Genomic DNA, 52008 nt, shown 5'->3' with positions numbered 1-52008 from the left:
ACCAATAAACACTAAATGAAGTTGTCCAATAGATATATAACCTGTACCTCAAGAACTGAGACAGACAATGTGGGACTTCCTAACACACAGATTCTAATGAGCTCATAGTGACCCTTTCTGCTTCTTTTAAGATGTTGAGCATGGAAAAAGTCTCCTTGTCTTTGTTTGAGGAAGAAACTTTGAACTCATTTTGTATTTCTTTCAAGTCTCTCAAGGCCTTCGCAATTGCCCTTTTCATCTTCTTCCTGCATGTCAGGTATTTTCCACCCTCAATTGTGAATCCAGTTTCAGCATCTCTCCTCCTGCGAATATCTGACACGAGTTTACGCATGCTTTCCTTTGATTGCAGCAGACAATCTTTAACTGTACTAGAAATATCCAAGAGCCTCAGAGACCCATCTAATAGTTCATCAATCTGTTTGCTGCTGCATTCTTGCGCCAATGCTTGTTGGGAGATTGTCAATTGGAGCAACTTATCAGCACTTTCTTGCAAATCCTTCAAGTCATTGAGTCTGTGACTTATTGAAGATGATGATGCTGATGACAATGAAGTGGTGGCTTCAGAATCCTTTAATCTGTGCAAATGCTCCCAACTTGTGATAAAATGGGGTGTGGTGCACTGTGCAAGCTGTTACTGCGACTGTGCCGAGAGCTTTTTATGTTTCTTTCTACTGGTGCCATTTTCTCTTCACAGAAAATGAAGGTGGCTAGAAATGAAAAAAGAATTTGTTCTGAACTCCGGGACTTTGTAATTGATATCTGTTCATTGGTCGATATATATAGCAAATGAATATTTTTGTTTAAAACTGTCACAGCATTGTTTGCTCAACTCAATTTTCAATTTTAAGTTGGGAATCACATGAATATGATATCTTGCATAGATGAGTTATGTCTCCTCCATCATTTCAGGTCCAAGATATAAAAACTCAAATTGTGAACTCCAAGAGGGCAAGGTGATTGGATTGAACGTTGGAAGTGCATCTTGTGTCTGCAGGAGGAAAAACAGCTCTATTTATAAATAGCATTAAACAGAACATGTTTAATTGTATATGGCTTGAGAATGGGGGTGGGGGTATCTATGCATCTTCAGACATCAAAGATTGTTCATATCTGGATGGGGATGTGTATGCTGTGTGTAGTGTTCCCTGATCATATCACGTAAATTGTTGAAATGCATGTGTTATACTTTGTACCATTAGAGAGAAATAAGTATTCGTCTTTTATATGTTGCATAATTTTTTATCCCGTTTTATGAATCATATGCACGTGAAACCAATTTCCTTTTTTTTATAATTAATGTAAGAAAAAATAATTAAAATGCTTACAAGTTAGTTTTCAACCCTACAGGGTTGATAGATATGAGCCAACACAGCAGAAGAAGAGGACACTTGAAATACAGTGAGGGGAAATTCTTAAGGAAGGTATATATGCAGTACCACGTGGAGAGGTCAGTAGTCAAATTCATCCCGCCAAAAAATAAACAAGCTACACAAATATACCCGTTAAAGATTAATGACAAAACGAAAAAATTTGAAAATTTGAAAATGTGACTCAAATTAAGTTTGAACTATGATCATAGAAAACACAGCAATTTAGTTTGAGTTGGTTCGAAAATAATTTGAAACAAACTAATTTGATTTTTTATGATTTGAATTGGATTGTTATTTAGATTTTTGTCTTTTTTAAGTCGCAAAACATTATTTGTTTGGCCAATAAACAAATAAAATTTCACTGACTAAAATAAGAGTGGAGTTACAAACCAATACATAAAGTCTTTTAAAGGCTATTTAAGGGACAACAATTAATAAATATATAGAAAGTCAAATGCATAAATGTATAAAAAAAAGGTGTTTAAACTTTAAATCTCATCATGCATAAATGTATAAAAAAAAAAGGTGTTTAAACTTTAAAACTAATCATGCATATGACTTGATCTAAATTACAAATCACAAATAAAAAGTAATCTCAATCTTAAAAAAATGCAAATTAATGTTCATAATAAAGTTAGGGATTTATTTGATGATAAAATAGAAAATTAATATGTTTGTGATTTGATTTGGTTCTACTTCTCAGTTATGGACATGGGAGCCAAAACAAAAACTTAACAGAAAGTGGATCAGTTTTTGAAAACTTATTCCATGCAAATAAGTCATGAACTCTGGAAGAAATCAAGCAGATGTGTAATATATATGAACAATATATTGAGTGATATATTTATCAAATCATGAACATAACAAGTACGTTAATATCTACAATTGTACCCAAGACAATAATATCTATGCCATTACAAAAATTTGACCCCTCCAGTTTAGATTCTTCAGCTAGTGATTAAGGATGTTGAGAAGTGCAACTCTGATTTTAATCAAACGCCTAAACAGTGACTCAAGTCCTTCTTCAAGATCTTGTATGCAAGTCCCCAAGTTCTCTAGCTTCTTTTGCAAATCACTGATATCATCATTTGACTTGGTTGACATGTTAAAGGCAAATAACTGCAATGCAGCATCCACTTTTGCAAACTCATTCTCATCTGCTCCTTGTGCGTAGCCTGTAGCTACCCTTTTGTTGTGCATCAGCTTTGAAACCAAAGCCCAGCTGCTAATTCGTTTTGCTTGTGTGGACCCAGAAAAGAAATTCAGCAATGACTCAAATATGGAAAAAGTGACCACTTCAGCTTCTTTTAACAAGTTTACCAATGCCATGGTTTGGTAGTCTTTGTAATTAGTGATGGCAAGGTTTCCCTTATTTGCATTATTATTAACCTTCAGATTCTCCAAGGCTTTGAATATGGCCTTTCGCACCACCTTCCTTGAGGTCAAGAATTTCTTAACCTCTACCGCGAGTTCCACTTCACCACCTCTTCTTCTTCTAATAGTTGATTGAAGCTCACGAGTGCACTCCTTGGTGTGAAGTAAGGCATCTTTGGTTGCGGTACAAGCATCAAGGAGCCTTAGAGATCCATCCAAGAGATCATCCACCCATTTCTCTTGGCGTTCTTGAAGAAGTGCTTCTTGAGTTAAGGGTAGTTGAACCAACTTTTCAATGCACTCTTGCAAATCAAGAAGGCTACTTAGATTTTGCCTTAACAATGAAGAAGAGATGGTATCGTTGGCCCCTAATCTAGCTAAGTGTTCATTGCATTGTAGGATGAGAGGGTGTGGCTTAGAGGGCAAACTATTAGAACGAGCATGGTTGTGGAATTTGTTGTTCCATGAAGAGGCTGACATTTTAATTTCCTCAATTAGACAAGAGGAGGAAGTTGTTGAATATATTTGCAATTGAATTGAATGGGCAACTTTGCTATCCTTCCTTGGCTATTGATCAATATATATATATATATAATGGAGACACGAGGATTCTCATCTTAAACTAATACAAATAATTGCTAAACCAATCTAGATTCATCTAAATATTATCAGAGATATGTTAATGTTAATGCAATGTCCCCCCAGCCTAATCTTTACAACTCATACCCCCTTTGTTTTATTAGTTTCTCCCACACCATTATAATCCCACTTGGATTTTGATCCATATATTTCTTTTTGGTACACTGTTTCTTTATCATAAGTTGCACGAGGAACATTGACGTTATTTTGGCCGTTGCTACAGAGATACAATTATATTTTTGTCTTTTGTGAAGAATTATTTTATCGATGTAAACATATACACGTGTTGACTAGTTCAATTCGTAAAACGAAAGCTCCATACCTCTTGGTTATCAGCTTGAATTGGTACTAATAAATATACAATCATTTATAATTCTATCATTTCAATTCTATCACTTTCTCTACTAACACTTTCGGATGTGCCGGTGATTGACTTGAAAGTTTCATTGCTTTTTAGCTGTATTATTGTGCATTTCATGTAAAATATGCTATGCAAGAAATGCAAGTTGCTTGATTTGTTTTCTGTGACGAGTATGACAATTGACCCCCCCCCCCCCCCCCCCTCTTCCTCTTTTTTTAGCAGCATTGTCAGTTTAAATGTTTAATTCAAAATAAAAAAAATTCAAAAAAAAAAAAACTCTCCTCTTGAAACAAAAAATAAAAAATTGTCTACATAAATTAGGGGTTGTGAAAAATGAAAGTGATTGATTTTATGAACAAGATATAGGCCCATATCCTGATTTAGATAAAGTGTTAGTACTGAAATGTATTTTTAGTGGTGACGGTGTGTATTATAGACCTTGCTTTGCTGTCCGTATAATATAGAAAGATATCATAAGGAAATTGCAAATTGATTTGCTTTGTCCTCATAATAATAGGAAGACAGCCATCACATCGTTCATTGAATTGAACTTGTAATATTTGAGCCTACGAATGATAATTGAGGGCAGTTGATCAACCACCTAGCCACCAACCAAAGGGGGCAAAGGCAACGTGAGATCAGCATGATGTTGTTCCAAAACTTGAGTGATTGATCCATATAGCATGATACACAACGTACATGCTTAGAAACACCAAGATTTGAATTAGATCATAAACACTTATTCAGATAAGAACATATAACTATTACCAAATTGAACCTTCGAGAAAATAGTTAATGCGTTAAGACTCGTCCAATAATGTATAATAAGTTTACTGAACTTTACAGAAACTACTTTAAACCTTTATTTTTAGAGTAGACATTAAAGCATCAAACATTCAAACTTCTTCCCTCATTTCTGTTATTCTTTTACTTATTTTGCAGCTGAACTTGAAATAAGACCAAAGAGAGAAGTGATGTGGTAGATATACATTACATCTGGTGGGAAAATGAAGGATGAAAATAAGAACCTGAATTTGAATCTCTGTAATATATAATCAGTGCCAAACAAATATTTAGTTACAGTTATAATAAGTGAATTTAATAGTTCCAGATATTGAGAAGGGAAACTTTGGTTCTAATGATTTTTATTTCTGAAGATGGTCAATTCCTGCCTCTAAAACCTGAATGCAAAACTCCAATTTTTCAAACGCTTTTTGAATTGCCTTCTTCACATTCTTCCTTGATTGTAGCAGGACATGTTTGGCAGCACTACAGATATCCAGGAGCCTCAGCTCAGAGATCCTTGTAGTAATTCGTCAACCCATGTTCTCATGCCAAGGTTTTGCTATTTGGCTGGCAATGATTGGTTTTCTCAAAATCATTGAGTCTTTGGTTTATTGATCAATGATGATCGAAGGGAGGCTTCAAAAGCCTTCAATATGTGAAAATACTCCACATATTTTTGACATGAAAGGGTGAGGTATTGGAGCGATTGTGCAGAGAGGCTTCATGTTTATAGTCACAAAGTTAGCGTAGAATATCAGGCTTCCCAGCTCAATGCCAATTTTCAACTAAGAAACTCGCCATGCATGGCCCTATCTCTCTGTGTGTACTCCCCAACTGAAAACAGGTTTCTTATGGTCCAAGAGATTCAGCCGAAGAGAGAAGTGGGAAAACAAAAATCATCTTGCACCCCTTTAATTGGCACATGCTATACGAAAAATCTCTCGTTATCATGCTGAAACTTGAAGCTTGTCCACAAACCCCCTGACCAATGACAAATTACTTTATGAGAAGATTATAGTGGGAGCTGAACCAATAGAATTTTTTTTATATTTTTGGCTTAGGTTACCTTAAGTATAAACTCTGCAACTGCATGTTCTCTTCTACTGCATTTTTACTTGTGCGCTTTCAGTAATTTTTCAGCAACTTCTATGGTCCAATGAATATTCTGACTCTAAACCTGAATTTACCCATTATGATTTAGGATAAATTTTTGTTAAGCTGCCAATGGATGAAGTAACAGCAGTTTTTTTTTTTTTATCTGTAAGAATCAAATACAGTACCAAAGAATTTATAACACTCATACATAATGCTCAACCAAGTAAATCCCTTTGGTGAAGTAACTGCAGTTTTGAAGAAACAACAGATGATCCTAGAAGCACTTGAAGGTAATTTCTTTTATGACGAGTAACCCATAGCCCTCAAAGATACCAGCCTTTAGTAATTGAATCAATAGTCTAGACTATTCTGTACCACATGCAGTTCTAAATAACTTCAACGATCCGGTTCAATTGTCAATTGACACCATTTGGTCTTAAGTTAAGGAAGTTCGTTAAAGTTGGGGATTAAATAGTTTGTAAGAACCAACTAAACATACAGCAAAAGAAGTTCGCTTCAGCCACTAAAACTAAAATTAAATCACCAGCAAACACAAAAATCACATTGACAACTTAATAGTTTTTCGTGTTGATTGACAAACAAAAAAATCGCCAGCAATTGTATTATGAAATAGTTATTTGATATATCCATAGCCATTATAAAAAAATATATATATATATTGCCGTGATCTCTCTTCTCATTAGTGTTTGGAGTTGTGCTTGCAACTCCCGTATACACACATTTTCACGTCAAGCTATACTGAGCATCTTCAGTGTTGTAGCGGAACATCACGTTTCAAACGGATTATAGGTTACCAGACATGCAGTTAAAATATCCAAATCTATCTGTGAAGGCTAGCTTCACCTAACGGAATAACATGCTTGCATAACGCCAAAAACAACAAATATGAAAGCCTTGTGTCAAATATATTACCAAGGATGCAAAAGGAAATAACCCATGAATTTAGCAACCGTCAAACTGATGCAATCTAGCATGAGGTATGTCTCAAACAGAAAAAACAAAATTTCACTTCAGCGGTGCATCAATACTACATAAATTATAACCAGTACATCTAGGTGTTTGTCGCTCTAGTGTAAATCTGCTGACTAGCATGGGCAGACACCATCCTTATTGAACCTCTGGCCATCAATTCCCTAATAGCCTTCCTTGCAAGTGATCCATTAATCTGTAAAGTGCATGAAAAATTATGAGAATCTTAATATAATCCATAAAAACTAATTGAAAAGATAACAGTCATGCAGAACAATTGTGTTTTGAGTGTAGAACAATGTCATGGTGCTGAAAATGGCCAAAAGAGAATTAATTTTCAACCACTTCCCCATTTATACATTGCAAATTTCAAATGAGTTAACACAGTACACAAGGCTTGTGTCCATCCTAACTAAATAATGTGGTAATAGATTACACAAGTATTACCTATGAAAAGGTACCGTCATATTTCACTACTTACTACTGGGCAATTACTATAGCAGGGAAAAACAATAGTTAGTAAATCTAGACTCTAGAATGATATCAAAGAAACCATTACAAAAAAATGTGAGCATAGCCATGTGCCAAGAAGACTGTCATATGGTTAGAACATAAAACAATTTTCCAGAATTATTTCCCAAAAGGCAGCAAAAGGACAAAGCATAGACACATAAATAAGTGCAACTAACAATAAATCCTAGGTTTATGGCTTGTAATACAATTCGGAATCTCAAATGACACAGAATATACAAAGTTTCAAATATGCAACAATTGAAGTTGGAACCCAACCAATCAGTCTAGATAATCCCAATTAAGAACATAACAATACCAAACATATGCTCCATACAATCAATATCAGTCTAGGAATGCAGATCTCATAGACGACTACCAATTAAGGAATAGCTATAACTGAGACCTCACCCACATTAAAGCTCTTATAATTCACAATTTAATTTTAAGAACAACAAAATAAATGAAATGAATCAAAACATCACCAACACAAACGCTCCCATCAATAAGAATAATCCTTTAACATAAGAATAATAATAAAAAAAAGTGATGATAGAAGATACCCTCAAACGGTCAGAGAGAATGGAAGGAGTAATGAGTTTGTATTTGGGTGCCTCGGAGAGGAGCTTGTCATAGGTAGCCTGATCGAACAGCACCTGGTTATTCACCTTCTCCTTTTGCTTTCCCTTGCTCCACTTCTGTTACCACACAAATCCAATCTTTAACATCAGATACTTATCCATCACACATATCTAGCATTACCCACGTGGCAAAACGATAATAAAATGGTACAAAAATTAGAACTAGAACAAGAACCAAGAACCTTCTTCTTCTGCTTCCCACCACCAGACTTGGCGGGCTTGGATGAAGGTGGGGGAGCCTTGTCTTTCTTAGGAGCCTGCAAGTACCACCAAATCAGAAACGCGGAAATTAGAACATATTAACGGAAACAGAATTGATGAAATTTGCAGAGAAACTTACCATGAAATCCGATCGCAGTCAGCGGGAGCTCTCCGATTAGGTACGGCAGCAAAGTGAGGCAAAGACAATCACAAACCTAATTAGGGTATTTGAGAGTAGGAGGAATAAAAAGGCCAAACGATTCGCTTAAAACTACGTCGTTTAACATATCTATAGTCTGGATCTCATTTTAGTAGAAAGGGCTTTATTGCCCAATGGGCTTTATTGCCCAATGGGCTTTTTTGTTAGATAAAGGCCCAGTTTAGGTTTCACATAGCTGTGCAAATAATATGTTTTTTTGGCCTAATCTATCAATTATTTCAAATAATACATCAATTATTGATGTGAAGGATTTCATGACAAAAATAGAAAAATTAAATCTGTCATGGCATTATCCCCTAAAAAATTTAAGGGACAAGTTTGATTCTTTGTTGGCTACTCATATTTCTTTTTTCCATTCCCCTCCTTCTCAGAAAAAGAAAAGAAATCAGTTTCAATGGATTAAAATTTCTGATCGTGCCCCCACAAATGTTATTTGGCACTCCGCTCATTTCCGTTTACAGTCCTCCACTCGTTTTTTCTTTTGTTTTCTTTTTTCCTTATCTCCTTTCTTTTTGTACATACCAAAAGATTCTCATTCTTTAGTTATATATCATTTCAATATTTACATGCTTCACACCAATATTGATGAATATATTTTTTTAATCCAATTCATCTCGTTATTACTATAAGCAAACGCCCTTCCATTTTGGATTGGTTTTAAGTTTTCTGAAACGATTCTACTGCATGTAAAAGCTTTGTACTTTGTAGCATCAGTCAATCCCATCTAATTTCTAAATCTAAAGGTACGTAGAGGACAAGCCACTGCTTCCCTAATTTGTTTAATATTGTTGTTACTTTAATATGAAAGGTTGTACTCTATGCCTGATCAAAATTATATATACTTTTTAATAAGGACCAACATATGAAACTGGCCATTAGCCAATTAACATTGCAGAGGAAAGAGGCCTAGAAATAGCTAACTTTAGCAATTTGCTAAAATGTTTAGTGTTTTGTTGTGCAATAACACGTGGCATGAGAGATTCTTATCCTCATATAGTAGTATTTATAGTTGCACTTAGAAAAGCACAGTTCAAGAGAATGAAGTTGATGGATATCTTGATTTTAAACGGTCAAAATGCTACAGCTACTTTATTATATGCACGTTATGGCAGTGCATGATTAACCACAGCATTAATCAAATCCGATTGCTACATTACAAAATATTTAAGTCTATAGTCTTTAAATTTGCAGTGTTGTATCAGAGGTCAGATTATTAGTGCCAATATTAGTGGATTAAAATTCATAGTATATAGCTTATTTCATGGTTCAAAAATGATCGTAAACCTACGATTTCTGGTTTCATTGTGGGACATCAGTTCGATGGCTACTAAAACAGAAGAAGTTACATAGAGATCTTTAGTGGACCCTTTAATCCAAATACGACTTCTAGTGCTCCTTGTCGTTTAAGTAATTAACTCTGTGAAGGACATGATGTTCAATGGTATCGAATCTGGATTATTCTGGAACCATTTTCATGAGAAAACTCAAAAAAAAAAAATGAATCATTAACGTGACGGTGGTTTTCTATTAGGTCGAAATTAGCTAGTACAAGTTTTCCGAAAGGTTTGTTTTTTTTTTTTCTTAAAAATGAAAAATTATACTATTTGGTAAGATTATTTTTTTTATAAAAAAAAAGTTGTTTTCAAAAGTAATATATTTTTTAGTTTTTAAAATTAAAACATCTCTAAATTATTTTAATTTTTTACTTAGTTTTTATTTATTCATGTTCTTTAAACTCTCGCATCTTATTCGTCAATTCTTATTCTCTAAAATCTAATTTTTAAAAATATTTTATAAAAACAACTTTTTTTGACAGAATTACAAAATAAATTTGAAAAACTAAAAAACAAAAATGACATCAAAACACCCTTATTTATTTGCTGAAGACTTACCCTGCTTTATGACTAATCAAGTTTAGATTGGGGGGACTAAAGTTAGAATTAACGCAATGAAATGAAAATGTGAGTGAAATCTTTATGTGATCAATTAATGTTGATCTAATACGCCAACTAGCCAGGTCCCATCTGAAGCCAAAAGTTGCATCTCCCTCTATTATGGGCGGGTAAATTGGAGAACAAATGGGGACCCTGAGAAAGTGGAAGTGAAGGCTTTTGAGTTTGGAGTGTTGAGGGAAATAAATAAGAAATTAAGAAAGACAAAGCAAAAGTGCATGGCTTTTTCTTAACGACTAAGAAATGGGTCACAAATCTCTCAGACCAGTATTCATTAGTGTTTGTTAACCAACTCTCATTCTCTCCAATAAACTACTGCCAACCAGCTTAATCAGAATTGTTATATGTTACAAGATTATTTTTTTTACCTAACTACGAAGTTGCATTCGTAAATATATTTTGGTCAAAAAATAAATGGAAATAACTAAGATTTTGATGGAAATCAAAGACGATGATAAAACTGTTTTTCTCGTCCTACGCGAATTTGTATCATTTTAACAATTGTGTTTCATAATTATTTTTTTTAGTGTAAAATACCTTATCTATATATTTAAAGCTCAGTTGTATGCTAATTAAGTAGTATACGGTTATATATTTGTTTTTAGGTTATTGATTTATAGTAAGTAGATGTCTTCAAATATAATCATACACATGATTTTTTATTTTATGTTCAATCTTTCTTTCGATAATATTCTATCTTATCCACTGTCCAATTCTTGTTTAACGGATTTGTTATAAAGTTAATTAAGCAGTTAATTTCGATCAATTATTGTACCGTGAATATGATTATTTCATTGTATTTTTTCCAAAAAATGATAATAATAATTTGACAAGTTATGTCATGTCATTCTTCAATAAATCCATTATAATTTATTTTATTTTATTTTCAAAAGTGAAAATTTCCCTTTACTTCTAAGTTCTAAAGCCAAAACCATTGTGACACCTTATTTTTTGAATTTTTCACCCAGTAATAAAAAAATTATCCAGATAATATGATCCAATTTTTTTTTACACAAATGATACAAATCACTATTTAAGATAAGAATTTAATTAATGTGTTGTTTTTTAATGATTAGATTAACAAACACATTTTTATTCAATTTAATGTCAGTTGACTCAAAATAAAAGAAAATTATAAATATCATTGTTTATTTCAATTATTGTTTAACCTTTTATTATATAATTAAATTTGATTGTAAGCTTCATAATTATAATATACTTTTTCTTTTTTTACTTATATTTTATAATCTTAACAAAAATTGAAATAAAGATTAACAAACTTATGTTTTTTAATAAAATAAGTAGTTTTTTATTTTTCTTTTATAATCTAATATATGTATTTTGCAAGCCGACGCTAAATTCTATGATCAAAAAAAATAACATGTTGTGAAATCAATTCTTACACAACATAAAAATGAAAAAATAATAAACAAAAGTGAGAAATTGATTGTCACCTTAAATAGTGATTTGTATCATTTGTGTAAATAAATTAAATTGTCTAATATTTCACCAATTAAAAAATCAAGATTCAAGACTTTTCTTAGATGTAAAAAAGATGCAAAAAATTATTGATGTAAGATATAGAAGGGGAATAAATGCTTTCTTTATTTGTTATTTTTCATTTTTGAATTGTATTATTTAAGTGATTTTTAAATTTTTTTGTATTATTGGGATGAAAAAATCCTTATTTTCTCTTAAAACTTTCTTAAGACACTTTTTCAGAACTTATTTTTGACTGCATTAAGTCATTAACCACAATTCAAAGGAGGAAACTACACTGCCATAGAAAGGATCAAAGTCTTCCGTTTTGGACTAAATCCCGAATCATCTTGGCTTTATCAATACCACTTGGTATTATATGCCACTAATCTAGTTTAATGCACAGAGGAAAAAGTAGAAAAAAGAAAGCAGAAAATGGAATACCGAGAAAGAAAAAAAAAAGTAAAAGGAACAGATTCGGATGCATTTTCTTTTATTTTATTGAACATCTTTTTTTTCTTTCCTTTTTTTAATTTTGATTTTTGTAGGCACTTAAAATTGGATTGGTGGATTCTATAAATTAGAGGAAGAACAGCCAATCTTGAAAAAGAAACAAAGAGAACCCAAAACAAACAGAGCCACTCCATAGATTCCCAAAGCAAATGCATCATACTATAATTAATACTACAACATTCACTTCCTTCACTCTGTTTCCATGCTTCCAATCCTAGAAACCGCTACTTTCTCTATTATTATCATCAAGTGTGAGATGCATGCTCCTGACAAATTCCCAGCCCCTTTTGTGCGAGTGAGACCCATCTAATCAAATTAATTAACTCCTAAACCCGTTTCATTAACCAAAATGGAGTACTCGACCAACTTCCACAAGCTCCAAACAAAGAAACCCACAAAACCTAGGAAACATCATCGTCAGCTCCGAAAGATCGCAAGCTTGTTGCGGTACGCAGAGGTGTGCGTCGTTCTGGTCTTGGTCTCGAGGCTCTCCATCAACCTACCCTCCACTCTCAAAAACACAACCGAGTGTTTCCGCAACTTCATGGGTAGCCCTCGCTTTGTTTTTCTCCTCGGAAACGTCATAATCATAACGTTGTTCGCACAATCGGGACAATTTTCATCTAATCACTCATCTTCAGCCAAACATGCCCCACCGGAACCTGCAGATCTCTATCTCGAGTTCCTCCAAAACACCACCATCCATCAGAAACTTCAACTCCATCTCAGCAACAATAATCGCAAACCAAAGCCAAGTGTGAGACTAGTGGCCGAGACTGTTATAATAAAGGGTCAAGAAATTGATGCCACCAAAACTGCAGAGACTAGTTTGGAGATGAACAAGAAGGATTATAGAAGGTGTCAATCGGATATTATTGTAAAGCGCGTGGAGACTGAGAAGCTTCCTCCGCGCGTGTTGCAGAGGTGTGAGACTCAGAAAGTGCAGGTTAACAATAATAATTCGTACCCTGAAGATGGCATGAGCAACGATGACTTTCGTCGCAAGGTTGAGGCTTTCATTGCTCGCCAACAGAGGCTACGAACTACTCAACTCTCTAATTAATTAATTGCTAGAACTATGAGTATTGGTCAAAAACTCATATGTCTCTATATTATTGCTTCTACTATTGGGGTCAAACTGGAAAAAACTATATATACATGCAATGTTATTGCTTCGGTTTAATTAATAAACAAACAAAATACTATGTGATGTATAGATATTATATGCAAGTAGAGCTTAAATGAAAGTTAAAGAGTTTAATAGATTGATCAAAGTTTTATAGACTTAATATAAATAACAAAATAAATAATAACAAAATATCTATAAATAATATAATAATTAAACATTTCAATAATATAATAAAAAAAATAGTAAATAATAAATTTTACAATATTTAAATAACCAAGTCTAGTAATGCATTATTACTAGATAATAATTTATAAATACAGATTATTTTCATAATATTATTAGAGAATAAGAGTTTGATGTTATTAAATATGAGAACTTTTGTATTTGAGACACACTAAATGTTGAATATTAAATAGATAAAAAAATAATCCAAAATGACTTACATTTTGGTTTAATTTTTTTAATTTGTTGACTCGATCATAAACTCGAGAGTCTACCGAATTTATAAAATTTAGCAAGAATTTATAAAAAAAGAGTTTACTTAAAAATCAACTTACATATATTAAATAGACTTATAAATTTGTAAAAGATTAATTCGAGAGTTCGATAAATATCCTAAAATTTACTTAAGAGTTTATAAACTAATGTTTTGATTGATCCTAAAATATGTTGCGTTTATTTAACGTGTTTTTTCTTTCTAATTTTATTAATATTTTGTGTTTGTCAATTCAGTTGACATGTTAGTCTTGGTAATTTGATTCTCGCACTTGCGCATGCAAAGGGTATGTTATACCGTGCACCCGCTATGATAACTGATCGGATCATTTACCGAGTCGAAACACTTGGATTAATATTAGAAGTTCGATAAATTATTAATTCGGTTGACTCAATATATTTTAAAAAAATTAAAAAATAAATATAAAATATCTAACAAATGATTAATTCATATTTTTATATTTTAAATTTTAAATTTATTATTATAATTAAATTATAAATATTATATAATCATTTATTATTATAAATTATTTTTAAAGTATTATCATTAAATAATTAAAAAACTATTATTTTTTAAGACTAAATAAAAAATCATCAAATGATCATAGATAAAAATATCTAAAACATATAAATATTAAATCATATCATACCATAATTAATATGAAAATAATTAATTAATTGTTATATATTTATTTTATCAAAGTAAAAAATAATATTATAGAAACATATTATATATTATTCAATAATTAATTATTAATAATTTAACATATCACGAGAACAGTAGAAAAAAATTTAACCAGATCAAATCAGACCAATCTAATTCAGGTGAGGTTTTATTAAATCTAATCAGTACTGGATCAAACCAAATGGATTATATTTCTTGTCTTATACCTTAACCAAACCACTTAGAAAATTGAGTCTGCAGCTAAGGAAATTCTCTATTTCGCAGAAGATGCCGTTTTCTTGCTGTGGACAGAGGGAGACAAACTGTATGCATTTTAATGTTTGAGAAAAGACGATTTGTTGGCTAAAATTCGTATCTTATGCCACTGAACTTTTTTTTTTTACTAACAAGATTAAGTTAAGTTTCTTGTTGTCAATGTTTAATTTTGATTATATAAGTAAAGATTTTTTTGAGAGAGATGAATTTATTTTATTAGTCTTTATATCTAAAAAAAATTACTATTGATTAGGATGTTCTTGGTAAAAGAAAGTGTTTAAGAAATGCTGATTTCAGTGGGGAAATAGCTATTATGTTCCATACACAAAGGGGGAAAAGAATAATATACTTAAATACTTTTATTTTAAACATTTGATCATTTTAAACACTTAATCAACATTTTTAATTTTTTTCTATTACATTATAAATTAAAATGTTTATATTTTCCCCCTCTTTTACTAAGTATCAAATAATATTGTGGATGCCCATTTATTTTATTTTATTTTCAGGGAAAATGAGCTACTTAACGAGAAAGTATTCCTGTTACCAACCACGGTACTATTGCCGTCCCATTTGGAAAACTTAAAAAGCATATTCATCATTGCCACAGTGCAAAAGCTATACTAGGGTAGGAAAGATCTTTTATAACTGGCACAAACTCAACATGCCACCATATATTGTCTGCCACTGGCTATAGATTTTCATTTTTTCATTTTTTTTTATTTTTGCCTTTGTCTAGTGCTTTTGCTTTTAACTATTCAAATAACAAGTGTGGCAAGTAGGAGCCACGCCATTTATGCTTTATTTTCATCCTCCGTGGGTAAAATATCACTTCTCGATTCATCATGTATGTTTTTGTTTGGTTAAAAAGAATCAGAAAAAAGGGTGGGAGATGAAAATAATACTACTATAATTGTTTAATAGATTTTTTGGGAATGGATGTAATTTTAAAATTTGTGAGACTCACTGTATTCTTTTTATTTACTTTTATATATCTCTTCTCATCTTTTTTTTATTTACGGTTGTTATGAAATTGGATAAAAAAATGATATTAGTACAACAATTCATATATTAATTTGTATAATAAAAACATTTTAATGTCAATACCTACTTATTTTTTTATAATCATTAACAATTTTGATATATATAAATTCACTCACTTTAAAAAATTATTCTTCTTCCTCATCCTCATCATTCTTTACAGTAGGTAGACCCCTAAACACATATATATATATATATATATATATATATATATATATATATATATATATATATATATATGTTAGGTTGATATATGGACCTTGGGGTGGGTTAGAACTTTTTTGGCACAGACATTGATATTGACACCCTCTAATTTATTATTTAAACACCAACACCACTGAAATGACAAAAGCACCCTTTTGATGTTTAGTTAAAAATACTCCCGAAAGAAATATATTTCTGTTGATTACATATGTATGCACTCCCAGCAACGTAAACAATACAGCTGAGCAAAAACAATGCTTGAAAGACTATGATATATGTATGTTGAGCGTAAAAATGTGGGCTGAATCTTACTAAGCTTAAATTTCATTCCCTGAGTAACAAAGCAAGAAAAACTTGATATGAGCACTTGGTGCTTCATTCACACTCATTAAAAACTCTTTCCAATGCATCGGTCTCATTAGGCATCAGATCTTTATGCACAAACAAGTTAAGCACCTCCATTAGAGATCTTTAACCCAGATTAACATATTTAGAAGAAAAAATACAAACAATTCTTTAACTTGAGTGATTTGTATCATTTTTTTGTCATAAACATGACCAGGTAAGCATGCTCTAATATCACTTCTTCCAACAGTTCAGCAACCTTGTTTCTGTATTTAGGAAATAATTCATCAATTATTCCTTCTCCAAACCGTGCCGTCATAAAAGGTTCAGTAGTAGCTCTCACATATTTGGCGATGAATTTGGCTCTGACATTAGTATCTAATACGAAATCACCATTACCATTCTCCTTCAAACCGTCATCCCAACGCGACTTGAATGTCTCCAACTTCTCAAGAGTGAAAGACCCTTCTGCACCAATCAATTGCTTAACTTTCTTAGCAGTAAGACCATATCTTGGCATATTAACACACTCCAACTTAGCTTGACTCGTGTACCTCTGAAACCATGTCAATGAGAACCAAACCAATTAACCCCCAAGGAGTTATTATGTCAAAAGTTTCATCTCTACCAACAAATCTTAGAACCATGCCACCACCACGCAATAATTCCTCCGCGCGTGATTTTAGAAACAGATTGAAATATGGACTAAACTGGTCAAGGTATGCTTGGTACACTTCGGATGGGCTCGTGTTTGTGAAGTAAATGTTTCCTATGTTAACTAATCATGTTCCCTTAGCCAACCCCTTTGGAGCCTGTTGCAAAATTAAACATGGAAAAATAAATATTGAAATGCTGCTGTATGTGCATTATTTTGTCACATTGTATCAGTATTATAAATTGAAGTTAACCTGAGAGAGCCAATGAAGACTGGTGGAATTGCTAGGGAAGAGTCTCCCATAAAAGCTTCCGGGCGTTGCGTTGATGAAACATGGACTAAACTTCTCTCCCTCCTCTAGTTGTTGAAATCGTTTTGAAATTGATCGTTGAGGTAAATTTGGGATGTGGGTGGCTCGTGGTTAAAGCAGCGACTTTTGTCATCAATAATATCGTACGCCACCTGAAGTGAATTTGGTCCTGAAGAGTAACCTAAAACGGCCACTTTGAAACAGCTTGGGTCAGAGTTGCAATACGGGGTCATCATACTTTCTTCCAGCATGGGTTTCCCTTTTGATATCATCTTACTCTGCATGAAATTAAAAACAAATATACTTACGCACACGGAGCAACCATGAAGCATAATAGAAGATGAATTAAATTGGTCAGAGGAAATGAAACAAGAAAAAAGTCACAAATTTGATTCTCTTGACTAATAAAAATTAAGAATTAATATTGCAATAAAATTATCACGGGCACACAAGATATCATATGAAGATATTGTTCAAAATAATTATATATAATATGACAAGAGAGAAAGAGAAAATAGCACTTGAAAGGAAGAATTGTTTGCGTAGCTAGCTTCTCACGAACCACTATTAGCGAAAATGAATTGCACTGTTGCCATTAATTAGTCACAACACTAAGACTGATGAATATCAAACAAAGCCTATGACTATGTTATGTTATGGGTCACTATTGCTAATTTGGTGTCAGAGTCATGAACGTCCCTCGCCTTTTAAAGAAGCGGAGACCAACAAAATTCAATTTAAGTTGGCTGTCAACTCTAGAGTTCAAATATCCTTACGTCAGTTCATACGCAAGAAAAAATGTCTACATTGCATAGAGGGAGTTTGCTACGTTGCTTGTCTGAAATATCATAAAAATCGTAATCATTTCTTGGAATGGTTAAATTATTAATTATGTGTTTGGTTAACTGTTGAATGGACATTTACACAATCTAATGCAGGAAACGGAGAGGTATGTTTGGTATGTTAGCCTATGAAGGCATGTTTTATATTAAGAAGTATAAAAAATAATTTTTTTTCTTTATCAAGCCAAAGATTTTATTCATTAAAAATAACAAGGAAATTTTAAACCGTGGCAAAAACTTACAAGTGATACACTATCAGATTTTTAAGTCCCACCAAAATTCATCTATATTTATAGTAGAAATTAACTTATTTCAAATATTAAAATAATTTAAATCGTTAAACCACTAAAAAGAATTTTGTAATTTCATTATAACAATTATAATATTATGTATCATATTAATAGTAATATTTTTATTAAAAAATATTGTTATTAAATAAATCAATATCTCAAGCTTATTTGACTTTTTTAAGGTATGTGGCTTGACATATATAATTAAAAAAAAATTAAAAAAGTTTAAGTCTGACCTTATTATTAAATGAGTCGAACCTTAAACGGTTTAGATCATATGCTCCCAACAAGCAGCCTAATCTACTTCCACCTCTAAGTAGAAGGTTAGGTAGGAAACATAATCGTTTAAGAGATAATTTATGAATTGGCCTATATGAGATTAAAGGACATTGTTATGTTAAGGTGAGGCTTGAGAAGGCGAGGGACCTCTTGTTCATCAATTTGATGCAAATGTTAGGTTGAGTATGAACCAACAAGCTAATATTCACTTGGCATCTCTAGGTTTTTATATTCCCTTGTCTTGCCTCTCAAATAAATAAATAGTTCTATCTAAGGGTGAAAGTAAGTCGAATCATCCGTCGCGGACCTATGACTTGGGTCATTTAAGGTTTGGTTTGGCCTGACTTAACTTATTTAGCAAAAAATTAAGCTCAATTTTTTTAAAAAATTTATTTAATTAAATAAGTCAAGTCACGAGTCTAAAGAAAAACCTATTAAGTCTGACGAGTCGGCCTGTTTAGTAATAATATTTTTATAATAAAATTATTATTATTAATATATTTAATATTATAATTGTTTTATTTAAATTACAAAATTATTTTAATAATTTAATGATTTGAATCATTTTAATTAATATTTAAAATAAATTAATTCATATAAGCATAGATGGGTAACAAGGATATGGACTCTTTACTTTTGGTGAAACTCAAAAGACTTTAGTAACATATTACACGCAAATTTTACTCATATTTTGTGATTTAAAATTATCCTATTATTTTTAATAAAATATTTCTTTTGTTTAATAAAAATATTTTTTACACTTACTATAAAACTCACTTTTAAATAGACTAATGGGTATATCAGGCTTATACAAAAAGCCAAGTCCAGGCCTAAAAACAGGTTCGTATCAGATAACACGTTTAGACATGAAATATAAAAATATAAAACAGGTTAAACTAGACTTAGGCGAAGCCCAATCCAGCCCCATCCATTTTTACCCCTGGACTCCTACCTCAAAACAAAAATATTCATTGGCTGTCTCGTACCACTCCATGAGCTTTTTTTATTTCACTACTCACGAATGTTCTATTCTGTTTCTTACTAAACTTGATTTTTCTCTGATTGCCATGTTGAGCTTTTTTCAACAAAAATGACTTCTGCCAGGTCACTGCTATAAGCAGACGAGATGGGAGTAGACTTTCCTAGAGACTAGTTTGTACTTTGTAGTTCTTTTGCAGTTTTGCTGTCATGAGTTAACTGAATCGGTCAAGTTACAAGACAAATTATATTTCAGCAAAATGCAGTTTACTCTCTTTTCATTTCCTTGTCTATTGAAACTTTGTAAAACCTAGTATGTAGCTCCTCTTAAAAAAAGAAAAAAACAAGTAAAACTAAACAATTTTTTTTTTAAACAGCCTTATCCCAAAAATGTAATTAGTAACTATTCTAGTTGTCCTCTATTATTGGTGATTTGCTGAATAATTAAAAAATATGATGCAACAGCATGATTTCGTTGTTTGTGGTTTGTCTGGACGCATTGATACAAATATTATGTGTCCCTTAGATAATAATAATAATGATAATAATAATAATAATAATAATAATAAAAACCAACAAAATCCCTTTTTTTTGTGGCGAATCTATCAAAAAAGGTACTTTTATATCTATTTAAACCAAGGGCATTGCACTCAATTATGTTAAGTATCAATCAGCAATACCCCAAATCTGAACTATTATTGACAAGCAAATTCAAGTATGTACAAACGCCCCCAAAAATAACGTGATTGAAAAAACTCATACTAAGCATAAATACCGATTTTTTGGACCAGCTAAGAAACTAATCATCTATCCAGAACTTAGTCATACTATGCTTGTTTAAACTTATGAATATAAATATAATTTATAACTCTTGTAAATTCTTTTTAATATGTTTTTATAATACCAGTTTTATTTCACCTTACCAAAATATGTTACTTTTAAAATATTTCAACAATTTATGACATAAACTAGTATTATAAAAACTTATTAATAGGAACTTAAGCTGCATGTCCAAAATATCAAAAATAAAAAATAGAAATGGCTCACATAAAAACACCGGCTTTATCTTAAACATCGAGTTTCAGATCCCTCAAAAGTACAATAGAGCGTGTACCTTGGAAAGGAAGGAAATTAAGTTAATCTAAATCACCTTAGAGGCATAACAGGTGGAGCCAGAGAATTCCCACTTAAGTAACAGTATTTATGCGATGAAGTATGTGCTACGATATGTTCTTTAATTGTACACAGATTTAACATAATCTTCCTAAGGTTGTGCCTGAAACAAAGGAGAACAGAAGGCTTCAACATAGAAGACCAGCAAATAAAACACCAGACAAGAAAATGCGAAAATCAAGTGACTAGGTATCCATTAAAGAAATGCAGTGCATATATATCTCTAAGCATTGTCATGAAATTCTCTGAAAAGCAGAAACATTTATAATTTATTTTGTCTATAAAACTCAGAACTAAATATCTGTACGTTGAAATTAATCCTTTTATGTTTGGTAGCTATTCAAATTATGAATCAGTTTTAAGTTAAAACTTGTTCAAAAAAATCCAAAACAAAAATTTGAAACTACTACGTAATTATTTAAATCTAAAGTTTCCATTTTCTTTTCCTACTTCCTTTCAATTAGAGACTCTGATAGTACTGGACTAATGGCATTGGACTCTGATATAGATAATGGAAGGGAATTACTTTTTGTAATATCCTTTAAGTTAGTCGCATCACTTCTAGAAATTCCAGAAGATAAAATAGAAAAAATTATGATTTTAAATCAATTCAAATTCATATAGATTTATGAAACTAGTTATAAAACCTAAACAGTTCTGAACCAGTCATTTAGCTTGCCATACAGCCCCTAAGGTGTTTTTAATAAATTATGAGCTATCTTGCACAACACATCAGCATCCATGCTCACCATGGTTCTACTGCTCATAGACCATAAGAAAGCACCAAACCACATTCTATGAATCTCCTTTTATATAAATAATAATGGTTACAACAGTATCAAGCAGAGTTCTATATATATAAAAAAATAAAGTACATTCTTGCCTCATTTCAAAAAGCAGAAACAACCTGAAGGAGTGAGAATCCCCAGATTTTAGACAGACAGCTTCATATCAATCTTCTGGTGAGGATCATAGCCTATGAGCTTGAAATCAGCAGCCACAAAAGAATCTATATCTTTCTTCTTTGGATTTATCTTCAAAGTCTGCAATGAAGTACATTAGGGGGTAAACAAGTAAAAGAGTCAAAAGATAAACTTAAAGAAGTGCTAAACATTACACATACTGGAAAAGGCTTTGGCTGGTTATGGAGCTGCTCCTGCAAAGGCCTCACGTGATTGCGGTAAATATGAGCATCCCCAATAACATGAATAAAATCACCAGGAATGAGATCTGACAAGAAAGAGACATAGTATAAAGATTGATGATTATTTTACGTTTAAATTACTCCTAATGCTGTATTTTCTCTAGTGATATTATCAAAACCAATAAGCTTGTGAACCCTGAATCTACTTAGACCCAAACTTCAATTAAAAACTTATTGATAAACTTCTGAAAAAACCTCTACCAAAAAATCTATAAAACAATTGAAAAGTGCAGATAGAATACTACCAAGAAAAACAAGAGCTTAGGCCTCTAGTATGCAAAACTTTCTCAGTTACTAAAAAAGGGAATATATATAGAACTGAATCGACCTCCACACATAACTAAAGTCCAAAAATATAATAAATAAAAGACTTAATGAGCATACCACAAACATGAGCAATCATGCATGTCAAAAGGGCATAAGATGCAATATTAAATGGAATGCCCAGGCCCATATCAGCAGATCGCTGATACATTTGACATGATAACTCCCCGTGTGCTACATAAAACTGCAAAAGTTAAAAATTAAAAATATCAATAGGTGGAATATGTGGAAGGGGCAATTTTTCAAAGAAAAACCTGAATTAAGCTGCAGACCTGTGCAAACATGTGGCAGGGTGGAAGTGCCATTAATTTAAGATCCACTGGATTCCATGCAGAGAGAATGATTCGCCGATCATCAGGATTACACTTTATCTTGTTAATAACATCTAAAAGTTGATCAAACCCTTGGCCGGAGTAGTCATGATGCATGTCAGTATATCTATAGAATGTAAGGCAGCGAATAAAGAGGTGAGCAATTCCTCACAAAACAATCTATTGTAATACCAGCAGAAAAAAAAGGTATAGTTCCCCTACCTGGCACCAAAGTGCCTCCATTGAAACCCATAAACAGGTCCCAAGTCACCCTCCTCCCGCTCTGTCAAACCAACACTGCAATAAAAAATGTAAAGCCAATTACAAACTGCAATATAAAGAAAAATGTACAAATTGTACTTAAAAAGTTGAAATATATAGTCATGCTTGCCCATCAAGGTATTCTCTGGATGCATTGCCATCCCAAATATGAATGCCTTTTTCCTGTAGCACCTGAATATACCTTGTTTTCAGAATGAAGTTCATATGATAAAATCTATCATACCAGTAAAAGATTCCTTGATAGCTGAAAAATAAAACACCTCATGCAAGTGAAATACTGCAATTGAAAGTTTAGTTCATACCCTTTATTTCTAAGACACCAATAAGAATCAGAAGATAAGCAAGTGAAAACTGTGAAACCATCTTATATTCGAAATCCACAGAATCTTGGATACATACATTATTTTTTTCACTATACAATATAAACTATAAAGTCAACTCCATGAATGTCCTTAGTAACCATTAGGATTGCAACCCAACTTATGTAGATAGGCAGAGAGCAAGCCTAGAAATTCTTCAAAACAGTGACAGGTTCGAGCCGGCAGAAAATGAGTTCTCCTTGAGCATGGAAAACATTTACTACTTTTTTTATATATCTTGACATTTTGAACTATGAAGGTACTGCTGATAAAAGATACTTAAAAAGAATGCAATTATATTGTATAAAGTTCAATAAATTATAAAACAAGCAATGCTATGAATATAAGTTAGTTTGGAAGCAACTGAGCTTTCTACATGTTTACATCTATTCAAATCCAAGCTCAAACAATATATAAAACACACCAAACTCATGTTCCCAAATATTTGGCTCATGTCAGCTTGTTTGTGGCCAAACTAAGAATAGGTGAGGATTCGTGCATGAAAAAGATTGGTAGAAGATATCATTACCTTGGCATTTGTTGAGCCACTGATAAACCAAAGAAGCTCTTCAACAACCCCTCGCCAAAATACTTTCTACAATCAATCGAAGAAATCAAGTCAAATTCTCTATCAAAATTTACAAATAGATATTCCCCTTCCATAGCAAACATCCAAAGTAGTAAACACAATAATTATCAAAACCAAAGGAAAAAGAAAAGAATTCACACAAAAGACAAGTTATTTTACACAGCAGATCAAACACATCTTAAACCATAATCTCTAATACATGCCTTAGTTGTTAGAAGAGGAAAGTTTCCACGCAGATTGAACCTCATCTGTGCAAATATAGAGACAAAGTCAGCATATAAACTACAGCAACCCTTAATATCCCAATTGAAAGTTGAAATGTTACCTGGCAACCAAATTTTGACAAGGTACCAGTCCCTGTCCTATCACCCTTAGTTGTACCTTCAGCAATGATGTCCTGAACCAGCTTAAGATACAGATACTCCTCATGTCTCTCAGAAATCATTTTAGGAAGAAAAGAAAAATCCTTGACCTCAAATTTCATGGACTCAGAATTATTATCAAGAAGTGGATCAATGTTCTGACCCGCGGACTCTGCAGCAGAACTCCGTACACGCACATAAGTGGTGAAAGAATAGCGGATGTTGTTTTCCACTTTAGGAAAGGATGAGTACCATGGCCGAAATATAGTGAAATCAACTGGAGGCATAAAAGTGTCACACTCAATGCTTGACTGAATTTCCGTTAAGTGGATAGCTTCACATCCAGGCACATTGAGAGCCTCTCTGTACGTGAAAATTATCAGCTATAACAAAGAAAGAGCTTAACATGAAAAGGAAGGAGCATATGAGAAAATATTTTAAAGAATGATGTACCTAAATATCTGACCACCCCCTATAACAAAAACTTTCTCAATTGACAGAGAGTAAGGAGAAGCAGCTAACAGTTCCAATGCAGAAGACATGCTTCCACATATAACAACATTCTCTGCTGTTGCAATATCAAAACTTCCTGAGCGAGTAAGAACAACATTAAGGCGACCAGAAAGAGGCCTGTACTCAAGAGGGATGCTCTCCCATGTTTTCCTTCCCATTACAATGGCATTCTTCTTCCCAGGATCAGATGTTTTCATAGTGATCTCCTTAAAAAACTTGAGATCAGTAGGCAATCTCCAGGGTAATTTCCCATCCTTACCGATGCCCCAATCTTGAGTGGCAGCCACTACCACTTGGTAAGTCCTTTGCAGGTTAGGTAGTGGATTGACACTGCCATTGCTGTGTCCATTGGAGATTACAGAAGAATCACTGGGCATTATAGAACTCAAACGTCGACAGTAACTTAAAGACGGTGTCTGAAAACAAGGACTGCACAACCAATTCTTTGGGAAGTGCAGAGAAATCTGAAACCGAAAAGGGTAATAATTAAAATTAAAAGAGGTAACTATAAATGACACCAGTCATGCACAAAAAAACACTTCAAAATGAAGGGAATGCAACATACTGTTAGAAAAGAACAGAAACTGAACAAAAACGCTATGCAACTAAGCTAAGACCTAAGTTGCTTCAAAGCTGATTACTAGAGAGGAGAGGGGATCATAACCCCGTATTTCAGCAAGAACTGGTGCAGCTAATGCGTGTCACAGAATGGGACAAAACAGTGACCCTAAGACCTTATGTTTTGGCTTCACAACAAAATGAGAATATTCTCAAAGACTCGGCAGTAAAATTTGGAACCACCAAACCAGTAATAAAAAAATTCCCAAATTGAACACACACATGTTACAATATAACTGCACAAGAGGCACATAAGTAGTTGAACCATTTTCTACACTATCAAAACCACTGAGGAAAATAGAGAGATTACAAAACAAAGTAACCATCTATCTAACATACATAAAGTCCGCAAATAACACATGCAACATAATACTGACACAAAAGAAAGCAAAAAATAGAAAATGTGAAGAAGAAAGGAACTGACCGATGTCAAGCCGAAGCACGGAATTTTGAAAGGATTATGACCTAAAAAGGTGCAAAATTCCACGAACTTGTTCAACTCAGGAACAATATCAAAAGAATGTTTATATTTATATTATATATAAAGAAGAAGAAGAAGAGGTCATGAGAAAATGAAAGAAAAAGTGACGAATAGAAGTAGCAGCCGAGAGTGGAAAGCAGAGAAACGGGAAGCAAACGGGTCGGGTGGGTCTGTTATACGAGGCCCGGTCCGATCGGGGTTATATTGGACCGGGTCATGAATCAATAAGGAAGTAGAGATAACAAATTAGGGGCATTCAGAATCAAACCGACAGTAACACTGAAAATCAAGAACACTTATCCTCGGTCTTAAAGTCTTAACTCTAAATTTAAGACTAAAATATTTAACAATTACATTAAATTAAATGTATAAATTTTTTTAAGTTTTTATGATTAAAAGTAAATATTATAAATATTAGTTTATTATATTTTTTAGAGTAACTTACACTCGTATTTCATGTATTTTTCTTAAATTGGACTTGATATCCTTCTCTTGTTTACATTACTTTTTTAATACCCTTTTTTTAATGTCGTTAACTAACATCAATTGAAATATATGAGTAGACGAAATTATCCTAATATCTTTGTTACACTTGCAACTCCTATTTTTCTCAAATTGCACTCGATACCCCTCCTTTTTTTTACATTAATTTTACCCTCATTTTGTTAACGTTGTTAGCTTACATCAATTGAAATATGTGAGTAGACAAGATTGTTCTAACATCTTTGTTAAATACTCAATAACAAATTAACAATTGACCTTGTGAATGGACATTTCTTAAGGCAGTAATAATTTTTCCTTTAATACTTGACTCTTACTTCATTGTTACTAACACTTGAAGAAGATGTAGCTCTTGATTGAGACATTATATCAAACACATCAAAAATAAGTATTTAAAAGAAAAGAGTTAAAAACACAAATACATGAACAAAACACTAAAATTTGAAACAAATGACCATATTCAATCAATATGCATTGTTGAGAATACGTCCAATAAAAATGCAGCAACCAAACGATCCAACACATGCCAAAAAAATTGAACTAAAAAAAAGAAGAAAGAAGGATGTTAACACATACGTACCAATAAGGTGGATTTACATCCAATAAAAAGTTGAATTCACGTCCAATTAGAGAAAAAAGAAAAAAAATGAATAGTGTTAAAATATTTTTAGGTTGAAAATGATGTCATATCTTTTATAGAGTTAAGAGGAAGAAGATGAGGGTATTTTAGACATAAATTTTCATTAAAAGTCATGTGACCAACATGTGTCTACTTTCTGTTAAATTATTAAACGGTGCTTAGGAGAGAAAGGGTCTAGGTGTAATGTGAGCTAAACAATTAAGTAATTTTTTATAGGATGAAAAAAAAGAGAAATATTGGATACAATTTGAAAAAAACACAAAGGATATGAGTGTAATTTTCTCTTGTTTTAAGTTTAGTTGTTGCAGCTCGAAAGCAACGATACCTGTGTTTCAAGCCTAAAATCAAAGCTTAGTGTTATCACCAAGGGCATTTCGTTTCATTAGGGAGCACCAAAGAGAAACTTATCCATTTGTAGACCATAATCCAGATTTGATATACAAACCCACACGAGAAGAGAATATGATTTGTTGTTTCTGCTTCGAGTGAACAGACTGGGCATCCATTACCACCCGAGCCACAAGATATATTCCTTCTCGCTAGGTTGCACTATCACACTCCCCTCCTAATGACCCATTCATTTATGTTTTATATTTTCTCTCATTTTCAAAATTTTCGTTCATGTCCTAATTTTTATTTATTATCAATTTTATGAATTTTACCCACAATAATTTTTCGTTTTCCTCCAATTCTCCTCTTTTAATAGATAAATTTGTCTCTCTCTCAATTGTTCCTTGCAGGTCTGATGTGATGTGAATATATATATATATATGGTCATATGCTAACAAATAATAAAAAAATTGTGAGAGAAATTTTGTTACAAGAACGTGAAATATATAGTATTTTGAATATAGTTTGTTTGAAATATATGGGTTTGAAAGGAACATGAAAAACTTTTATTTGGAGGGTTGTTTGTAGCATTGAGATTCAAAGGAGATATTATTTTAACCGTTACTTCTAATAGAATAATTGTCTTGCTCATTCTTGAAGATAATGGATTTAAGTTTTCATTTTAGTTTCAAGCAATTAATATTTCATTTATTTTTTCATCATTGCAACCACATGTTACTAATGTTACTATTGAGTAAATTGTATTTCATTTCTTTAAAGTTTAGTTCTTAACATATTTAGATATATTTTTTCTTATAATAAACACAATTTTTATATTTTATTATCATTTTATTTCATATCTATCAATTTAAATTTATTTATTCTTACTATATAATTTTGTTAAACTCTAATAAGCAAATAATCTCGTGCTTCGTACAGGTCATCCAACTAATTTTACATAAAAGGAAGAGAATAAACTAGAAAATAAAACAAGTAATCCCAATATAAAGCATTTTTTAGTCAATTTTTTTTAAAGGCGTTTTTTAGTCCTAATATAAAGTTAGACATGAAATTGAGAGTTAAAATTATAAAATTTTATTTATGATATTTACAAGTCCTTTTAGAATCTACATCTATAATAATAATAAAGAAAATATTCATCTTTAGTTTACACATTTTTTATATTATTTTATCATTAGCCTTCAATGACAACAGTTATTATCTTCTCAATCATGAGAACTATGTATACCCTTCAGCCATTTATTATTTATTAAAAATAAAATACTAAAAAATAGTCATACAGTGCCTATTCCCCTGCAGGGAGAAAGAAAAAGGCTTGTGTAAGTAAGTAATAGACATAAGGGCAGCTCCTGAAATGTCCAAAGGGAATGGAGATGATGGCATAATGTAATAGACACATATATACCAAGGAAGCAAGACGTTCTGAGCTGCGTGGGGGATGACGTACGATTTCATTTTATTTTTAGTGAGTGGTATAGGACTTAGGAGTAGGAGGCATGACATACATGAATATGCTAGTCTATATTTGGACTAATGTCTAATAGTGGAGCTCCATAACAGTATATGTCTACCACTTCCAGCCAGCTCAAATCTGAATAATTTAACTCTCTCCCTCCTGAATCAACCAAAATCATATATATCAATGCTGTCCTTCAACAATATTAGCGGCTAATAATGCTCTCATTGTTATTCTAATTTATAGAGAGGAAATTTCTCCACTTCAAGCCTAACCAACATAACCACTTTTACATTTTTAGAAAACTAATTTAGTTACCAAATTTATTGAAGGAGTAGTGTTACTGTTAGCTAGATCACCAAATTAAGGACTTTAATTTCTCTTTTTATTATTATTGTTTGGATGTAAGGTTGGTCTAGTAGTAAAAGAGAGAGAGGTTATATGTTTGAATCTCCCACTAAATGATATTAATAACTAATATTTGTTGATAAAAAAATAAAAATTATTATGAGGATGTCAACTTGGAAAAAAAGGAGACTAGAGTGCAATTGAAGTGTCTTTTACAGAGAAAAATAATGCAAACGTAAGAATGGATGAACTGGCATATAAGTTTGCGTGGAAAAGAATATGTCATATGCGATTGTGAAGCAACAGAGTGGCTTGCATTTCGGCAAATCCAACTCTCATAGCATCTGAATCTGACAAAGAATCACCTAATCAAAGACCTCTTCAACGGAAAATGACAATAAATAAACATAAAAAAAATAGCAAACTCTAAAATTGTCTACTACTTCTACCAACCTGGCTTACCCTTTTTTAGCCTTTGTATATCCCATCACGCGCCCCCACTTTAAACGATTTATTTGGATCATATATTTGCAATTTTCTCTTGGTTTTTGCAACCCCTACATTCTTGTGTACGTCAAGGTATCATCTAAGATTCTTTCATCTTCTCCTCCTTCATTAACTATGAATATATGATGATGCTCATTGATGCATAAACTTAACCATCTTAATCATAGTGTGTTTGTTTTAGCCCGTTCTCACTTTTATTCACGTTGAATGTGACCAAATGTGTTTCAAACACACCCTTAATTAGCATTTCTAGTTGCATGCAGGAGCAGCATTTGATCATTGAGATTTAAGATTTCTTTGTTTTTCTAGGTTTTCTTTTTGGCCATGCATGCTAAATAAAATTAAAGATGGTTGATTATTTTATGGTATAAGCATTATTGATTTTTTGGAGCTTCTTGACACATTTTTCAGGGCTAAGGTGCAGGTGTACGTGAAGGCTCCATTCGTGGGCAATTGATGTATTCTAGTACTTGATTTTCGTCTGCCTTAGGGCTGCTTTTCCTCGTTTAAGTAAGTTTATTAATCATGACTGACATCATGTCCGCACCTGTTGACCCACCCATGAAACTTGGTAAGTCTAATTCCTTCAATTTCATAGTACTTCACAACATCCTCTGCAGTTTCACTGATATTTTATGCATGCACTATGCACAATGAAATCTTTATCTATTTTACACTAGTTAGAATGTGGAATATATGGTTCACCATAACAATTTTGCAGGCGATCATAGTTCATAGACAAACAATTTATATTTAGATGTGGCGTTTACAGAAATGGGGGTCAGTGGTACAGATTTTCATGACTGACTTCTTCTATGGTTTGGTTTCCATTGCAACATCTTTAATGTAGAGTTCCAAACAAAGACAACGGATTAATGTTACTGGTTTACATAATTAATGTACCTATAAAATTTTAAGGATATAAACTTCGCAACTAATAATGCATTCAATACTATGCTGCTATTCATTAATTGTCGGTTAGATAATAAACGTGACGCCTTTATAAATCCAGATGTTATAATACTGGAAAAGCATGTTATTTATTTTTGCGTAGGTTGTCAATGGAAACAGGTACAACAACAGCAGTGGATGAAGATGTTTAGCGTCTGATTTTCTTTCTATCAATTATTTTTTTCAAACTTCTGTGGGTAAATTTTACTTTCTTCCATGCACAGGTCATGAAATTGAATATTCCGAGGATGAAAGGAAGAAAAAGCTTGGATCGTTCAAGAAGGTGGCAATCAGCGCCTCATCTAAGTTCAAGCATTCCTTTGCTAAGAGGGGGAGGAAGCACAGCAGGGTTATGTCTCTTTCTATCGAGGATGATCTTGATGCAGAAGAGTTGCAAGCAGTTGATGCTTTTCGCCAAGCACTCATCTTGGAAGAGCTATTGCCCTCAAAACATGATGATCATCATATGATGCTAAGGTAGCCTTGTGACATAGTTTCTTCTTCAGTGATTTATTTATTTACTAGCTGTAGTATGATTAACTTAACTTTGTTTAATGCCTTAGTTTCACAGTTCTGATACTTTCCCTATAATTTAATTGTATGATGATCCAGATTCTTGAGAGCAAGGAAGTTTGACATTGAGAAAACAAAACAAATGTGGACAGATATGCTCAAGTGGAGGCAGGAATTTGGTGCTGACACTATCATGGAGGTATTTCCGTGCAAAAATAGGAAAATCACTCTTCATGGTGTGATCTTTTTTGTGTATAACTTTTTTATCTATATATCTAACTATAAATTTTTTATCCTCAAGGATTTTGAATTCAATGAACTAGAGGAAGTTCTAAAATACTACCCACAAGGGCATCATGGGATTGACAAGGATGGCCGACCTGTTTACATTGAAAAGTTGGGCCAGGTTGACTCTACCAAGCTGATGCAAGTAACAACAATGGAACGCTATCTCAAGTACCATGTAAAAGAGTTTGAAAGGACCTTCGCTGTTAAGTTGCCTGCATGTTCCATCGCGGCAAAGAAGCACATTGACCAAAGCACAACTATTTTGGATGTTCAAGGAGTGGTATGTACAAAATTCTACAGCTACATTTCAGTTCTCCAATCCCTCTGCCAAAGAAAAACCAATTGTTGAAATATTTTAAAAGTAATCTCCAATCCCTCTACAGCTACATTACTGTTACATCTTAAATGATAGGTCATCATAGACATAAATTTAACAAAGCAATCTCCATCTCCAATTGTTTGTGGTGGATATCGAATTAATTGCTATTATGTATTTCACACAATTGCTGACTAGCAATGCTTCCTCAGGGTCTTAAAAGTTTGAACAAAGCTGCAAGGGATCTCCTCCAGAGGCTTCAGAAAATTGACGGTGACAACTACCCTGAGGTACTGCCTTATTTTATCTACTAGGCATGGAAACACTTTGAATGGCCTCCTAAATTTACCCTAATTGAACTTTTCTTTCTACACAGTCACTGAACCGTATGTTCATCATCAATGCTGGTTCTGGATTTAGGCTCTTGTGGAACACCATTAAGTCATTCCTAGATCCCAAGACCACCTCAAAAATCCATGTAAACATTTTTAGTCTGCTGATCAATTTGAACCAATGTTGATTTTCATTTAAGCAGGGACACTGAACATGTTAATGATTTATTGACCAGGTCCTAGGTAACAAATACCAGAGCAAGTTGCTTGAAATCATTGATGCCAGGTTAAATTTATCTCCTTTCTCATTGAAGTGTTTTTTTCATACTCATCATTGAGATTTGGGCTATCCAAGGTCACGCTGTGACAAAAATTGGAATTGAATAGTGTTTAACTATTCATGACAATATATATTCATTGATTTATAAACAAATAATTAACTATGTTTCTTAAGACCATAAGTAACACCTCAGTTTCTATCGTATTTACCAGTGAACTTCCAGAGTTCTTGGGTGGTACTTGTACTTGTGCAGATAAAGGTGGTTGTATGCTTTCTGACAAGGGTCCATGGAATGACCCAGATATCTTGAAGGTAGTTAGTTAGTTTACTGCAGAAAGATAAATTTCTCTAGTTATATAAAATAGCAAAGAAAAACAATGAAGAATTTCTTCTGAATGAATTAGATGGTTCACAATGGCGAGGGCAAATGCAAGAGAAAAACCTTATCTGGGATTGAGGAGAAAAGAATCATAGAAGATGGTACTGCAAATCAAAATCTAGTAAGTTTCCTAACTTAACATTTTGGCAATTTTAGAGTGCAAAGCTCGGTCCTGAAACTTCTTTGCCAGAATATTTAATAACTTTTTTTTTGCCTATAATATTAAGGGAAACAAAGAATCATTTCCAGAGAGATACGATGTTGATGTACAATGTTTATCTCCAAAAAAGCAATGTACTGTGTATAAATATGACGCATTTGTCCCTGTGCTTGGCAAGCCAGTCGATTCATCTTGGAATACATTAACACAGAAAGATAAAGATGCTCTTTCTAAAGGTATTATTATTACATAGTGGTATATAACATGAATTTTCCCTTGCATTTTTAATATAAATTTTTTTTTGCAAAAGGTGCAGATTGTTTTCCTAGCAAGACTTGTGATGGGTATAGCAATCACTTTGTTGGAGGAATCATGGCCATTGTTATGGGAATTGTAACAATGATCCGCATGACAAGGAACATGCCAAGGAAAATCACAGAAGCAGCACTGTATGGCAGCTCAGGGTATTATGATGGCACTATGATGAAAGCAGCCACCTTTTCATGCAATGATTACATGGCCATGATGAAGCGCATGGCTGAACTAGAAGAGAAAGTCACTATCCTTAGCATGAAACCTGTCATTCCACCCGAAAAGGAGGAAGTGCTGAATAATGCTCTAGGCAGAGTCACCACTATCGAACAAGACTTGGTTGCAACAAAAAAGGTTTACCACTTTTTCCTTCATATTTCAATGCCATGACATAATAGACCATCTTCCGTTTTGTATTTTATTTTGTTTTATTTCGGCTTTAGGCACTTGATGATGCCCTTGCTCGACAAGTAGAACTCCAAGCTCAAATTGACAAGAAGAAGAAAAAGAAGAACAAGTTGGTATGTCATACTAGCCATATACATTTCTAAAAATTTCTTCTGTATCGACTACTATTCACACCCTTTTTTGGTTTGTGATTACAGTTCCGCTTCCGCTGTTTTGCTGCGTGATCTCAAATGCATCAGGAAGAGTTGTAAAATTGGAGGCTTTCTATTTCGACTGCCTGTTTGATTAAAAACCTCTGTCCAATATAAAGTTTGACATTCCTTGACAATATTGTGCATATGTTGGATAAAATTAAGGCATGGTTTTGTTTTAAAATAATCAGATTATCTTGCTTTGAGAATTACTGGTTTTTGAAGATGTTTTGTTTAAAAGATGCGCATTCTAATCATGAAAATATATTTTCCCCTTTCACTTTAATTGGTATTCCTAGTAACCGCCCCAACTAAAATCTTGTTTTCTTCCCTAAATTCATTGGATAAAAAAGTATAATATTAATGTTACCAATTATCGTCGAACGTAATACCTCTTAATGTATTGACAACATCGATAAAGGAAGACTTCATTTGGCCAACTACCTACCTATCAATATTTTACCAACTGAAAGTGCTTTGATATATCTATTCTATGATTGAAATCATTTTGGAAACATTAACGCAAGTTTGTGTGCCACAGTTTTACTATAGCTTACCAATAAATGATCAGCCTCAACTCAAAAACACCATCGTAAGATATTTCTTCTGTCCCACCCGCAAATAGATTCTATTAGGACATCGCCTTTAGAGAGTAACTGCTACCAACTAGGAAGCTATCACACTAGGAAAAATAAAAGATAGAGCAACATCTACTTTTTGAAGAAAGCAGATATAGAGGACAAGCTTAGTAGGCAAATCCTAATCGGGCACATGAATTGGTTTGGCATCAATCAAGTTCAGCACTACTGAGAAAATACTCAGCACAAGTAAACGAGAGATGGAGGGGGGAAAAAACGCTTTTCGGCTAACAAAGGCATACAAATCGAAACAGGATAAATGAAGGTAACCATAACAAAAAAAGGCTCGTGTTTTACAAGCCAGCAACGATAGCATTCTGAATATACACACGTTGAAACAATTCTCCATTATGTTTTTACTCGTATACTTCAATCAGTGGTCAGAGTTACATCATGTGCAAGGTTAACATTCATTAAGAACAACTGCACTTTGAGACATCCTCTGCACAATCTCTTTCCCAGTAATGAATCTCACCAGCAAAACTTCTTTTTCTGATTAAAACACAGGAAACAGAAATATAAAAAATTTGATACATTGAGTCAAGGTTTTAACTTTATTCAAAAGATAGACTTGCCAACTTACCCGCAACTTGGCTTCTTCTTGTCTGTCAATGTAAGCAAGCAGCTCTTCTTGCCTCATCAATGCGTCATACAGAGCCTATGCAGAATTCATCAAATCCAAATGTTAGGGTTAGGGGCTCAGGTAAGCAATCAATGAGACACTGTATTCTTCATATCTCCATTCTATACTATGCCATTTTGGAATGCACAAACAAACCTCGATTCCATGCAGATGTTAATTTTTTTTCTAGCTGTAACGTAAGTCAGATTCATGAAGCAATGGTGTGTTTAGTTTTAAACTTAATAATAATAATAAAAAGAGGAAAAAGAATAAATGGATATATCTCAATGCTTTACACATGTACCCCATAAATATATAGAGAATTGGCATGACAGCATAATTAATATAACATAAGCATCCTACCTTTTTAGTAGCAATTAACTCAGCTTCCAAAGCATCCACCCGGCATACAGCAGCATTCAACAATTCCTCTTTCTCATAAGGCATCTCAGATGGCTTAGATTGGAGTGTGTCAACCTTCTCTTCAAGCTCACCTAACCTTTTCAGCATGGAGGGAAGGAGATTTTCCTCTGTAGGAGTTGATGAAGGAGGAAGAACATCCATGTTTGCTGTATCAGGAAGTGGTTTTGAAGTACTCTTATCATCATTAGAAGATAATGCAGGAAATTTCTTGGTCACAGGGTATGCAACTTGACGTAAAAGAGTTAATACGGTCAAGAAGAAGACAGACAGTGCTACCCACATCCGAGCTTGAAGCCCATCAGGAGTTTTCTGAGTGTCAAGAGGAGGAGGTGCTCCTGTATTGAAATTCAATTTAATTATTCTGGAGAAAATTGCATTAAACAATTCAAATCAAGAAATCAAGTTGCACTGTCAAGCAACAAAGCTCAACTCTTAGATACAGGTCCTAGGAATTGTTTAAATCTTTCTATGACTCTCACAGCCCATCACAAGACTTTTGACTTTTCAGTTTAGACAAAGTCTGGATAACTATGTCAAGGATCCATAGTTGTCAATCCCGGGGCAGAGAACACAAAATACTCTAGCATGGGCACATATAGCAAAGTGACTGTTATACTGAAGATTAAGCATACAACATAAATAATTTATACTACACAGATGTAAATACTAAAAAATAAACCAAAAAATCCCAAATTTAAAGACATGTTCTTCAACAATTGACAGTTATAATGACATAGTGTATAGACACACATTCACCAAAAATCTAAGGCATAATTAATAGGTCAATGACAACCAAAGTCAAGGAGCATAAAACCTATCTAGATATTTAGAAGCATTTGTACAACTGGATTAATTTTCAGTGAATAAGAAAATAATGAGAGGATTAATAAGAAGAGTACACCAATAAATACTAGGCCATAAGTCACTAACCTTTAGAGGTGTAAGACCTCTGTAGAGATGCTTGCTTCTTCCAACCAGCATCAACAGGTATGTCTACCATTGGAATATATTCATCATACCCAGACAAGTTGCTGGCATAGCTTGTTTTTCCTACTATCTTAGCCTGACAAAGAACACAAATGCGAACAACTATTATATTTGGGACAGAATGTGCCAAATCCTATAAACAGGTTCCTTAACATTTTATTTTGATCATCCTAGCGATATTTTCAAGTATTGCAGAACAATTCTTATTATTGTATATTTATATGAATACAATACACAATATCATATGCCCAAGAATTAATGAATTATGAAATAAAACTTCATTGCCATTTAATTTTTAGCAAGGGGTGTTCATAAACTGATCCAATTCAGTGCAAACCCAAAATAAAATAAAATAATATATATATATATATATATGAAATTACTGTACTAATCAATTTTTTTATGGTCTTATTATCTAAATCACGTCTTATTTTTCTAATTTTTTTTATAAGCCCAATAATTCAAAATTAGTTTGAAATTTGCTTGTCATCTCTAATTTCTTTATTATATAAATCTTGTATTTACATAAAATTGTTAAGTTTTAACAAAGAATGAGTTGGGTAAACAAAAATAAGATACTTTAACAATGACACAACATAAACTACAAAAGAGTTAGGAGGTAACCTCAAAATGTAGTGTATAAGAATTTTTTTAGTAATTTCAATCTATAATGAGGTGTGTTTGTTCTAGATTTAGAGTAATTGGCTTATGAAATGATATATTTGATACTTCAAATTAGTTTTTATTATACTTATTGTGTTTCTGGGTTTATTTACTACTTTCCAGAAAAGTAAAAATAAAACAAAAAACGATCCAATTTTGATCGGATTATTTGGATCGGAGTAGAATTTAAATTGAAATTGATAGGATGGTTAAATAAGAAAATCAATGTGATTAGATCAATTACTTTTTCTCTCAAAACCGATCCAATCAAATCCACAGACACTCCTAATTTAACTAGGCAGGAGAGGGGGTACACAATAAGACAATCATAGCAACTTCTCTAATAAGTCAAAACTCACTTCCTCATGAACAGGGGTCAGCGTAAGGTGTGAATAACTCTTCATCGCTTTTGGAGAGGATATATCTTCGGCTTCTGACCCTGATTCAGCAGTTGATGTGTCACTGCCTTTTACCTGTTAGGTAAAGGTAATAAAATTAAATATGATAAATGATGAATAGAACATTGAGGAAAAGGTATGAAGGCATTAAATTTGGTTCCATCCAAAAAAGAAGTACCGTTGGGTATCCTGGCTTGGCATACACAATAACCTTTCTTTCATTGTTAAGAACTTTTACAACTTGCTTTGACCGCCATGCTCCACCATTGAGAACCATCTGTGGAAAATTCACATGCAATCAACTGTCAGCCTATTACAAGTCAAACTGACATAGTGCAGGTACCTTGAATGTATCAGGGTTTTTCCAAGAACAGCATATAACCTTGAATATATCAGGGTTTTTCCAGGGCCCTTTATCAGATCTAAGGCAACCTCCCTGATCTTCACAAGTGCAGGTACCTCCCAGAAATTCTGGCAACTCACTTCATCATGTGCACAATAATATATTAGGCATTTAAAAGGATCATATAAATTGTAGCAGTGCAAAAAATTACAAAGCATTAGTCAATGGAAAAGAAAAACAAAAATACAAAAATTGTAACATGCAGAGATTAATATAAACATATAAAAAATGGAGCCATTAAGTACCTGGCATCTATAACTTCAAGCAATTTGCTTTGATACTTGTTTCCAAGAACCTGAGGAATGTATCCAAAGAAGCATCAAGCAGTTTCATCAGTCTTATATCATCATTAAACAGATCATTAAATAGCTAGAAGAGGGCATATTTTACATACATGAATCTTAGAAGTTGTTTTGGGATCGAGAAAAGACTTGACAGTGCTCCACAACAGCCTAAATCCAGGCCCAGCATTTATAATAAACATTTGGCAAAGAGTCTGTATTATTAATAAAAGAATCATTGGTCCATTCTGACTATAGGATATCATCATTTGAATTTGCAATAACTGACAAAACTAGCATTCCAAAAGAAAATAGCAAACAATTACACAGGGAACAAGACAACACACCTCAGGGTAATTGTCACCATCAATCTTCTGCAATCGGGTAATGAGTTCCCGGGCAGACTTTGTAAAGTTCTTAAGGCCCTGATAATGTCAATCATACAACAAAAGTCTTGTATGTTATAGAACTTTAGATTACAGTAGTAAATGCGAAGATAAAAAAATTAGAGGTAACATAATACCACTCCGTGAACATCTAAGATTGTGGTGCTGGAATCAATGTGCCTCTTGGCAGCAATAGAGCAAGCAGGAAACTTGATTGCAAAAGCTTTCTCAAACTCCTGCACATGGTACTTCACATACCTATCCAAAGTTGTAACTTGCATAAGTTTGTTTGGATCGACCTTTCCAAGTCTTTCAATATAAACAGGCCTTCCCTCCTTGTCGATGCCATGATGCCCATGTGGATAATACTTCACGACTTCATCTAACTCCTTGAACTCAAAATCCTGAAGAAAACACGAAACAGTAGGTAAGCCAACCAATCACTGCAAAAGCATGTCATGTTCCTTGTACTCAAACCTGCCAAGGCAGAAGCCAAACAAATGCCCCAAATTCCAACTGCATTTACCTGCATAATAGTATCAGCACCAAACTCCTTCCTCCATTGTAGCATGTCAGTCCACATATGTTTTGCCTTTTCAATATCGAACTTCCTCGCTTTCAAAAATCTTAAAAATCACATAATTAAGAAATTTCAGGTATAAGCTCATTCGTCCAAAAATCATAAGTAATTTAACACGAAAATAGGGGGTTCCATTCTTATTTCTTTTCAAGAACTAAGCATGTGCACACAGCACTGCATGTCAAGGTTTTAATAATCGGTCCATTTCGGCTGCAAGGTCAAGGTTTTTGGAGTATTCGCAACCACAAGTGTGGCCGCACCAGCCGGAACTGTACCCAATTTCCTCACAATATCAAGGAATGTGACGAAATTGAGACAACGACCGCAATTTAAAACCTTGGTAAATTTAATACCTTTTTTGCTATTAAAATTCTTGTGGGGGAGGTTGTTACCTTAACATCATATGGTAATCAGCAAAGGCTTCAGGGAGCAATTCGTCCATGATCAAGGATTGGCGAAAGGCGTCGACGGCCTGGAGCTCCTCAAAATCGCGAACGTCCTCAATTGAAACGGAGCTAACACGTCCATCGCTTTTCCTCCTGCTACTCTTCTTTCTAAGAGTGTGTTTGAATTTGGAGGATGCATTGAGTGCCTTCTTTTTTAGGGATCCAATCCTGGTCCTCCTTTCATCCTCGGAGTACTCGAAGTCAGATCTCCTCTCCTTCTTCTCATCACTGCCCGAAAACCCCTCAAAGCCTGCAAAATCCACAATCAATCAATCAAACCAGCAGATTGTGGTGTCACAACAGTTAGGCATAATTTTTTGAAGGAAGAGGGACACACAAGGTCTGGCAAAACGATCGAGGGGACCGGACATTGTGGTTGCGATGATCAATTGCGAGACAAACACATAAAGGAATCAGAAACCCTAAAAATTGATTCCAAGGTAGTAGTACTTGTGTTGTGAGTGATCCCGAATCGAAGGAGAGTGAGATGGGGAAAATAAATAAGAATAAATAATCGGAGTAACAATTGACGTCGGTAACAGCTAGAAACAGGAAAGGGAAAGAGGGCGCGTGGAGCTGAAGAAGGAAGAAGACTGTGGATCCCAATTAGGTTGACACGTGGCGGTGGCGGATGTCAGAATATTCAGAGAATGAGCTAATAGTCTTCATTCCCTCATTTTGTCAAACACGCCAGCTTTCACGGTCACCTCTGCCTTTAAATGTTTTCTAAAACGTATCAAGGATAAAATAAACACAAAACAAGTTATGTACTTATTATTATATATATCATAACTTATATTATTTTTGATTTTTTATTGGTTTATAATGTAAAACTATTTTGTATCTTTAATGCATCATCATTAAATTAAAATGAAAATTCATTTTATTTTTTTACAATAGAAGGAGCAAAATCTTAGAAAATTACAACCTCTAAAACATCTGCTAAAAGCAATTAGCTCTCAAGAGAAGGAGATTGCTCAAAAAAAAAAAAATATATCAAATTCTCTTCCATCTCACATGCATGATTTGTCAAGAAAGGAAAACTTGATTTTAAAATTTTAAAAAGAAACACTTGGGTGAACTACGACGAAAGACAACACGATACACACTCCAACATCCAAACACAAACCACACGGAATCGACCTTTAACGACCACCAATGCACCGTTTTACAATTGATCAAGGGAATGCATATCAAGAATCCTGATGCAACTTCATATAAGAATTTTATAAAAGGACAACTTTGTTAATTCAATATATTAATAAAATGGTATTCTCGTCACTCCAGACTTTCCTTAAAAAAATACAAAAAATAAAAAACATAAAAACTCCGTATATTCCGTTCTAGGATACTGGTCCATGAAAGATCACTCATTTTAGTACCCTACACTGGACATTCCCATAAGAAAATACTTTTCTTAAGAGCATAAGAAAATACTCGTATTAAATAAATGTTTTTAAGTTATTTATCTAAATATATCTTGAATACTATTCAAATCAAAACTGTGGTGTGCAGATTATCTGAAAATTATAAGCATTTAGTTGTGTTTAATTAATTATTTTTTTAAAATTAATCCTTAAAGCTTTTATAATTGTGTTTAGAAATATATTTTACACTAAATTCAAGTAAAAAAAAAAAAACTCAATAAAAGTCACCCACTTTTCTCTTTTGTTATAAAAATTGTTTTTCAAGATTAAAGATCGTCTATATCTTAAATTGCATTTCTTGCAATTCAACCTTATTGTCTTAATCAAATTGACTTGTATACCAAAATATTGAAATCGACTTGATTTTGATGCAAACAACAAAGAACAACTTGACTAAAGAAGGAAAACTTGAATAGCGAAATATTAAAATATAAAAACAATTTGGCTTGTATTTAAAAAAAAAAAAAAAAAACAGTATGACTTATCGCATTTCTTACGCATCAATCATACTCAGTTATTAATTAACGGATGGGAATCTTTGAGTTGATAAACACTTACATAAACACAACCCTAAATGTGAAGTGGTAGGCAATAGACATATCCAATAAGAAAGGTGACATTTCATCATGATATAACAAAATAATATTAAATTAAAGTAAAAAATAACAATACCTTCCATTCCAGGCTTCCACCATTCTTCTCTCTACCTTCTATTTCCGAATTCAACCTTTATTTCACCTTCCCAAATTTGGGAACACATAGTGCTCCGAGCAAAGAAATCTGTCAAATTTAGGATAAAACAATATACATATATATATATATATAAAATAAATTTTGTATTTCAATCATCTTCCTTTTTTAGCATGTTGTAAACTACTTTTGACATATTTTTATGAATAAAAATCATTAGCAATATTTTGACCTTGTCACTGTGAAAAGGCACAATGAAATTAAGAATATGAACATTTTAACCTTCGGCCACGTGAAGAGGTACACAAGTTTCTAGTTGGCCTTATGTATGACTGGAGGTGGAGAGCTGCGGCCACTGTTACTATTAACTATTAGTAATTGTTAATATTGACATTTTTAAAGCAATTGATAAATAAATAAATAACTTCACATATTTGCATATGATTATTCGGTCGTTACAGAAGTTAATCAAAATATATTGACACTGGCACTTTGGAGTATGATATTTTGGTTATTTAAAAAATAATATGGGAAGGGCAGGAAATAATTGCCTATAATTTGCTTTCAATTTGACGAATATATCAAGCCCAGTAACTACTACCTTATACCTAGGCTGGTTTCACCAAAAAAAAAAAAAGGTAATTGGGTAAAAGGACACTGCTAGGCTTCGTTGAACACAACCACCCCAATAGTTTTTTTGGGAGTTGCTATTGTTCCATTGTCATTACTAATGGTTTCTACCAACTTTTTTTTTTCCCCGCAAAAATGCCTTTTTTTTGGGAAACACTATTCTGAAGTACAATTGTACAATAGAATCATGTCTTTCCCAAAAAGTATACAACGAAATTGTATTTTTGCTGTTCTTTAGGGAGTATTAAAAAAATAACAACAAAAATATGATTCTATTGTACTATTTCAATGAAATCTACTTTTGTGTTATTTTAACAGCGATGGTGTGCAGCTTGGTGGCATAATGCACAGGAGGTGGGTGGGTGGAAGTGTGCATTGGGGTAGTGGTGCAAAGGTGGCTGGGACAGTGTAGAGGGAGTAAGAGTGGTGGTTGGATTGTGCTAGAGGGGATTGCATGCAAATCTAGCATTGTGCACAACCGGTGCTGGGGTCGCACAGGGCGGTGGTGATGGGTCACTGGGTTGGAGAAGGTGAAGGAAGTGGTTGTGGATGCAAAGAAGAGAAAGGTGATGGAGGGTCGGGGGCATAGGAAAGAGGAAGGGGGAAGAAAAAAGGGAAGGATTTACACAAGGGATAAGGGGGTCTTTTTAAAGATTTGTAGGGGCTAATAGCGAAAAGGATATGGATCAATAATAGTTCCTTGTTTTTTTTGTTTGGGCTTTGCAAGGCTCAGATTGAAAGAGTTGGATTTTCTTGTCCTTATATTTCAAAACCTGAATCTCATGGCTCTACTTATAAATACATTTTTATTTATTGTAATTCATTTTCATTATTGTAATTTTTTTCATTTTAGTTATTATAAAATATGTTTGTTTTTATCCTTAAAATATTTTAGATAATACTTTAGACAGAAAAAAAATATTATCTAACGTATTTTAAAGATAAAAAAAAATAAACATATTTTATAATAACTAAAATAAAAAATATAGAAATGAAAATGAAAAAAATTGAAATATCAAATATTTATTTAAGCCTAAAAATAAATAAATAATTTGAAGAAGATAGTACATATTAAACAGTGATCATTAGTTCCTGTCATGTAAAGTAAAACAGAAATCAAAGAATAAGAGTAGTACTGTAGTAGAGTGCCCTCCTCTTGTCTTCTTGCAATTTGGAGATTGTGCAGCGACGGCGACGTATCCACGACCCAATGCACAAAATATGCCCACAGGTTGGCTTGCTGGATTCCCTTGCACACACATTTTTATTACTCTTATATATATATATATATATATATATATATATATATATATTACTCACTTTAAAAATTTGCTAAAAAATTCATCGTAGATATAATAATTGATGATTTTCGCTCTGGAGGAAAGACGAACATAATTTAATCGTTTTATATCTTTTAAAATATTAACTATACTTATATCTTATTTTAATATTTCTTAAATCAGTTGTTAAATCTCCCATGTCAACTAAGATTTCATTGACATTTTAAGATATTATATATATTTTGATAACAAGGAGATTGTGGACCTTGTTGTTAGTGTTCTATTTTAAGGTTTCATTTTCATTTGGAAGATATAGGATATTATTCTTTGAGAGAAGTGTTGCTATAGTTTTTCCTTATTTATTTTTTTTCTATTAGTTATGGGCACTTGTATATTGGTTGCACTTATTGATTAATATTTTTATATATTTAATATAATTATATATGTTCTTACCATAATTATTTTGTCTGGGATGCTCCGCAATAGTCTTTGCTATGTTACTCCCTTTCTTGTGTTGGGTCTCTTTCTTTGGTTGATCACTTTTTCAGCGCATGGAGAAAGTATTTATAATAGGATTTCAACGTTCAAGCAAATATAGTATGAGGTGTTTAGAAGTTATCGAGTTGATAACTATTGAGTAACTTTTATTGTAAGTTGTATGTAATCGTGTCCTGTCCAACAATCTTCATATTCTAAGTTGTCGACCCATGCATCCGTGTAGTAAAATATTAACTTATGTGAGAACATGAGAATAACTAATAACAATCATTGGATCAATATTAAAATTTAAAAATAATAAAGGATTGAGATTAAAGTATTTAAAATTTCAAATTAAAATTTAATATATCATCAAATCTCTAAAAGATATACCAAACAAAAACAAATAATAACCATTACATCAATCACTACTATAATTGTCATCGTCATCACCACCATTATCTTTGTCGTTATGACATTCATCATCGTTGTTGTCACCACCATGATCACTGTTGCAACCACCACCATTGTCGTTGGCGGCGACGACGGCAATAGTGACGACGATCAGGACTGTGAAGGTGGTGACAACGACAATAGTGGCGATGGTGATGAATTAACAATAATAAGAGTAGTATGAATTAACGACAATAGTGATCATTAGTTTCTGTCATGTCAAGTGATGATGACGGTGATGAATTAACGATAATTGAGATATTTTAGGACATGATTTGTTTGATGAATCTTTAAAAAAATTAAAGATTATATTAGATTTTAATTTTTAAATATTTTAATCTTGATTATCTATTATTTTTAATCATAATCTAATGGTAATGGTTGTTATTAGTTATTCTTAAGTGAGAACGTATTTTCACAAGAGTCGTATTCTCTTTCTCTCTCTATATATACACACTCCTGGATTGGATCGGGCTCAAGAAGGTCGATCTATTATAAACTGGGACATGAACCCTCGTGGGTAGGAGGAGGCCCAATCCGAGCTTCATTTCTAATAACGATTATTATCGATTGATTAGCCATTAACAAATACAAAATTGAGAGGAACATCTGAAGGAGACCAATTCGATCATCCCAAATATAAAACACCAAGTTAAGAGAAACATTTTAGAGGCCAAACAATAGTATATCATATAAATGGTCCAACTATTTGAATAATAATAACGTCTCAACAATCCTGAGATATAGGAGAACATTTTGATACGCCATACCCAATTGAATGATGAAGATCATAGAGGACATGCGTTTCGAGCGAGGATAAAGAGACCTTTAGTTTGAAATAAGGTGACACGTTAGACAAAATACTTTACTTGAATACTTTGGACCAGATCGTTTCTGCATACGAGAAAATCTTTTGCGAAATAATATATATATATATATATTTAAGCATAATTTTTACATTAAGTCCTTTAAATAAAAATCTTGATTCTGTCCTTGGTTTAGCTGAACATAGTGGGTATAACAGTAAACAATGAATATAAATAAGGTTAAAATGAAGGTGCTTTAACATAGTTGAAAGATAAATTATTTTGGTTTAATGTGCGAGTAATGTGTGAAATATGACTCTAGATAAAATAAGAGAAAATATTAAATATGGTTAATTAAAATAATAAAGGAAATAAAAAACATTGTAAATTATGTATTTTGACTTATATAAGAATAAGAGTATAAATTATCAACGAAAGACCACAAAAATAATTTTAATCAAGCCCATTAAATGATTTAATAATAAGTGGTGCATGTATTCAAGTTCTGCTTTGTATGATTGTGAATAATTGGGTTTTGCTTTCACGTCGTTAGAAAATCCTGCAACAAATATGCTACTGTGGTCCCTTTTTTTCAACCGCTTCTTTTTGTTTACTTTTTTCTTCCCACTGAAATATTGGGTCGCTTCCAAAGCTCAACCTACCATTATAATTTATAATTTCTTTGTATGCTGAGTGAGATTCGAACATTCAAGAAGAATGAAGCAATTGCAGTTCCGGTGATTTTTCCAAGGTGACTGTATAACCAACATAATTTTTCAACACCATTGCTTGCACCTCAGTTAGTTTTCTTCTTATGCTTAGTGATTAAAATCCAAATGACAAGGATTTAATATACTCAGACCCCATTTCATAAGAATCATGGGCTTAAAATTGTAGAATGGAAAAAGTGGGCCAATGGTGTGTTCATGTATATATAGTCCAAGAGAGGATATATATGTGAGAATTGGGTAATTTTGGCTTTCACTTTATAATCTACTGCCAACATCTATCGGTACAAACTTTTCTTATGAATGAAGGCAATCCCAATTTTATAGCATTTCCAACCGTGAACATACACACACACATATATATATATAATACTTCTTCTATCTCATTTTTATTCTATTTTTATTATTTTATTTTACTATATTTTATTTTCATTTTTCATTACATCATTTTATCATTTTTTTTTGGGATTTTTTCCTTTTATTTTATTTTTCTGTAACTCTCTTCCTTCTACTATATACCCCAAAAAGCGAGACGTGGGAATCATTACTATTTTTAGTAGATCCTAATATGCTACACCAATTTTAAGAACCCAAGTGCTTTTTTTTATATATTCTATTAGTGTAACTTTTTTAACAACTTGAAATGGATTCACAAATTACCTCACATGTTTATATTTTATTCAATTTTATTTTTCAAACGTAAATACTAGTTCATTTATATTTTAATTTTAAAATATTAAATACATAAAAAAATTGTCAACTCACAATGCATCCATTTTCAACTAAAAAAAATTCTGAATAGTAAAACAAAAAAAAGAGCAGAGAATCCACCCACTCACGCTATTTTATTTGTTAACGGCAAAAAAAAAAAAAACCTTTTACTTAATTTATTTCACAAATCCTGCTTTTTCATTTTCTGATTTAATTAAAAATCCATCCTTTTCACACTCGTTGAGCTTTTGCTTCTTGGTTCGTGTAGCAGGCTCAAGTTCCATTTGAGAGGAAACGTTTCCCACTTGCATTGGTGGTGTTCATAGAGAACATGTACTTGCTCACTCTTGTAGGTGTTGGAGGCACAGAGGAAGGATCGCGCAGAGGATGAATCCCTCTTTCTTCGGTTCTCATTCTCCCCTTCTCTTTCCATTCTCACTCATTGAAAATTATCAATTTCTCTTAAGCAACCATTGCTTATACAAGTAATGATAAGCTTCTCTTTCTATTTGTGGTGGTGATTTTCTTTTAGGATGATACAAACAAACTAATAATTGGTTGATTGTAAATTCATGCCTTTTAGCTTTCAAATATAAACACTACAAACTAGTTTTTGAAACAAACAGGGATAATTGTGTTTTAGGAAAGACAATGAAATTGAATGGTTCGTTTTAACAACTAAAAGCTAAAAATAATTACTTCATCTTGTTTTAAAATTTAAGATGGAAATGTTTCAAAATTAAGTTAAGAAATAATTCAACTCAATTTTAATCACAAGCTGATTTTGAAATTTACATTTGAAAACAAAAAACTGTGAATAAACAATCGATCAGCACTTGGTTCTATTGTTTTATAATTTTAAGTTTTCAAAATTAAAAATTAAAATTATATGAAATTCTATACCATTTCCTTATTTTGGTTATTTTTTGGTACGGTGATGGGTTGATAATGATAGTAATAACTAACTGGTTTATGGTAGAGGGGATGACAGTAAAGGCATTTGTAAATTTAATAAAAACAGTTTGACGCCAGACTATTATTGTTCACACACCAGGCGTGCCTCACAGTCGCGCGAATTTAACCGTTGGTGTTCTTCACGCGCGTTTTATTTTTCAATCATGATAGTAGTGGTTCAACATCATGTAATAATTTATGAGAAGATGCAAATCCCTCTTGATTGTTATTTTCACTCGCAAGGAAAAACTTTCTTCACTTTTTATTATGGTATTGGAAAGTAATTTATGTTAAAAGTTGTAATTAATATTCATCAGTAAATATAAGTTCAAGTATGTTTTATTTTACTTTTAAAGTTAAGATTTTAATATCTAATATCTTTTAATGACTTTTTTTTATTTAATTTATTTAAAAATTAAAAAAATATTAAATATTTTTTAAAATAATTTAAAGTTTTTAATCAATAAAAATTTAAAATTTATTTTATATAATACGTTAATGGTTTTATATTTTTTAGTTTAATATCTGATGAACTAAATTCAAACACCTAATTTATTCTGTACCAAAAAACAACTTATTTATTCACGTGTTCTTTCGTACAAGTTTAAACTTTTATGATTGTCTCTCGAGTCTCAACTACTCAAATTAATGTGTAAAAAGGAATCAAGTTTTTAGCTTGCAATAACTTTTTTTTTCCACACATGTTAAAAAATGTACTTCACCCGTCTCATAATATTTGTAGTTTTAGTTTTATAAAAAAAGTAGTATTTTTATGAAAGTAACTTCATCATAATGAATTTATTTGTAAATTTTATGTCTCTCATTAATATTAAGAAATATAAAAAAAAATATTACATTAAGAAAATTAAAATAATAATTATTTTTTATATACTTATTTTTTACATCACGAATATTATAGGATAGAGAGAGTATTTTTGTTATGTTTAATTTGATACTTGAGTGTTAAACTCACTTTTAAAGACAGAAAAAAATCACTTTTAAAGAAAATAAATTATGTAATTTTTTTTGTCAACTAATCTTTGACTGACATCGCCGTAAAGTCCTTTTACTATTGATGAAATTGTTTTAGGTAAGTAATTTCCCAAGTTTAATTTAATGCGTCGGCTCAATTCTTATATATTAGTTTAATTTTGATAATTATTATATTATTTTATAATTTTAAATTAAATAATATTTTTTTAAAACTTATCATTAGATTAAAAATTTATTTTATATAAATCATATATACCAAATTATATATATATATATATATATACATATATTAATTATTACAATAAATATAAGAGGTGTATATTTAGAAGGTTACTTTTATCAAATGTATTTAGAACTTTATAAAGAATTTATTTAGTAAACTAATTAAATAATAAATGTTTTTTAAGAAAATTGAATAATAAATAATAACTATTGAATTAAAATATAAATATTTTTATTTTATGAATATAAAAGCATTTAATTTTTTTCCGAGTAATCAAAGTGATTTATAAATTACATTTTTGTCAATAGATGGTAATTTTTAGTAATATTGATTATAATGCTCTTGTTAATGTGAGATTAATTATATAGATAGTAATATTATTTTGTCAATAGATGATATAAAATACATTCTAATATAATGTGAGATGTGAGACATATACATGTATAATTAATCCTTTTGGTGACCAATTTGATAAAAGTACGTAACATGAGCTAAAATTGATGTTCTCACAAGTCTTAATGCCACCTCCCCTCCTTTCCTTGGTCCCTTTTCTTCTTTCCACGATCCGTAGCATCGTGTAAACTTCCTAAATGTCTTTTCTTGAACCAAACTTATTACACATAAAAATAGTTTTAAAATTAATTTATTAAAATACTAAATATATATTTCAGTAATTTTATCAAAATTTAAATGTAATGCTAACTTAGGGGGAAAAAAGTTCACAAAGGATAGAAATAAAAATAATATATAAAAAATGTATTATTTACCAATAAATTTCTATATTGTTATTTTTATTGACAAAGTTATTTATTATAGTACATACTGTTTTTTTTTGTTATAAAAAATTAATTATAGATAAACTAAAAAAAATAATGAAAGTTGCTGCCAAATGAGAGGATTTTTTTATAGTAAATTATTATTTTTCTTCTAAAAAAAATTGATATTTTTTTTCTTCATTATTTTTCCACCGGTCTCGACTCTCGAGTGTGTCTTATTCTCTTTCCAGTCTAATTATTAATAGGTTAAATTAATTTTTTTCCTTTTAATTTTTAAAATTAATTTAATTTGGTCATATGTTAATTAAACTGACAATATTAAAAAAATATGTATTTTATTACTGTCTAAACTAATTTAGTGATAATTTTAAATTATTATAAAACATGATTTTTTTATTTTTGTTGATCCTATGTTAGGACTAAATTAAATTAGTGTTAAAAAATAGAAGATCAAATCAAATTAAAAAAAATCAAAGAACTAAATTAAATATAAAAATAAATTAGTGAAAATAAAACTAATTTAAACGAATTATTATTACTACTTTTCTCCGCCGATCCCTTTTGTCAACCTTTAAAAATATGTGGAAAAAATATTGGTCGACGTATATTAAAAATCTAAAAAATAAAAGAAAACTAATAAGTGGTTTGTACTAGTGAAGTTGGGCGGATGTCTTTAAACAAAATCTTAGGTTGAGTTTCATAGATAAAGAAAATATGATTAAAAGAGAAAATTTTATTGAAGTGGTAGTTAAGATTTTTTTTTAAAATAATTATTAATAAATTTGATGCATATTTTATACAAGTAACATAATTAAAAAAATATAAGTTTAATAATTATATATTAACATATAAAATAGTTTTTACATTATCAATCAAATAACTATAATTATATCTATTAACTGATTATTAGAAAAGTTAATAATTTTTTTATATGTAATGATTAATAATGAGATAAAAAAAATTCACTGAAAAATGATTAAATATAAAGTTGTTTTATATTATATATATATATATATATATATTATTTTCTAAAAAATTATACATATATAATAATATGATGCAAAATAAAGAAAAATAATAATTATTAATAAAATATTTGATTTGATATATAGCGATGTTTATCTATTATGATTCAGAAAAAAAAAACATTTTATTTCTTTATTATATAAAAGAAAAAAAAAGTTAGATTTTTATTTTCCCTTGTTTCTTTGTTGATCGTTTTGGATTTGAAAAAGACATTTTATTTTCTTTTGAGAGCAAGTTGTTGGGGTTTTTGGTTCTATAAATTCTGCGCTTGAAGCATAGAGAGTTCCCTTCCACTTTCTTCCTTGTTTCTTTTAAGATATTTTTGGTCACATAGTTTATGGTCTGCCTCTGCGTAGTGCTTCAACAGCCCCCTGCTCGCTCGATCATCTTGATTATTTTTTAAGCCTTTTAAATGCCCAACATCTTGTTCTTGATGTTTGAGATTGATGTATCCAATTCTTAGTGAAATCTTCTTTTCCGGGTGTATGATCAATTCTACTGTGAGACGACGCAGGACCCATTTAGTTCAATCCTTCTCCGTTGCTTTTCTTTACTGGCTCTACTACGTTTCATGATTTCTAATTATTATTAATTAAATAAAAGCCTATTATATCTCTTCTTACATATTTTTATCTGGGTCTGGGTCCTGCGTGGTCCATTTTTGTTTTTGTTAAGTATTGGTTACTACTATGACTATGGCTTGTTCAAGTGGAACATCTTCAGGGACGTCGTCGGAGCTGCAGGGTATGATGGATCAGAGGAAGAGGAAGAGAATGATATCGAACCGCGAATCGGCAAGGCGATCTCGAATGAGGAAGCAGAAGCACTTGGATGATCTAGCATCGCAGCTGACTCAGCTCAGGAGCCAGAATCAGCAGCTTCTCACGTCTGTGAACCTCACCAGCCACAAGTACTTGGCGGTGGAGGCTGAGAACTCTGTTTTGAGAGCACAAGTGAACGAGCTCAGCCACAGGTTGGACTCTCTCAACCAGATCATCCACTTGTTGAATTTCTTTGAGCCCGATGCTAGTACTAGTACCTTCTTCAACAACCCTTTCAATTTCAGCCACCCGATTATGGCTTCAGCAGACATGTTGCAGTACTGAGACAGAGAGAAGAGAGGAGGGGGTGTGATGTTTGTTAGGGAATTCATATCATAGAGCGGGTAAGCCTGCTTGTTGGGTGCCGCTTCTGTAGTCTTCCAGATCACCCTATTATT

The 52008-nt window shown here is 32.1% G+C and overlaps 7 protein-coding genes and 2 long non-coding RNA genes across 13 annotated transcripts in view; 4 read left to right on the top strand and 5 right to left on the bottom strand.

Moving 5' to 3' along the window:
• Nucleotides 1–2107: 2107 nt before the first annotated feature.
• On the bottom strand, nucleotides 2108–3280 carry LOC114414049. The gene has a single exon (XM_028378417.1). It carries the CDS (start codon nucleotides 3222–3224, stop codon nucleotides 2322–2324), a length of 903 nt encoding a protein of 300 aa, XP_028234218.1. The 5' UTR covers nucleotides 3225–3280; the 3' UTR covers nucleotides 2108–2321.
• Nucleotides 3281–6528: 3248 nt separating this feature from the next.
• LOC114414475 (40S ribosomal protein S25-like) lies at nucleotides 6529–8243 on the bottom strand. The gene is made up of 4 exons (XM_028378752.1): nucleotides 8107–8243; nucleotides 7949–8023; nucleotides 7689–7823; nucleotides 6529–6811 (listed from the first exon to the last, which is right to left on the bottom strand). The coding sequence occupies exons 1-4, from the start codon at nucleotides 8107–8109 to the stop codon at nucleotides 6698–6700; spliced, it is 327 nt and encodes a 108-aa protein (XP_028234553.1). The 5' UTR covers nucleotides 8110–8243; the 3' UTR covers nucleotides 6529–6697.
• A 3970-nt stretch (nucleotides 8244–12213) lies between these two features.
• Nucleotides 12214–13384, top strand: LOC114414474. The gene has a single exon (XM_028378750.1). It carries the CDS (start codon nucleotides 12481–12483, stop codon nucleotides 13192–13194), a length of 714 nt encoding a protein of 237 aa, XP_028234551.1. The 5' UTR covers nucleotides 12214–12480; the 3' UTR covers nucleotides 13195–13384.
• Nucleotides 13385–16182: 2798 nt separating this feature from the next.
• Nucleotides 16183–17937, bottom strand: LOC114414473. Its single transcript, XR_003667218.1, has 2 exons — nucleotides 17194–17937; nucleotides 16183–17097 (listed from the first exon to the last, which is right to left on the bottom strand). It is a non-coding gene; the product is annotated as an uncharacterized LOC114414473 (long non-coding RNA).
• Nucleotides 17938–20663: 2726 nt separating this feature from the next.
• LOC114414471 (bifunctional dihydrofolate reductase-thymidylate synthase) lies at nucleotides 20664–26044 on the bottom strand. 3 transcript variants are annotated; one of them, XM_028378748.1, is made up of 12 exons: nucleotides 25799–26044; nucleotides 24697–25220; nucleotides 24207–24606; nucleotides 24085–24129; nucleotides 23822–23887; nucleotides 23043–23104; nucleotides 22874–22948; nucleotides 22613–22778; nucleotides 22401–22524; nucleotides 21936–22042; nucleotides 21696–21855; nucleotides 20664–20915 (listed from the first exon to the last, which is right to left on the bottom strand). In XM_028378748.1, the coding sequence occupies exons 2-11, from the start codon at nucleotides 25131–25133 to the stop codon at nucleotides 21745–21747; spliced, it is 1593 nt and encodes a 530-aa protein (XP_028234549.1). In that variant the 5' UTR covers nucleotides 25134–25220; nucleotides 25799–26044; the 3' UTR covers nucleotides 20664–20915; nucleotides 21696–21744. The 3 variants fall into 3 exon arrangements, with proteins under 3 accessions (XP_028234549.1, XP_028234548.1, XP_028234550.1); XM_028378747.1 differs by having other exon boundaries at nucleotides 21720–21855; nucleotides 25799–25976; XM_028378749.1 differs by lacking the exon at nucleotides 25799–26044 and adding an exon at nucleotides 25322–25463 and having other exon boundaries at nucleotides 21720–21855.
• Nucleotides 26045–29617: 3573 nt separating this feature from the next.
• LOC114414470 (phosphatidylinositol/phosphatidylcholine transfer protein SFH3-like) lies at nucleotides 29618–33997 on the top strand. Of its 3 annotated transcripts, none has more exons than XM_028378745.1 (14): nucleotides 29618–29730; nucleotides 30070–30229; nucleotides 30834–31086; nucleotides 31222–31321; nucleotides 31424–31690; nucleotides 31939–32016; nucleotides 32103–32204; nucleotides 32295–32344; nucleotides 32551–32650; nucleotides 32743–32838; nucleotides 32945–33113; nucleotides 33194–33543; nucleotides 33633–33710; nucleotides 33795–33997. In XM_028378745.1, exons 2-14 carry the CDS (start codon nucleotides 30184–30186, stop codon nucleotides 33819–33821), a joined length of 1716 nt encoding a protein of 571 aa, XP_028234546.1. In that variant the 5' UTR covers nucleotides 29618–29730; nucleotides 30070–30183; the 3' UTR covers nucleotides 33822–33997. The 3 variants fall into 3 exon arrangements, with proteins under 3 accessions (XP_028234546.1, XP_028234545.1, XP_028234547.1); XM_028378744.1 differs by having other exon boundaries at nucleotides 33188–33543; XM_028378746.1 differs by lacking the exons at nucleotides 29618–29730; nucleotides 30070–30229 and adding an exon at nucleotides 30439–30729 and having other exon boundaries at nucleotides 33188–33543.
• Nucleotides 33998–34634: 637 nt separating this feature from the next.
• Nucleotides 34635–40325, bottom strand: LOC114414469 (phosphatidylinositol/phosphatidylcholine transfer protein SFH6-like). Its single transcript, XM_028378743.1, has 14 exons — nucleotides 39953–40325; nucleotides 39562–39865; nucleotides 39116–39215; nucleotides 38727–38993; nucleotides 38551–38628; nucleotides 38317–38418; nucleotides 38168–38217; nucleotides 37902–38001; nucleotides 37698–37796; nucleotides 37481–37594; nucleotides 36402–36534; nucleotides 35412–35806; nucleotides 35010–35084; nucleotides 34635–34918 (listed from the first exon to the last, which is right to left on the bottom strand). Exons 1-14 carry the CDS (start codon nucleotides 39984–39986, stop codon nucleotides 34898–34900), a joined length of 1872 nt encoding a protein of 623 aa, XP_028234544.1. The 5' UTR covers nucleotides 39987–40325; the 3' UTR covers nucleotides 34635–34897.
• Nucleotides 40326–42198: 1873 nt separating this feature from the next.
• On the top strand, nucleotides 42199–43102 carry LOC114414076. Its single transcript, XR_003667114.1, has 2 exons — nucleotides 42199–42370; nucleotides 42681–43102. It is a non-coding gene; the product is annotated as an uncharacterized LOC114414076 (long non-coding RNA).
• Nucleotides 43103–51058: 7956 nt separating this feature from the next.
• The window catches only part of LOC114414468 (bZIP transcription factor 11-like), a 1083-nt gene continuing 133 nt past the window's right edge, over nucleotides 51059–52008 (top strand). Inside the window, exon 1 of the mRNA XM_028378742.1 lies at nucleotides 51059–52008. This exon is cut by the window's right edge and continues 133 nt beyond it. Within this exon, the coding sequence (XP_028234543.1) occupies nucleotides 51479–51895 (417 nt within the window). The 5' untranslated portion in view covers nucleotides 51059–51478 and the 3' untranslated portion in view covers nucleotides 51896–52008.

Source organism: Glycine soja, chromosome 6 (assembly GCF_004193775.1).
Source record: "Glycine soja cultivar W05 chromosome 6, ASM419377v2, whole genome shotgun sequence".
NCBI lineage: Eukaryota > Viridiplantae > Streptophyta > Magnoliopsida > Fabales > Fabaceae > Glycine > Glycine soja.
This window is presented reverse-complemented; position numbering and strand designations above follow the sequence as displayed.

Bases quoted from the DNA above. Each gene is read 5' to 3' on its own strand.
- LOC114414049 (XM_028378417.1), bottom strand. From the start codon at position 3,224: ATGTCAGCCTCTTCATGGAACAACAAATTCCACAACCATGCTCGTTCT.
- LOC114414475 (XM_028378752.1), bottom strand. The intron at 7,824-7,948 runs GTTCTTGGTTCT...GTGTGGTAACAG, and splicing joins GTGGGAAGCAGAAGAAGAAG to AAGTGGAGCAAGGGAAAGCA. The intron at 6,812-7,688 runs GTATCTTCTATC...TGCACTTTACAG, and splicing joins TTCTCTCTGACCGTTTGAGG to ATTAATGGATCACTTGCAAG.
- LOC114414474 (XM_028378750.1), top strand. From the start codon at position 12,481: ATGGAGTACTCGACCAACTTCCACAAGCTCCAAACAAAGAAACCCACA.
- LOC114414471 (XM_028378748.1), bottom strand. From the start codon at position 25,133: ATGCCCAGTGATTCTTCTGTAATCTCCAATGGACACAGCAATGGCAGT. The intron at 23,105-23,821 runs GTAATGATATCT...AGGTATATTCAG, and splicing joins GTGGCTCAACAAATGCCAAG to GTGCTACAGGAAAAAGGCAT. The intron at 22,779-22,873 runs GTAGGGGAACTA...TACATTCTATAG, and splicing joins TGGAGGCACTTTGGTGCCAG to ATATACTGACATGCATCATG.
- LOC114414470 (XM_028378744.1), top strand. From the start codon at position 30,184: ATGACTGACATCATGTCCGCACCTGTTGACCCACCCATGAAACTTG. The intron at 32,839-32,944 runs GTAAGTTTCCTA...TATAATATTAAG, and splicing joins GTACTGCAAATCAAAATCTA to GGAAACAAAGAATCATTTCC. The intron at 33,544-33,632 runs GTTTACCACTTT...TTTCGGCTTTAG, and splicing joins ACTTGGTTGCAACAAAAAAG to GCACTTGATGATGCCCTTGC.
- LOC114414469 (XM_028378743.1), bottom strand. From the start codon at position 39,986: ATGTCCGGTCCCCTCGATCGTTTTGCCAGACCTT. The intron at 39,216-39,561 runs GTAACAACCTCC...GTGATTTTTAAG, and splicing joins GATTACCATATGATGTTAAG to ATTTTTGAAAGCGAGGAAGT. The intron at 38,629-38,726 runs GTATTATGTTAC...TGACATTATCAG, and splicing joins TCTTAGATGTTCACGGAGTG to GGCCTTAAGAACTTTACAAA.